A 60,948-nucleotide genomic window follows, 5' to 3' on the forward strand; every position below is an offset into this window, starting at 1 on the left:
TTTGTATTATTATTATTGTTATAATTATTGTTGTTGTCATTATTATTATTATTAAAATATATAGTCGATGACTGTTTAGTATTTCATTTTAATAAATTTCATGTTATTTTCGTTGCATGATGTGAGACATTGACACCTGTTATTTTTGCATATATTATTATCATTCTGGTCTTGTCTCGGTCGCTGAAAACGTTGATATTGTATTTAAAGTATTGTTTTCACTTAACTATTACTTTGTTCTTATCATTCTGCGCTTGTGAGTATTTTAAATAATGAGTTTGTCTTTACCTTAGCATCAATTAGCATTTGTATATATTAATATGAATTTACCGTTGCTTTGTGAGGTCGTAACATTATTATTACATTTTGTTCAGTTATCAATGCATGAGCAGCATAGCTTGTTTTCGCTGACAGTGCTTTTGTTTTATTTTCATTATCATTCTCGTTTGGTGAACTTGATCCGACATATCAGTCAAATGTCACAAGACAGCAGCTTTTTGGATGATAACGTTGATGCATATCAGTTTCAGCTTCTCTGTTAGTTATAAACAACGTAACTTGAACCTATACATCATTAATTAGGTAATTAATTCATAATTAGGTAATTTAAAAAAAATATCATTGCATAGTGCGTATTCTTGATATTGCTCTACAAGCATTATGAGTTTAAAATGATTGCGCATTTTATGACATGATTTATTGATTTTGTTATGCTATTGCATTTATCCCTAATCTAGCAAGATTGTTACTCCAGTACCGGTCATTTATCCCGAATCTAGCAAGAATGTTACTTCAGTACCGGTCATGGTATAGTCCCTGTTTTTCGTCGACGTTCAGTATTTTGCAACTTTCAAATTTCTGTTAGGAAACACTTTGTGATGTACGGTTGTTTGCTCATGATTGTGGTAACTCGAGAAAATTACATCAAGGAGTATTTCTTGAATACAAAAGGCAGCTATCTTATTTCTTAATGCTTTTTAATAGACTTCAATGTGTAAACCTGAATCATTTAAAGTAGTTTCATGTTGTTATTGCATGCTATGTCTTAAAGTTTCAACTGAGTGTTTTAACAATTACAGGGAGATTTAAAATTTTCCAACCCCACTTCCACTTCCGCCCCCCTCCCCCAAAGACATGGGTGGGTCTATTAAGGGTATCGCGAGAATTGGGCAAATTTGGCATTTTTATACAATAAATTCCGTTGATTTTCTGCACGTTCCTACAGCAAGTAAACATATAATCGTTGCCCATTTCGGGTCGTAATTTAAAAAGAAAAAGTAGAGATCAATTTTTGCCTCATGGTGAACAAAGTACATAAACTCTGGGAACCGTAAGAGCCGATAAAGTTGGGAGAGTTTCATGCAAGTCTGTTGATGTCATGACGAACTTCTACTTTATTCTGACCTCCAAGGATTCTGACGGTGCCGACTTTTGAGCATACGCACTACGTGATCTTAGCAATCAACTCATATGAATTCTTCTTCTACTTCAACACCGTAATGTCATACCTACATAGGCTTTTCGCCTAATTCAGACTTTCGGTCTATTACCTATGGATTCCTCACAACTAAGTGGGTCATATGACTTGATGTGATAGTTGGTAATAGCGTAAACACATGCATGTAGGAACTCTACACTCTTTAGTAAGCCTATATTTCGTTGTCTGGTGCAGTGTACTTCTCGGTGACCGGATCCCAGCCTTCTCAACCAAGTACTTTATTCCCTCTAGAACTAACACTCGAATTGAACCCTGTTTATTTCTTCGTTCAAGATAAGTTAACAAAAGTCAATAGATCAAAGCGCGTATAGACCTAGATCTATAGGCCTACAATGAAAACTATGAGCGGTCCTGTAAACTCTTGTTCCGAAGTTCAGAATCATTCTACACCCTCGCATAATACTGCAGATATTATAACCAGCAATACCTTCCAGCAATAGGGCGGTCATTTCCCATCATTTCCCATCATTTCACTAGGTCCTACAAATCAAAAGATTTATGACAAACCCGTAAAAGGCAAACTTAGCATAGTAGAATCGAACCCATCAAGCGTTGAACGGAAGGGGATTGCGAGAATAATACAAGCCAAACCTGTGCGGGTGTGTTATTAATGCATATATACGCTGTTCCACTGTTAACCTTCTGTTTGGAATTTACATCACGTGATGCTTTCCGCCATTCACCGCTTGAGTGTGTTTTATCGTGACGTGCACACAGAGCTCGTTCACAGCAGACAACTGCTGCATGCTCATTCAACTATAATACTGTAGGTATTACTTGAGCTTTACTGTATAGCGGCGATCGAAAAGGTAAAAAAATTTGCATTTTCATTCATTGTTTTCTTTAATATTTGAACCGTTTACATTTAGTAATTACTATGGCCAGTTTTTACATGTTTTAAAGATCAAGTTTTCGTAGTGGCTTAAAATTATTCGTCCAATAGGCGAAAATATTGAGAGATTCTAGGCGGCTTCAATTTCAGTGCATCGGAATGATTTTGTTCAAAATGGCTGTAACGTTGCAAGATTTTTGTTCAGTTTATTTCCAATAGTAAACTGATGTTTGGCGTGCATGATTAGATAACGGCTTGGCGATAACGTTAACTTCGTGTAGCTTATGACTTAGTATTACCTTTAACACCAGGTTCTTATTTATTGTGGAATATTTCTCTTCGTTGTTCGGTAAAAACATTGAATTTACGGTCCTAGATTCTTCTGAAACTTTCCAAGTTGTATCCGCCACATGATTTAAATAACACACAATATATAGGAAGTAGACGCGAAATATATAGATTAATAAATGACGTGTTCTAATCAGCTTGGTCAATTGTCATAGATAACAAGAAAAAATACTTGTTTTAAATCCCAGCATGTTTTTTGTTTCATAATAATTTAAGAATAGAAGGCATGATTATTTTTAAGCTCCGTTTGTGTTTTTGGATAAAGAAATAAGGCCTTTGACAAGGCAATGCTTGTCAAAAACTTGCAAATTTCCACACGTTAATGTCCTGTAGGATTTTAATTCGTTAATGGACACATCGTAATGATCTTTTTGTGGGTGTCTTTGTTAGATATTTTGTTGAATTTATTTCCAGGCCGAAGAATTTAACTTAATCTGGATACAGGTTCAAATTATTTAATTTACTTCCCTGTAACTATCGATAGCCTATACCGTATAGCATATATACACTGTATATACGTCAAATCACGAATGCATGGTTGATGTCGGAAAGTTACATTTACGGCGAAAGAGTTTACTGCATGGATGCGTATATAGACTGCATACGGAGAGTATATTCCTTTCAAGTTACCGTCAACGTTTTACCACCATGGTCCCACAGATGGAAATTTAACCACTAACCTTATGTGCACTATTGGACACAAACTCACTTGCATACTACCGAATCCTCCATATACCGGGTAGATTTCAATGTAGGCCTATATAGTTAATGTTAAACTAATGTGTAAAATGCATGTGTTCGGACTAGTCACGGCCACCTTGAACTAATCTTATACATTGACGTAACCTTTTTTGTCTTTTTGCTGTACGAGAGGGAAGGGGAGCCAGAGGGGAAGGAGGGGGGGGGGTCATAGTGTCGAGGATGTTCTTGTCTAATATAAGGGTGTCTAACTGTGTGATGGGGACTTTATACTCTAGACAGGGCAAAAGTGTACGAAGGGCGTGTAATTAAGCCAGTGTGGCAAGGGGATCTCAGTGAAGAATGGGGTGTTAGTGTCGGTGGGGTTGTTGTAGTGTAAGATGGGGTGTTAGTGTAGGTGGGGTTGGTGTAGTGAAAGATGGGGTGTTAGTGTAGGTGGGGTTGTTATAGTGAAGGATGGGATGTAAGTGTCGGTGGGGTTGTTATAGTGAAGGATGGGGTGTAAGTGTCGGTGGGGTTGTTATCGTGAAGGATGGGGTGTTTGTGTAGGTGGGGTTGTTATAGTGAAGGATGGGGTGTTAGTCTAGGTGGGTTGTTATAGTGAAAGATGGGGTGTTAGTGTAGGTGGGGTTGTTATAGTGAAGGATGGGGTGTTAGTGTCGGTGGGGTTGTTATAGTGAAGGATGGGGTGTTAGTGTAGGTGGGGTTGTTATAGTGAAAGATGGGGTGTTAGTGTATAGGTGGGGTTGTTATAGTAAAGGATGGGGTGTTAGTGTAGGTGGGGTTTTTATAGTGAAGGATAGGGTATTAGTGTAGGTGGGGTTGTTATAGTGAAGGATGGGGTGTTAGTGTAGGTGGGGTTGTTATAGTGATGGATGGGGTGCTAGTGTCGGTGGAGTTATTATAGTGATGGATGGGGTGTTATTTTAGGAATGTTTTATTAGGCAAGGGGACCAGTACACTGAAGTGTATGGATTTGTCGTGGCACAGTAGGCTTATAGGTCCGTCATACTTCTTTCGTTTCGCTTTAACTTGGTAACAGTGAGGATGGTGTTGGGGGAAGCGTGAGTTTTGTTTAAGTGTTATTTTTGCTAAAGCAGTAATTAAGTTTACATTATCATAATGATGTCATAATGTTGTGCTTGGTAAAATGTGCGTTGATAAAGGGGTAATATATATTTTCTTCATCACTTTTATAGCGTAGCGCATGAAGGACGAAATGTTTCGTCATTTATACGGGCCGGCCCATTCAACCCTCGGGTCCATTGTTGAACCTACCCCACCCCAACCAGGACCCTTCGCCAGCTACAGTAGGCACTCGACACTAACAGCAATTCCAAACATGTTCGTTAAATAACTTGGTGTGCCTCAAATTTTGACGCACTTTTCGTAGTCTTTAATTATTTTGTAATTCAGACGTCTACAACAAGTGTCTCTTCATCACATATGATAAATATCATTTACGCCACATTCAACCCTGTTATTGTTCTTCGCCCACGTGTTTGAAAGGTATACCCACTTCATATTTATTAGAATCTTTACGTAGTCCTATACGCAGGCTAATCAGACAACAAAGCTCTCCAGTGGCGTAGGAAGGTACTTTTGAGTTGGGGGGCTGAAGACCGATGGTCGGCCTGGGGGAGGGGTTAAGGGGAGGGGTGTTTCCCTCCCCTTTGGAAATTTTTTGCATTTCCAGGTGGACTCAGATGCAATTTGGTGCAATATAGCATGCACACTTCACACTTTATCATTTATTGAGAAATGAAAAAGGGGTTTTCTGACTTGCGAAGCGGGGGGGGGGGGCGGAATGATACTTCCGCCCCCCATATTTTTCACTGGGGGCTTGCGCCCCCAGCCCCCGGTTCCTACGCCCTTGAAGCTCTTTTGGCAGATTCTATTCATGAACAGTGTGTAATTTATGTAGATACAAAGTTAGACAGTCCCGTAACAAGTTTTATGATAATGTACATCATGATGTGATATTATAAGATATTTCAAGAGAGCAAAGAATTTATTATCTGACGGGATGAGGAACAGTCACCAGTGCTATAGAGGCCCATACCTTTACAAAATCAGTGGTTGTTAATTTAATTGCGATGCAAATGTGGGTCATTTTCTTACAGTCCGCCAAAAATGAATGAATTAATAAATGAAAACATAAATTCACACACACTCACAAAACCGCCAATACGTTCATTTGAAAATACCGACCTGTGTGAATTCACTCTCACGCGGATTATTCACGGTATCTTCAACGAGAAATAGATGTTCTGGTGTAATATCAATTAAGTGAAACATTTATAAAGATACCATTGATTGGAATAAATTAAGAATGCCCGGCCTTTCAATGCGATTACTTTATAGGTATGTTCGCAGTGGGATAGAACTCAACACTGAACTCTATTTGCAGAGCAATCCTAAAGCAGCGGTGTTTTATACTTTGGGCTGACTAAGGTGTTTTCCCTTGGTTTGAATTTGATCGATGTTGTGCCTTGGTTTGAGATTGACCGGTGTTTCACCTAGGTGTGTGCTTGATCGGTGTTTTACCTTGTTTTAAATTGATCGGTGTTTTACCTTGGTGTGTGCTCGATCGGTGTTTTATCTTGGTGTGTGCTTGATCGGTGTTTTACTTTTGTTTAATTTGATCGGTGTTTTACCTTGGTGTGTGCTTGATCGGTGTTTTACCTTTGTTTAACTTGATCGGTGTTTTACCTTGGTTTGAATTGATCGGTGTTTTACCTTGGTTTGAATTTGATCGATGTTGTGCCTTGGTTTGAATTTGATCGGTGTTTTACCTAGGTGTGGGCTTGATCGGTGTTTTACCTTGGTGTGGGCTTGATCGGTGTTTTACCTTGGCGTGTGCTTGATCGGTGTTTTACCTTTGTTTAACTTGATCGGTGTTTTACCTTGGTTTGAATTGATCGGTATTTTACCTTGGTTTGAATTTGATCGATGTTGTGCCTTGGTTTGAGATTGACCGGTGTTTCACCTAGGTGTGCGCTTGATCGGTGTTTTACCTTGTTTTAAATTGATCGGTGTTTTACCTTGGTGTGGGCTTTATCGGTGTTTTACCTTGGTGTGCTTGATCGGTGTTTTACCTTTGTTTAACTTGATCGGTGTTTTACCTTGGTGTGTGCTTGATCGGTGTTGTACCTTGGCGTGTGCTTGATCGGTGTTTTACCTTGGTGTGGGCTTGATCGGTGTTTTACCTTGGCGTGTGCTTGATCGGTGTTTTACCTTTGTTTAACTTGATCGGTGCTTTACCTTGGTTTGAATTGATCGGTGTTTTACCTTGGTTTGAATTTGATCGATGTCGTGCCTTGGTTTGAGATTGACCGGTGTTTCACCTAGGTGTGTGCTTGATCGGTGTTTTACCTTGTTTTAAATTGATCGGTGTTTTACCTTGGTGTGGGCTTGATCGGTGTTTTACCTTGGTTTGAATTGATCGGTGTTTAACCTAGGTGTGGGCTTGATTGGTGTTTTACCTTTGTGTGGGCTTGATCGGTGTTTTACCTTGGTTTGAATTTGATCGGTGTTTCACCTAGAAGTGGGCTTGATCGGTGTTTTACCTTGGTTTGAATTGATCGGTGTTTAACCTAGTTGTGGGCTTGATTGGTGTTTTACCTTTGTGTGGGCTTGATTGGTGTTTTACCTTTGTGTGGGCTTGATTGGTGTTGTGCCTTTGTTTGAGTTTGATCGGTGTTTTACCTAGGTGTGGGTTTGATCGGTGTTTTACCTTGGTGTGCTTGATCGGTGATTTACCTTGGTTTGAATTTCATCGGTGTTTCACCTAGGTGTGGGCTTGATCGTTGTTTCACCTAGGTGTGGGCTTGTCAAATGTGCAAGGGGGTTTTGTTGTTTTTAACATGGGTGGATTTCCAGATTATGTTAGCTAGAACTACTTCAAACCCTAAATTCAATTACCCTTTCATGACAAGTTACCGTTTGGACGAAAACCATTCTGGTCTGTTTATTTAGTAAAACAGTTATTATTATTATTATTATTATTATTATTATTATTACTATTATTATTATTACTATTATTATCATTGCTGTTGTAATTATTATTATAATGATTAGTATTATCATCATCGCTATTATCATTATTATATGCTACTGTTACTGTTATTATTATCATTATTTTTGTTGTGATTATTACAATTATCATTATTACTTTATAAGCAAAGATTGCGCAATAATCAAATATATCAAATTTTGACAACAGTCTTTAGGAACCATGGCAACCCTGTGGTGTCGCTGAATCTTCTCTTTCAAAAGAATTTGAAAAACCAAAATAAGTCATCAGTGATTTAGTGCACTTTAGATCACGTGTTCAAGTGGATGATCTTAAACGTTCCAGTTAGAAGAAGAAACCAGTATATTCTGGGCATTAGTTGACCATGTTGAGTGTCTGAGTCCTTCTTGCAGTGACTATTTCGACCAGAAGTATATTTAGTATCGAGTTTTGTATGTAGCTAATGACCAGCCATATATTGTGAGCGTATGAGCCGATTGCAAATATATTGCATTCTCTTTGGCCGTTTTGGGTGCGTGATCATATTTAAAGGTTTACAACACTTTCATCAATTTTTAAAGTTCCAATAACACACGAATGCTGCCAAATGCTACCAATAAATATCGTGATATGAAACGCCGGCTCAAAGTTATTGCATGCTGTGTTGAACCGAAACAATGCATCTTCACAATCGTTAAATACTAAATTCTTTGTAGAAAATATCCCTCTGTTTCATACAACATAAGGTTCTTAAACAGCCGTTCATTGAATTTTGTTTGATTATTGTAACGAAAAGCACAGTTGAGTTGCTTTGTACTACGACTTGTTAAAAATCGATTCCATCATACACAGCACTGTGGAGATAAACAGAAATAAACGTAGGAGTGTACGGTGATCCGGTTTACGCATGAGTAAAATATCTCTTTATTTGGTTGAATCTTCACACCATGTTAACACTTCAAGCGTGTGTACCTCAAACTGCTATCATTCAGTACATAATCCGCCTTTGGGGTGGGCGGGGGGGGGGGGTGGTATCTCGTGTTAATTCGGTGGCTTCCTGCTTGCTCTGTCCTTTAAATTCGTTATCACAGGAAGGGTATAACAGATTATGGTGAAACTCCATAGTTTTAATACCAAGTTTTTTCATTTGATTTTTTTTCGTAAGAATTTGGACGGAAGATGTTATTACGAATTACTCGTATCTGAATGAAAGTAGCATATGCGTCTATATAATTGGAGATAAGGTATTGATTGAGTATACATGTGACTTTATATGTAGGTGTTGATTAGGTACACATGTGACTATATACTGTATGTAGGTGCTGATTGGGTACACCTGTGACTATATGTATAAGTCGATTGTGTTCACCTGTAACTATATATAGGTGTTGATTGGGTTCACCTGTAACTATATATAGGTGTTGATTGGGTTCACCTGTGACTATATATGTAGGTGTTGATTGGGTTCACCTGTGACTATATATGTAGATGTTGATTGTGTTCACCTGTAACTATATATAAAGGTGTTGATTGGGTTCACCTGTGACTATATATGTAGGTGTTGATTGGGTGCACATATGTGTGCAATGAAGGTGTTGATTGGGTTCACCTGTGACTATATATGTAGGTGTTGATTGGGTTCACCTGTGACTATATATGTAGGTGTTGATTGGGTACACCTGTTACTATATATGTAGTTGTTGATTGTCATGCATGGGATTTATTGGTCAATATGTCCGTATATCAAGGATATATTGGTCTATATCTCTGTATACGTGTTTCTCCAAGGCATCAATCTGAAGTACATCTGTCTTGTTCAATTTGATTTCTGGATTTATGATTATGTAAAGTACAAACCTCTCTCTCCTTTAATAAAGGAACAATTTTATGCGATTGAGGTGAAAAGAACTAAGTAAAAAGACATGCCCTCGAGGAATATGCACATGGTTATATTGAGCTCTAAATGTAGTCACCAGGGGGTCGACGTCATACTGCAGGGCGTCCTAAGCACATGCTCATTCTTAAATCTGTTCAGTGATATCGTTTTCAAATATTTCAATTTCATATCCGGCTTTGTTCAGGTGAGTTAGAGCACGAATGATCTTTATTCTACAAACTTCACATCACATCGTTTAAAAGTTCCTATAGAGTAAATAAGCATATAACTACTTATGTGTAATGGTATCACCGAATAACACTATTCTCTCATAACTGATTGAGGAGGTCGAGTACACTGTAAGGATAATGAACTCGTTAACAGTCGTAATCACCAAGAAAAACTTAAATTGTGCTGATTTAATTAAGAAGGTTAACTTGACTCTATAATACAACTTAAGGATTGGTTTGGTTTACTTTATAAATTGGCAGAACTAGCTACACAATTTTTCATGCTCATAATAAAACTCCTTCATGTAATCATGTTACTATAGTTTTTTATTTGACGGTATTGATTTTTTTTTGTAATCACCTTTTACGTCAAGTATAATACCTGCATGCCATGAAACGAATGGGACCCTTCGAATTACGTATTTACCGACCTTTACACCTCTTCTTGAATTCTCCAGTAAATACGATTCTTCTAACTCGATATCGAATTGATTGGATCAAGGAGTCTCGGAACATAAACTGGAGAAGTTACTGTTACTTTTACGATCGCAAAGAAAGCGAAATTTATAACTTTAGTAGCTTGTTTGGACTGTATGAGGATCTACAAATATAACTCGTTTAGTTTACGACCAAATGGGCAGGTCAGACGCTGTCATAAATTAAGAGTTAGTTGGTCAACTCGTCAACTATAACACTAACCAAACGGTTTGCAGGTGATGAAAATCTGGTACGGTTAATGGCTATCGTGTGAAGTAGCCTATAAAGAAAATAACTAATAGATCTATATGTTTCAAAGGAACAACTTTAGGTCGTCTCGGTGAATGTTTGCATAATGTGAGTTTCATTGGAATCATGTTCAGATGTTAGCGGTTATTATTATGTGTGCTGGTCGAGGTACACACGGTAGGTCGATAACTTTCTTTTTTTCCGAAGCACGGACTATTCCGTCGATACTGTTGGAAACTGTGCCAAATTTTTCACAACGTGATTTGTGTCTATCGTATTGTTACAACCACCAAGAAGAAACATGAAGAAACATGAAAGTGTTTGATCGTTGAAGGTGAATTGAACCGAATTTCTCCTAATCCATTCTTTCAGGTTTTATCTGCTGATTCCATACTGTGTACGTGTTAGTGATATTTGGAAGATGCACCGGAAAACGAGACTGAAGTTGACGGAGCTAAATCCGTTGTTGACATGTTCACTCTGTACTGGGTACCTAATAGATGCAACCACCCTCACAGAATGTCTACACTCATGTAAGTACCTAATAGATGCAACCACCCTCACAGAATGTCTACACTCATGTAAGTACCCAATAGATGCAACATGCACCCTCACAGAATGTCTACACTCATGTAAGTACCTAATGGATGCAACAACCCTCACAGAATGTCTACACTCATGTAAGTACCTAATAGATGCAACCACCCTCACAGAATGTCTACACTCATATAAGTACCTAATAGATGCAACCACCCTCACAGAATGTCTACACTCATGTAAGTACCTAATAGATGCAACCACCCTCACAGAATGTCTACACTCATGTAAGTACCTTACAGATGCAACCACCCTCACAGAATGTCTACACTCATGTAAGTACCCAATAGATGCAACAACCCTCACAGAATGTCTACACTCATGTAAGTACCCAATAGATGCAACATGCACCCTCACAGAATGTCTACACTCATGTAAGTACCTAATGGATGCAACAATCCTCACAGAATGTCTACACTCATGTAAGTACCTAATAGATGCAACCACCCTCACAGAATGTCTACACTCATGTAAGTACCTAATAGATGCAACCACCCTCACAGAATGTCTACACTCATGTAAGTACCTTACAGATGCAACCACCCTCACAGAATGTCTACACTCATGTAAGTACCTAATAGATGCAACCACCCTCACAGAATGTCTACACTCATGTAAGTACCTAATAGATGCAACAACCCTCACAGAATGTCTACACTCATGTAAGTACCCAATAGATGCAACATGCACCCTCACAGAATGTCTACACTCATGTAAGGACCTAATGGATGCAACAATCCTCACAGAATGTCTACACTCATGTAAGTACCTAATAGATGCAACCACCCTCACAGAATGTCTACACTCATGTAAGTACCTAATAGATGCAACCACCCTCACAGAATGTCTACACTCATGTAAGTACCTTACAGATGCAACCACCCTCACAGAATGTCTACACTCATGTAAGTACCTAATAGATGCAACCACCCTCACAGAATGTCTACACTCATGTAAGTACCTAATAGATGCAACCAACCTCACAGAATGACTACACTCATGTAAGGTTACAGGAATAATTCACATGTTTATCGTATATTACCAACGAAATACTGCTATTAAATGTTCTCATGCCAAAAGCTTTCCCATTTATATATCACGAAAGAAATTCATGGAAAAACAGCGAGTGCGCCTCTCGGTCGTACCCATTTGATTATTCAGTAGCTTTTTAGAGTCTATAATTCTCTTCGTACTCCATTTGGCTGTTCTTACACTCCATTATAAGTAACAATATTGCATATTTGTGTAATGGCATAATATTTATGTGGCTAAATGATCTCTAATATTAGGAGTCTGTAATAGCTAGGAAGGTTGTTTTGGAAACGGAGCCCAGCGAAAGAGGCCGTCGAATCAGTTTGGGCAGTCCGGACAAAGTGAATCTGGTGACGTCAGTATCCATCTTCGCGCACATTGCAAGTGAAAAATCCTCTGAACTAATGTGTTTAGCTTAATTCAGGGCTGGCGTTCGTTCACTCTGTCCTGGATATGGTAAATGCAATCACCTTGAAAAAAGATATTTACGTATATAATGACTTATCACACAAAAGGTTACCCTCTACATCGCTCCTCTCTTACCTGTCTCAAGTACATATGCACTCTGTTCTACCTAGCTCATACGACAAGTTGGTAACATTTTTGCATTGTGCCCGCGGCCTCCAACACGTAGCAGGAAAATGATGATGGCCATTAGATGGACGTACATGTACCAGTGCGCACGGGGTGGGGACATGCCCCTATCTCCCATCATTAGTCGGGGGGGGGGAGTGTATCAGTCAGATTATTTGGGCATTCAGACGGGAAGACCTAGACCACTTTTACCGAACTACGGATGTACCCCCCTCTTCCCTTTTTTCAATCTCACGCAAAGTTTTAGCATAACCTACGTTATTGTATAAATATGCTTCGGAATGCACCATTTGACGTCTACATTTCGTTTTCTGGGGGAGACAGACCCCTCCCTCTACACCCAGACCCAACCCCCTCCATACAACCAGACCCAACCCCCTCCATTCACCCAGACCCAACCCCCTCCCTACATAGGAGTCGGCTTCAATGACATTTAAAAAAGATAATTGAGTCGCCTCTGGCCTTTCATTAAGGTTCAGGTCCTACCTAAATCAGTCGGGGGACATTTTGAATTTGCCACTCTATCCCCACCTCTAAAATCCTGAGCACGCCACTGATATGTGCAATAAGTGCACAAAATCCCTGATTGATTTGAGCAGTTTATACCACGGTAGCATGGGCGTCAGCAGGTTTCAGAAAGTGAGGGGGACACTATACTATCTAAGCGGAGCGCCACCATTGGTTGGCGCGTAGCGTACCAGAAAATTTTGGGTACATAAGACCCCCTAGATCGCAGGAGACGGCCTTCCTGAGTCGTTTTTAGTTACATCAGAACCAGATCTGTGAGGAGAAATTTTGTCTCACAAAACTAAATCCCGACAGAAAGTACTGGTAGAAAGATGCCGTTCTGACACCAAGGGAGACGAATTACACAGCGTCCATCTCAAACGAAATATTGAAAAAGTGGCGCCGTCACCTCCGGGATGAGTGGAGTGGTATATATAATACATGCATGTAGGTGCGAGACGTCAGTTGTTATGTGCCCAGGTACTTTAATAATAATAATCAGAAAAAGGCACCGCGCGCAGAGCGTGTGTAGCGCCTAGCCGGCACTCAACAATAAAGATCTACCATATCCGGCGAATACATGTAGCCTTAATTACTTAACCCCTACACCCCTATTCGTCCGTCCAGACCAAGGGACTGGAGGTAGTGATATGAACATAGTAACTCATCACCATCTACCTGTATGGCTTACCTAATCCCTTGGAACCCATACAAACAACATGTGTGCAAGATTCAATACACTTTCGAATGGTCTCCCCCCCCCCCCGAACGAATTAAGTGGGCAGATTTAGGATATTTGGAGAATGGGAGATAAATGACGGTGCAAGTGATAGATAGCAGGGGCCCAGGGAGTCCAGATTTCTTGACCTTAAATAGAAAATCGCGCATATGCATGTGATTTTTTTTAATAACTACTCTGAAAAGTGGGTGGGACAAATGATATGATATCCCCTCCACTTTTGAAAGTGGGGGGACATGTCCCCCCGGTCCCCCACCTGTTGACGCCCATGCACGGTAGGATAAGTATAGAGGACATGGGTAGAATATATTACATTTATCTGTCTCTCAAGTATATTGTACAGAAATATATTTATGACAACCCATTCTACAAGGTCTTGGTTTCCTTTTCATTTTCAGTTTGTCGAAGTTGTCTTGTTCGTTATCTACATACTAGCCAGCATTGCCCAAAATGTGACACTCTGGTTCATAAAACAAGGCCTCTCCTGAATGCGAGGTAAGTTCACTAATCTCTCATCCAATTTCCTTGTTCTGTTTTATGACTGTCGTTTGGAATCGAGACTTCATATTTGTTCGTGTTATTGATCGCAGTGTGTATGACAGCTCAAAAGAGCATCCCGTCGAATTATATACATGTATATGCCTGACAAACGAATTCATTTGGATAACATTTGATGAGATCAGGGAGTTGTTCTCATTCATAGCAAGGGTGAAGTTGTTGGTCAAGCTGTCCTGTACAAATCTGGAATTTCTGCAAACATCGCATGTTATATGGATTTGAACTCATGAAGTAATTTCCTAACAGCTTTTCATGTTTTGTTTAGTGTGGATGGTCATTAAAGTCCGCCGTACACTGCCCTATTGATCACGACTCAAACTCGACTTCAGTGACCTAGTTTTCGATTGTCGTAAAGACCCAAGGACATACAAATGATCCTCCCACCCCTCACACTGACCGAATGATCACCGCACAGAACGACTGTTTGCATCTTACCGTGCGGAGTTCAGTTAGGTCAAATTCTCATTTATTAACCCGTGGTAGGTTACGTTTGTTAAGAATAGACGGTTTTCGTCATGAACCACCGAAGATTTTCATTTTCCCGACTTCAAGGGATATTCCGGTGGCTGAAGATGATTACTTAATAAACATGCTGAAAATATTTTGCATCAATAGGTCAAACCACATCTTCATAGCATTTCGTATGGTGAAGATTGTTTTCCCTTCAAATTTGGTGATATTTGGTGAATGCTGTCAAATGATGTCATCACGGCAATTCAGCTGAATTTTTCTTTATTATATTTGACTCTCCTCTTTACAGAGGAAATAACGTTTCTACAAACAAACAAAAAATATGACATCACAGACCTACCTACTGTGATCCATTGCAGGAAAGAATCAGGGTTTAGCCAGCCAACCAAGTTCCATTCAATCAACCATATCTTGAGTTAAGGACAAGATATTGTGGTTTTCAACTAACAGCGTGTACTCAGAGTCGCTATGTCTGCTAGGGGAAAATCCCTTTAAGCCTACGCGACTGGCAAAATCTAGAGATCAGTCTTGGTAATAACCACACAACATTGCGGATCGAAGCAATTTAGAATATTAAACTTGGAGACTTGTCAAACTTCATATTCAATTGCTGAATGTTGGAGCTTATATATTTTACCATGATAATATATAAACATATTTTCACGCACTAATCATGGATGTTTGTAAATAGGCAGTTATGGTGGCAGCTCAAGTACAAGACATCGCTTCATGGATTGTAACCGAGCTCCCGACCTCCTCCAAGTGAAATGGTTGAGAAGACACTATATTCTCACTATCCTACCTCCATGCACACCCCCCCCCCTTATATACTGGCATTGTTATGTGGTTCATAGAAGCTGACCAAAGTTAAAAACCGCATGGTAGGAAAGTAATATGAACGACATATTTTGCGAGGGGGTGGGGATGGGGCGTAGCGAATGGGCGAGAAATAGGGTTTCTATGGGTCGCTAGGCTTTCATTTACACTTCATCGGTTGTGTGGACGTCTATTGTAGAATTAAATTGGTATTTGACACTACGCTGTGTATAACTTTAATGACCTGCTTATACCATAAGTATAGACACTTCCACATCATTCATGTCAATTGGCGCTTGAACTAGAACAGTAATTATCAGCTGTGACTTACCTCAAGTATTTCTTTTTTATATTTCCGTTCGCTCTCTTCCATTGGGTATGCTACATATGCCACGTGCACAACGGCTTAATACACATAGTCTGTTGATTTACATAATTTGTGTAAATATTTGCCTAGCTTGTGGAGCAAATATTGTAGTAGAAGGCATATGTGACCAGTAATGAGGGCATTTCAGCTAGTTGTTTTGCTGTGTAATATGGATGTCATTATTATGGTTAAATGAACGCAGCTTGAAGTGAAACAATTTTTCAACAATTTCATTTTCAATTTATATATTCCAGTATAAATATAAATATATTTATGAAAAGGAGTAATAAATACAATATTAAATATTATGTACAAAATGTTAATTCATACAAAATATACAAAAACAATAACAATTCATTTGAATTTTTCGATTGAATAAAAATTGCAGCTCTATAAATAGAGGAAGTCTAAAACAATAGCATTGCCTTCCTTCATCTTATGAATTAAAGTAAAGAAAAACTAGTCAAACTTTTTAGGAAACGGTTGCTGCAATAAATTTCGAATACTTTAAATGTGACATGTGTGTCTTAGATCTGAGCGATTCATACCTCTGTGTAACCTAAATATCGAACAATGGGGCCTGCACGGATGGACCGAAGGATTATTATATTCTGCCGTCTTCTTTATACAGCTCATCTCAGTCGGCCAGGTCACCGGGCAATCTTGGGTAACTATGACAACGGTGTCTAGACGCTTAATCATGTATCGCTATAAGAACCTTCTGCATTTCCTGCTTTGGTCAATCCTCTTGCAAGAAACAAAAGCATACATATGCTTTCAATATTTCCGGCAAACAACCCTGCATGATATATTTTTCTTTCATCTTTCTTGACAAGCTGTATGTACGCGTTGTCCTATTGTTTTGTTACAGAGACAATTGTCATGCGTGGCTGGATAAGATTAATAATTCTTCATTTTGTTGTCTTCCTTACTATATTTCTCCTTTCTTTCTCTTTTCTCGCCACCATTCTTTTCCGCCACCCAGCGCAATACGTCAAGGTTTTGTTCAATTGACTGGCTTTCATCAATCTTTTTGTGCATGAGTATCAATATTAGTGCATGAACATTAAAATATGCAGATTGTTGTCCGAATTACTCAATCAAAGCGTACATTTTCATTATTATCTCTTATTTCGAGAAGTGTTTTTACACCATTTAGAGTATATCTTTTCGGTTTCTTAATTAACTTATTTTATAGTAAATTTCAACATATGCTGACAATATATACACGTAGTAACACATAGTACGTATGTACACGTGGTAACAATCCGTTGCCTGCAAATATCGTTTCATGAATATTTTGTGGGATATACTTCGTATTCATATTTTTCATATCTGTGTCTGCTTTGTGTTCTTTGGCATACTAGGAAACGCGCTCTGAAAGCACACGTTTGATTTCATAGCTGTTTTTATACCGAGTTATTATACGAGGAAACGGATAGTTCCGTCAGAGTTGTTAGTAAACCTATCAAATGTCACTTAAAGGAGTGTATCGCATAAGAAATGAAAACAATGAAGAATTGTCTGTAATTAGAGTATAAATATAACTGATAATACGGGCAAGTCGTTTGATGGTAATTTGTATATTTTATATATTATTCACATCACACCTTTCAATCACATGATCTACTCGAAAACCTCTTCAAGTTGGCCAACACTTTCATCGCATTGGCTACTATACCCTTTTCCCCTCAACACTTAATACCCTGTACTATTTTATTTTTCATGCATGCATGCACTTGCTATTGTAATTTCTAGTTCCTGTCATGCGCCATCTTGGCAATCTGTGACAGGTATTTATTGCATGCATACCTCCTGGAAATGTTAATTTAGTAAATCCACGTTGTTTTAACTTTCAGTTCGAAAACAAGTATTACGGGAACTTTGTTGATTTTACCACGGGGCTCTTTTTCTTGCCAATAAGCTATACGTGCACTTATGTAATGCGCCATTTCTTAATGTTTGCTAGACATAGTAAATATATTGCGACGAAATATGTCAATTAATATGCCATGGCCTTGCTCATTTTCATTAAACTCAGTTTGAAAATAAATACACGATATGTCAGCTGTTTTTCTTACAGTGAAAACAAAATAATAAAAACGTAGATTTAGTTTGAGTTTGCAGAACATGAAGACTTCACTTACGAATGATAATTAGAAGGATAGACGACATCATTGAATGTTATGTGTATATATATATATATATATATATATATATATATATATACATATATATGTATATGTATATATATATATATATATATATATATATATATATATATATATATATATATATACGTTAAAAGTTGCATACAATCCTTATTCATTTGAGAAAATAAACAGCTATTTATTTGCTTATTCATGTCGTATGTTATTTGGTTTTGCTATTTGGTGATGTATTCACCAAGATGGATATTACAAGTCCTATACTCTCTGGATTCATAACAGCAACTTCAAGACATGTTTATTCTCTCTTATCAATCAACCTCTTATTGTTTCTTTAAGTTAGATCGATCGTCTGAACTCTTGTTGTCTTCACCTTATGTTATTAATCTGTGTGTTGTTGTTCTTTCTTGATCTATGCTATTAAGCAAGCAATTACAGATAGCAAAATTACCATCTTAATCTTTGCGATCAGTCAGAAAAACTTTAAAATTAAAACAATTGTTGTTTTGTTTGTTTCTTTACAGAGTGGACCGAGTCCTACAAAACATCGTGTATAAGCTTGTTCCCGGTCTGTTCAAAGGTGAGAAGCACCCAGATATTTAAAATGTAAATTGGTAGTAACTTTAAAAAAACGTACCTTATCCAACCCGCTCGGTGTATTTTTAAGATTGGTGGGAAGTTAACTCTGTTTATCACTTTGTCGAGGCTAAAAGAGAGCAGTTGGTAATGTCATATAGCTGATTTATCGATGAAGGTCAGTACTGACGTTACAGCCAATACAATTTGTTGTTCCGTCTTACGCCACATCACCGACTCCTCCTTGCAAAAGACCAAATGTTTAGATTCAGATTTTTCTCAGAATGCAATTTTTCGAAGGCTTTGCAGTCAATTATTAAGATTATTTATCCGTAAGCTTGTAAGATCTTATTCAGTACATAAAATATGAACCAATATGAATCAGATATCTCTGGTAATTGATTTCCAAACATGTAGAATGAAGAAACCCGCAATGACGACACACTCATGCAGACATGAACATTTCATTTATATCTATTTCAACAGATGAAATGAAAAAGAGACGAGATTTTTACACGAGGAATCCACAAGCAGGTAGATTCTTCACTTCTCCCCTTACCTGCCGCCTCCCAAAACATTCGCTTTCCCAATTAATCTAAAAAGTCAAACTTGGCATCGTTTAAGAACGGCACTTCCTCTGACCCACTTCCGAGTCATCGCTCATTTACTATTCCTTCCAAATATTCCATCTATTCTGAAGTAACGTACCTGCGGTCCGGACAGAATTTTCATTTGCGCGAATCGTCTTGGGTTGGCGTGTTTTTGTTAGTCTTCCTGTTTACAGCGATTTCTGAAAAAGGACATTTTTAAACACTTTCTAAGTATCTTCTCGAAATGGTTAAAATGTTTTTGTCCCATGGAAAATTGCGCGAGTTGCAGCTTGTGATACTATAGACGTCATCAGGTGCCTTATAATAAGATAGATACGTCATCAGGTGCCTTTTAATAAGATACTAGATACGTCATCAGGTGCCTTATAATAAGATACTAGATACGTCATCAGGTGCCTTATAATAAGATACTAGATACGTCATCAGGTGCCTTATAATAAGATACTAGATACGTCATCAGGTGCCTTAAAATAAGATACTAGGTACGTCATCAGGTACCTTATAATAAGATACTAGATACGTCATTATGTGCCTTATAATAAGATACTAGATACGTCATCAGGTGCCTTATAATAAGATACTAGATACGTCATTATGTGACTTGTAATAAGATACTAGGTACGTCATCAGGTGCCTTATAATAAGATACTAGATACGTCATCAGGTGCCTTTTAATAAAATATAGATACGTAATCAGGTGTCTTATAATAAGATACTAGATACGTTATCAGCTGCATTTTAAGAAGACCAGATAGCCCTACTTCTGCTATAAAGCAAAATATCTTTATGAATCAATGATGCTGGTTCGAACTATTTTGTTTTAAGGTAGTAGAACGTTTATCCACTAGTTCATGTTGAATGTGTTCAGCATTTCAAAGCAAATGTTTTCCGATTTCCGCAGGAACGAGCTCGGGCAACTCTCCAGTGGACCTCGAGGCCCGAGGAGAGGTGAGCGAGGAAGCTCTGGTGATTTACTCTGACGATGAGCATATGAATCTATCACTGGAATACTACGTACCTTACAGAAGGAAAGTATTGGAAGAGAAGAACCATGGTGATAAGGAAAAGAACAAAAAGCGAACTAACGATGATGATTCCATGAATGATGATGACGTAAGTTAACAAACACTGTAAGGTGACATTTCTAGTGTGAAGTTTGTAAAATTTCGTCATTTCGCCACATAATTGACGTTCCACCACCGAGCGTGCAGGCATGCATGGATGATGTGCCTTAATGAATTAGATCCTAGCAAGTTCAACTTAGGAATGAACAGTTGACATTAAGTTCGTCGGTGGTAGATTCACTACTTTAATCTCAAACGTTATATAACTATATTTAATGATAAGTTTCCTCAGAATTAACAAGACGTTGGAATGGGATTGTCATTCATAGAATGAGACCAAATGGATAGGTTTGTAAGGAAACGTCTAGGTACCATTAAAATATCCAGATTGTTTTAGCAATTGTGTTGCACCATGTTGAAGTAACGTGATTAATTAAGTGAACAATTGATCAGCTTGCTGCAAATTATTGAATGCTTGAAATTTGACTGATATTCATTATGTTAACCTGTTAACATATTACCCGAAGAATGAATCATTTTGTTGAAAGTATGTACATAGCTATCATTAGCATTTTTACGGCACCCTGACGATTAAAAGTTGTTATTGTGATATCTAATTCGAAACGCAACAATTCTGTTGAACAAGGATCTCATATATAGTTTTCCGTTCACCGAGATATACCTTGGTATGTATTAATTAGACTCCTTTCCAAACTTTTCGTTTGTTGTCGATTTATTTCTACTTCTAAACTTTTCAAAGTATACGCTATAATAAACACTTTATTCGTGAGAATCGTCAAGGTAATTCCGGTTCTTTGCGGTAATATGTTTCAGACTATAAAGATCTGTATACGACCTTCGGCGAGTTACGAATCGCACAAAGCCGTGCATACAATTAGTTGTTTCACGTAATCCACTGCACAGACACACATAATGCAATCAATCTTTGTTGTTATATTTCTTTTACCTAATTATACCATTCGCCATTTAAAATCGGCTGAGCTAAATAATAATGAATAATTCATACTTTTTGTTTCAGATTGTTCACAAGAGGTACTTACGATGTCCTGCAGCTGTCTGCGTCAAACATATCAAGAAATTTATACGAAATAAATTTGACTTGAAACCGAACTACGAGGTTTGCATAATATCATGTTTTGGAATCAAACACTCCTTTATTTCCTTTTAACCATGTGTGGTCTCTTTATTTGGTTTTTACTGATTTGACATATTTTAATGGATTTATAAATGGTTAAGAAGAATATATTTTGGCTATGGTTAATGCAGAGGGGAATATGTTATTTAACGTTGCATCCCTGTTTTGTTTCTTCTGTTACGTGGCGAACACATCATGATCATTTGCATGCATCATTCCGATGCATTTCCTACAGGATGTCAAATATTCAACTAAGATATGAAAGTACAACGTACATCAGTAAGTTGAATCGTTCAGCCCGGTGATGACTCCTACTTTTGCTTTCGTTTTTGGTTAAAGGTTTTGGTAGGCCGTGTCACTATATCCTGCAGTCGGCGACTCCACGACCTTGTTTAATGAAATTCAAGGAAACATATTTAATTGAAAACAAAACTTATAGGCTTAACACATTACCGCGTTCATCTACAGTAAGCTTGTCTTTTATAGACCGTGTATTTTCATTGGTTTGGTTCTTATTGACCGCCGTTTTATCTCCGTAGATTGAAATTACTCACATGGACAATGAAGACGATTCCTTGCCCGATGATTACACTCTGATGGATGTGGCTTATATATACACATGGAGGAGGGTATGTAAATTTATGAATATTAATGAGTTATGTAAATATAACGTATACTGTATAGCTAAGACGAAACGCATGTTTATACATATGGGGAAGGGTTTGAAATTTTATGAGTATTAATGAGTTATGTTAATATAACATGCTACTGCATAGCTTGGACGAGACGCAATGTATGTACGTATGTAGCTATATGCTTACTTTGCTTGGCACAGGCTAGATATTACTCAGCAGGAGAAGTTACTATAGGTCAAACGCGATTCAACCTTGGCAAGAGCAAATTGACTACGTGTGTAAAATCGTCAGCACTCGATTAGCGTTATTACGAAGAATTAAGTAATTCGTTGACGTACCCACTAGAATTTTATTTTTGAATGGATGTATTTGACTCTATCTTAATGATTGTAATCTTATATGGGGTTCAGGCACACACAACCATGTTTACAGAATAGAAATGTCTCTAAAGAGAGTTGCTAGAATAATAATACTCGATGCAACACACGACGAGAGATCTGATGATCTTCTTAATAAACTAGGTTGGAAAACATTTCTCCAAATTTTAAGCATAAGTCGTCGATAATGGTATATAAATCTTAAATGGCCTCACCCCTTCGTACAAGAAAGATATGTTTAAATATACAGGTTCTGTCCACAACCATGGCATATGGCCAGCTTCCTCGTTAGCTTTTGTACATGTCAGGGGGAAGAACCGAAGTGAATCTAAGTCGGTTTTCCTATAATGAGGTAAACCAATGGAACGATCTCCCCAGCTATGATGCCAGTGCTACAACCATAAACCGTTTTAAAGTTTTAACTAACGATATTATATGGCTCTTTTTATGTTTTATACATTTTGTAACTAAGGGCCTCGGGGAAAATTAGCCCTGCTAACCGAGTTACTCTATTCCTTAAGAAAGTTCAAATAAAAAGGAAATAAAAAATGGCGACTATGAAGGAGGGTATGTAATTGTATGCATATTAATATATTATGTAAATATAACAAGCTACTGTTTAGCTTGGACAAGACGCATATTTACATAGACATGGAGGAGGGTATGTAACGGTGTAGGTATTAATGAGTTATCCATATGTAACATGCAACTGTATAGCTTGAACGTGATTTTTATACACAAATGGTTGTGAAAATTTAACGTGCAACTCAACCTTCACATTGTCATGCTTCTCAGTTTAGCAATATGATGGAACTTTGTACTCTGAAGTCTTAAATCTCTTCTGGCGCGCCCTTGGATGATGATCACATGGCACATGCCTACTGTATAATATTCTCGTCTCATTCATTGCTACACAGAATGGTCCTTTGCCGCTTGTGTTCAGAGTGTTCCAAGAAGCTAATAAACGTCAGAAAACCAAACATGCGACGAAATCGATATCTACAGATCTGCAACCGTTTCCAGTGGAATCTGGACAAACTACCACTGAGCCGAAATTGTTACCCTCGGACCCTGTACCGACCGGTCCAGTACAGACTCTTCTACCAACAACAGTTCCAACACCGACTGGTCCAGTAACAACAGATCCAGCACCAGCTGAAGATTCAGACAGATTACCAGCACAATCCTCTGTAGAACATGAACAAGCATCAGATGCAGAGACAAGTAAACCTGCTTCTCCTAAGTCATTAGATACTGAGAAAGAGAAATCTCATGAAAGCGAATCAAATCATGGTTGTGATGACCCGAAGAAAACGAATGTATCTGACAGTCTACCAGATTTTATGATCGTCAACAAAGATGAACAAAATAGCAATACAGTAATAAGTCAACAGCAGGACACACAAAATGGTGACGAAGGCAAAGATGCTATTGAGAAAGAGAAGAACAAATTAGAATTAATAAACAATAATGATAAACCAGAAAAGGTGAAGGAAAACAAACAAAACACGAACGGTATTTCGAAACATTTGCAATCTGATATGCCGTCACTGGACGCTCCGCCGACTTTATCAGCACCCGTATCAGTGAGATAATAAACAGTAACTTTTCATCAATTCACAGATGACAGATAACAGTTACTAGGATATCTTCACAAGACAACACTAACTGGTAAAGTAATGGTGTTAGTGTTTGTTACAGGTCATTGATTAAATCAGAAGAGTGTCATTCTATAACATATGTTTTGTCGCAAGCACTTTTTATCATTAAAGCAATTAAAAAGATTATCAATTTCGACCCATTATGTTTCTTCCCTGTGTCACGTTTCACTCGGTAATGGTTGCATCTCTTGTCGGACATTTCAGACCAATGACGTTACTTTCGTCATTTGTCCTTACCTTAAGTAGTATAAAAGAACTTATCTACCAGTTTGAAAGCTATAAAAATTGGCAAAGCTAAAATCAGGACCCATCGTTGCATATATGTTATTATATTATGCACATATAGTTTAGTATTGTTATGCATTGACCGAGTGCAACGTATTGTGTTACATTGCTGACATAATTTCAGCTTATTCGGAGAAAAAGGAGTTAGCATAGTTCAATCCAGGTTATATCGTTTACGTTATAAATGTGTTCGTTATTTTGTACAAAAATAATTGACGAAATCGCCTTTTCAGACATTTCGGGATTCTTGGGTGATGTCGTATAAGTACATTGAGGATTAGGCGCTAATCATTTTGGCTAACTCGTTTATCTAACAATTACAGAAAATGGTTACGAAGCTATTGAAAAAAATTATATTTTAAAGCTAAGGCTTTGGTTGAACACGTTCACAAATAAAATCGTTGATATCTTATTATTATTATTATTATTATGTGAAAACATTGAAATATATTTTTGATCAAGCAGATTATCAATTGCTTAAAATGGTCATTAGGTATGGCAGTCAACAAAGAGCATTGGAAAATGAATATTTGAAATGATTTAACATGTTCGTCATTCGTTTTACCTTTCCTACTTTTGTCACATGTGAATTGCTTTATATGTAAGGATCACTGACTGAATTCGTTACTTCCCTGGTCGCTATAGAGCACACACAGACGTTTGTACCTGACATGTCCTACTCATTATAACTGCTGATGGCACTTACACATTTCCATACCATGACCGTGTTGTCGGTTGAGCTATAGAAGAGGTTCAACATAATCATAGTACTACCCCACAACTCCAATTTGTGTCAGCTCTCGTCACGCAATTTTCCCATTTCAAGAGCGAATTTCTAAAATGCCTAAAACTTACTTCTTGAAGATACATATCATTCTCCTTCTCCAGCATAAAAGCTAATAATGATAACTGAGAACTACATGATGTACGCTCGTGCAATAAAAGAGATCGAATTGACGCCTTTCACCCGACCCCTTATGTACGGATATACATTTAATGCGTTGTCTGGTCAGGGAGTTGTTACAGAATCTGATCTGGTTCGGATGCCATTTTAAATAATAAAAAAATAAAATGGACGGTTCCGTTAAATTAATTACCGTTTTGTCCATTAAGCAAATTGTGACATTTTCACGGAGCAATCAGTAAGATTAAAGTCATTCCTTAATTTGCCCTCGATTGGGGAACGTTTTTTCATTGTCATCAAACAGGATTATGTGAATCAACTTTGGTAGCCAGCAGAGTGGTCAAACCATGGAAGTAATAAATAACCTACATAAAAAACAACAGCCAAAACTGAATAAACGTTGTATCGATATTTTAGTTTTCATATAGTGAGGCGGGGGGGGGGGGAAGGGAGAAGGGATATCAACCTATCGCTGCAGACTATACATAAGATATCTATGAAAGATTATTATTGCTAATATTATTTTATCCTGTTATAAATCCACAATGTACAATTAACAGAAGTTACAATAAATCTACCCAGGAAAATAGTTATCACCTTTATATTGATTGGTGTTAGTGTTTTAATGTTCAAGATAAATATGTCACTTCCATATCACCCGACATATCAGTTACTATGCCTCCCCCCCCCCCCCCCCCCACCATCCCAACCACGTTCCGGAAAAAGTCAATACTATGCGATGGTTATGGCGTGTGTTTATGTGACACCTGCTTTGTAAACACTAACTCGAAAAGTTCATTGTGGATTAACTTCATACTTGGTATGTGGATCCGTCTTATTGAGAACATGAACCCTATTCCTTTCTGTGAAAGACAGGTCATTTGAAGTCAAAAGTCTGAAATCATTGCAAACATAATAACTCCAACATAAAGCAACAATGAATCTGTGAGTTGCGATGCTATAATTTTCTTTTGGTGAACATATTATAGTCAAGTCAAATCAGGGCCGTAGCCTGTTTAAAATCTCCCGGGCAGTTGAGAAACATCGAGCAACATCATGTATCGTCCAAATGTTAAACAGTGATGCTTTTAAGTTCTTGATGAACATGTGTACCAGGGGCTTTTTGTGAAGTAATCAGAATAGTACGGGAGCGGGACCATCATGACACTATCCGGGACCATCATGACAACATTTAAGCGGAGCGTCACCGTCGGGTTTTTGCCATAAATGCCTCCCAGATTGCCGGAAATGGCCTTGTAAGCATCTAAACATTATTTATTTTGAGTTCTCATGCTTTAGAAATTTACACTTCAAAAACAAAATTGTCGATTAGAAAAAATTGTGTTCGGTAAAATCACTTTGTTGGGTAAAATAGGACTTCACGGTACTTTATAAGCTCTGCCTTCTGATGTTTTACACAGGTAATGGAAGATATAAAAGCACATTAAGGCATACTGATGGTAGCCGTAGCTTATATGCTGAGGGGAAGCCAAATGGGGAATTTAGATGTAAATTAATTGTTAGCTTTGTGCTATCATAATTTGTTTTACATGCCAAACAGGGACCTACTTGGGGGGGGGGGGGGGTGAGCTGAGTTGTTGTGATAAGGTCAAAATAATAATTATTATAACAAATATATATATATATATATATATATGTATGTATGTATGTATATATATATATATATATATATATACATATATATATATATGTATGTATGTATATATATATATATATTTATTTGTCTTTGCGAGTAACCCTTGGCATAATTCAGTTTCAGCAAAACACGATGTTTTTCCGAATTTGAAGGAGACAGTGTTGTTCGAATATCATGTTTTCCCAATTCTGTGAACTGAGATCGCTGGTCGAGATCAACACTTGAGGATATATTTACCTGGATGCGAGAGAACAAGGGAGACGAGAAGATCACTTTGTATCGTAGAATATTCAGGAAAATATGTCGACAGGAATAATGCCCCAATTCGTCCGTTTTGTGATGGGGTGAGAACGGGGGTGGGAACGGGTGTGGGGCTGGGGCCGGGTCTAATTTTGGTCCTCTATGCTTACAGTTTATTTGGTGAGGGAGCCTAGTCGATACAGAAAACACAAAAACAGTGTTAAAGTGAAAGTTTAAGCCTTTTTCAATTCTCTGAAACTTGTTTCGATATGAAAGTGTAAATAGCGGCTTGGTGACAGAATGACATAAACGTCTTAATTCTCACATTATGTCGTTATTTTTGCAATTTGGACAAAGTTTATCCAGTTCTGCTCAACGAACGATACGGACAAATATATTTGCAGTTGAATGCATTAAATAATACTGCAAACTTAAACAAATGAATTTTCAATTGTGTGGTACATCCAAATAACCTTTAACTATATACTACATCAATGAGGACCTCAGCAATAAGCATTGTAACATGAGAAGTTCTTGGACTACTGTATCACTCTTAATGCAATACATATTTTATTTATAATAAATACATCTCTAGGAGCAAGTAGAGATTACTGTGTATTTACACATACATTATCTTGACAATATCTATACATACATGATATTCCTATTTACATTCAGAGCAGGTCTGTCTACGTCACTGATGGATTAGCTACATAAAAAATGTCAGCACACAGTCACTAAAAATTAATTAACTGAGTCGGCTATTGTACAACGTACAAAGTCCTACAATGATAGTATTGTGAAAGCGATTGTAATCTCTAACGCTTGAATTTGTATGGAAAAGACTAGCTAGAGTGAATTAGGTTGAAGGTAACAGAGGCTAAGTAGTAACAGAGGCTAAGTAGAACATGTATGTATTTCTGTATCACGTTACCTGGAAGTCAGTAACCATAATTTAATAATCATAATAATAATATAAAAACAAACCGGCATTCTCTTTAAACTATCCGGCTAACATATCAATGCTTGGTAGTAGCTACAGCACAGAGTCCTTCAGGCTACACGTTACGATAGGCCTACTTACAAATTCTCGTCTTTTATGTGTTAAGTAGCATAGAAAAGGTTCGTCCACCGATGTTAATTCTTCTAGAACTGGCATAACTTTTATCATCTTGAAGGAAGACTCGTTTTGCTGTTAAAGTAAGAAATAGACTAAGGACAAGTTGAATGTTTTCATTACGATATTTTACACATGCCAAGAAAGTTATTTAACGACCAAAATGTTTCACTGAACACAGAGGACATCAAGCACATAGATATAGATGTTTAATTAGAGTAGGGTGCCATGAGTTTAAAGAAGTTTCTAATATTTGAGCCCAAATTATATATTGGTCCCTAATTTTTTTCCGACAAACAGATCTAACAAGACTAAATGGATTGGTCAGATCCTATATACCAGTTATTTCGTCATCCACTAACACATCAAACAATTTATGCAACTTAAAATCTTTCCTCTTTTGTTTTTCAGGCGATGATTCACCGACCGATGATGATCGTAATGTGTCCGCTGTACAGTATAGCAGATATGCCCCTGTAAACCAATACCCAATCGAACTGTTTCTAATGTAATATTGTCCGTCCTTAATACCCGATCCGCAATGATACTGTTGATATACCCTTGGATATATGGTGCCTCTAACCCCCCCCCCGACCCCTTCCCAATCCCAGTTGGAAACAGCAAAGAAACAACGAAAGGGACATTATTATATATGTGCAATTAATGTGGCTTCAAATTAGGTGATTGTCGTTAGCTGAAAACGTTGACACGTGAAACAACATATATATAGGATAATTCTTAGCTTTCATATATACTGAATAATACCGTCTGAGGTGTATTGCTATATGCAGCTGTAGTTTCTATTACGATCGCAGTGTCCAGAGCAGGACCCAGGGCGCGCGCAAAGAGGCAAATACCCCCCCCCCCCCCAAAATACACACACACATCCGAAGAACCTGGTTCAGTCGGAGGAGTTTTTCATTTAGCCGGGGAAGATTTGTACCACCACTACGGGTGCACCCCCCCCCTCACCCTTTTTACACCTTACACAAAGTATTTATTAGCCAAATCTTGTGTTTAGGAGCATGTTAACAAAACAAATTAATATTCATAAAATTACAAACCCTCCTCCATATGTATATATATGCGCCTCTTCTTAGCTATGCAGTATACGTTATAGTTACTTAACTCATGAATATTCATTTATTGACATACCCTCCTCCATGTGTTTATATATGTATGTGTGTATGTATGTGAAATTGTAGTGTGTTCAAAAATCCAGAACAGTGAAAGAACTTCCAGCCTCCATCGGTATTCGAACCCGGGACTCCCGCTTAATATGCGGACACCCTTACCACTATAGGCTATGGACGCTGATTGTATGTCCAGAGGTTCGAAACCGGTAGTGAAGGTCGTATTTCCACTGTAGGCGTTTGTCACCTGTATCGAACAACACTAGTTCTGTTTTGGTGACATATTTGCCTTACTCTAGAGAAGAAACATGATTCTTACCATCTCGAAATCATCTGTGATTCCTATAAAGCCGGATCTCGAAAGAGAAACTTTGAACAGACTTTTGTTATTGAAATGGAGGTAAACGAAAAAGGCAAATGAATATATATAATTGTAAACGTAATGAGAAGGAAACTCCAGAACAGTGAAAAAACTTCCAGCCTCCACCGGTATTCGAACCCGGGCCTCCCGCTTTATATGCGGACACCCTAACCACTAGGCTATGGACGCTGATTGTATGTCCAGAGCTGTTTTGGTGACATATTTGCTTTACTCTAGAGATGAAACATGATTCTATCCAAATCGAAATCATTTGTGATTCCTATAAAGCCGTAAAGCTGTTTGACTGGTCTACTGAATTTGGCAGTGTCTGTCCATGCTCTGTAACCTATGGCAGTATCACGTATCATGGTGTATTGAACCTGAGGCTATACAACAACAAAAAAACTAGCCGTGACCCACAAACCCACTCAGTCCAACCATGGAGGTAAAAACAGATTTTACCTCCATGGTCCAACAGAGGGACGGCACGGGAGCCGACTTTAAGGAAGAGGGGGGGGGGGGGGTGAGACCAAGATATCTCGAACTTTGTCGTCTGAGAAGTCAAAAGCAAATATTGGAGCATCAACAGCAGAGAGGTATGCACGTGGAAGCTATCAACAACTGTGGGAGGGGTGGGAGAAATCCGGTGTCCAGTTTAGGCATATTCGCCAGACGAATTGCACTATATTGATGCAACGATGGGCCTAGATAGGAGAGTAACGGAAACTTTCAATAGTCTCAAAAGGTCGCTGTTGTGCTCAGAGGTTTGACTTTTTTCCTTGAAATTTTAAGCTATAGGTCTAACTTGAATATCAGAATGTCTACGGGTTTTTTTTTTTTTCTTTTTTTTTGGGGGGGGGGGATTTCTGTTTATACAAAATCAAATATTTGGACAGTATTTAACTCAAACTTTCGACTTTTTTCATTTCAAAATTTCGTCTATATTCTCAACTATTTATGAAAATTTCGACTACGATATGTTATATCTCGTAATTTTAACTCTTTCCTCAAACTTACGACTCATAATTACGACTTTATTTCCCTCAAGCTTCTGGGTTGTTCAACATGAATTCTCATATGTTAAATCTCACTAACGTATACGTCCTCTAATATTATGATATGGATATTTCAACGTGTTCCTTGAAAATGTCATACTAAACGTTAGACTATTAAAATGTCAAAATATAAACTTTTCTTGAAATTTTGGAGGATTCGAGTGGGAAGTTAAGTATGGGCTATGGTATAGGGTGGTGGTAGCAAAGTTTGATAGGATAGTGTTAAGGATTATAAAGGTAACGAAAGGTCTACAGCAACTCTTGAATGATTTCGGTTATATATCATGAAAGTGGGACATTTTTCTTTTACACTATAGGCCTACATGCACGCTTTAGTGTAAATTTAGGCCTCCAATTTTGATGATTATAGCCGGTCGTTTATCAATATTTTCGGGCTATCGCTTGGGCTTTATGATTGCAAATTATTTTGACTAAAAAGTGAGGGATTGAGCCCCTCCCCGGTTCTGCCGTACTTGTCACAGCCTACTTTTAAGTAGCAGAGTAGTCCTATCCATGGGAAGTTACCGATACTACATTTCCTTCCATGTGTATATGATACTATACCGTACGATTTAGACAATGCTTATGCGTAACTGTACTGAACCGTAAAACCCTTAGTTTACTCGTTATCTGTAATTTCCTGATTCAGTGTTACCTCAACAATTACTTTAAATGTTTAACGATGTAAAGTTTACGTAAAGTTTACATTTAGGTGTGCCGAATCAATCAACTCACAAAACCGAAGAAATGAATTTCTGAATGAAGTCCAACTTCAACAAGGAGACCGCATACAGCTATAAGTCGCATATATGTATACACTGATACACATCCTGCAATACTCGTGCGTATTTCACGTCACGGTGATTGCCGCCATTCACGTTATATTTATTCTGTATAGTGCTAGACATGTGTTGTGCTGTGTTGTTGAATTAAATTGAATGCGCTATAGGCTCTATTGCTGTGTATATAATGAAAAGCAGTGAATAAACCCGTAGGATTCGCATGATCTTAAATCATCAAGCAAAGCAGTGACCGACATTGGTGAGTTAATTATCACGTTCGTGTTTTTATTCGGCTAGGTTAAGTGATATTTTAAGATATGCATAATTGCCTATACATGCGAAAGGTTACCAATGTATCAATATATTGAAACTGTCGGCCAATTTAATCAGATTCATTCATAAAGAAGTCTGAGGGGAAAAACTCGATTTGAGGATCAGAGCAAGAAAGTTAACAAGTAACATATGTAGGGCTATAGGACAAAAACTCTCCCCGTTCTCGGAGCGCATGGACCGTTATTTTACAAAAATAAGGTCAGTATCCCTATCGTGGCAGTTTGTGCTCAGTTACTCTGCTGGTTGTAACTCAATCATAGCGTACATTAGCTACTTACATGAACATGCATTACCGTGGTTGCAAGAAGACACTTTTATCCCTAGCTTATACGTAGCCTAGCACGATCTGTACGGTCGGCTTAAAAAAACTCAGTAAGATTGATACTGTAAGTGGTAGTAGATCCGTTATACAACCATGGTAGGCTATCTTGTGTAAATGGCATGTCATGGCTTTCTTATATGGCATGTCATGGCTTTCTTATCTGGCTTCACAGCCAGCAAGAGTTTAGTAACCCAATGGGGCTCGACTATGGGCTCGACATAGCCTAAGTTAAATAGGACGTTCATAGGCCCTATACGCCTACATCAGATCGTCGTAGCCTATACTTGTTAGTAGTATATCGTCGAAATAACCACTGGTATACTATCTCAGCACTACGTTAGGCAAGGTTTTAATAGACAAAAATAATGATAGTCATTCACTCACATGATATGACCAGGGAGCTGGTATCAATAACAGTGCTGTATGATAAAAGGGATATATGACACCATCACTAAGCACGTAATTTCTGCAGGCCCAGCAACCATGAGGCAGCTTTATAGTTATACGGTATTTCTTGTTTAGAAAATAACTGGCTTCGTAGACTTAGGGATATGGTGCGTCTAAAATGAAACGCCTACAAATAGAGCCTTGATTAACTGTACACAAATATTCTGCGTGACCATGAAGTTTTTTGTTTAGCTGCAACTTGGATAGGCGGGGATCTTGTTTTGGAACTTGGAACCCATTCGAGTTCCCATCATGGCTATAAACTTTAAGAGGGGAAATACAGGGCCGTCTTAAGAGATCACCGGGCCCTGGGCCCGGCAATGGAGCGGGGCCCCTCAGTCAAGTGAGTTCGAAAAAAGTTGCGTGAAAAATTGACATCCTTGACAATCGCTCAAGCATAGACATGCCTGCATTTACCACCCCTCCCTATGTCGCGCATAAAGCATAAAACTTTAGCTGAATAACATACGTGATATATCTAAAAGCTGAAATACATTATAGAAGAGTAATCTTCCAGTTGCCCTCCATCCCTTCCCTAAAAATCAAGGGCGTAGGAACCGGGGGGCTGGGGGGCGCCAGCCCCCCCAGTGAAAAATATGGTGGGGCGGAAGTATTATTCCGCCCCCCCCCCCCCGCTTCGCAAGTCAGAAAACCCCTTTTTCATTTCCAAATGAGAAAAAAATCTCATTTGGAGCACCGAATTGCATCTAAGGCCAGGTGAAAATGCAAAATTATTTACAAACTGGAGTGGGTGTTGAAGTGTGCTATATTGCACCAAATTGCATCTGAGGCCACCTGGAAATAAAAAATCCAAAGGGGAGGGGGTGAGGGGGTGTCCCCCTCCCAAATTGCATCTGAGGCCACCTGGAAATACAAAAAAGAACCCTCCCCTTAGACCCCTCCCCCAGGCCGGCCATCAGTCTTCAGCCCCCCCCCCCCCACTCAAAAGTACCTTCCTACGCCACTGCTAACAATACTAGTCCACTATTTGTAACAACCTTGTGTTGAGTCTTTCAACTGGGGAAACTATCGGAGCTTGCGGCATTTCTTGATCGTAAATTGTTGTATGATTGGCTGAGAGTCAATCTTTTTGAGGATGTCGCTTTCGTTGCACATGACAGAGAGCCTATTAAGTCGCCGTTGCCCCATTCTGTTCCGGAGATTTTTCTTGATTAGTTTTAACCTTGAAAATAAACGTTCCCCAGTACAATTTGTAACCATCATGCATAGAAATGAAAGGGGGGTGTAGGCGGTTTTACACTATCTAACGCAACGTAGTCGCCAAGAACCTGAAATATTTTTAAGGGATTGCCCGAGGAACATGAACTTACTAGTAGCATGCTCCTCATGGTGAAACATAATTGCACCTATTAGGTGAATTGAGTGTACTGTTAATAGTAGGAGAGACTAGCGTAGGTTCTTATGACCAACTTTGACCAACTGGTGTTGTAAGCCTTCGGAGCATTGTATATTCCAGGGTTGCCAACTCAGATTGGAATATTTAATGTCAAACTCTCAAGTGTTTCACCAACTCTCGTCACAAGTTGTCAAGTATCGAATTCAATCAGGCATAATGGCCTATTCAATAAGTTTTGCTCCCACATTAAGACATGGGGTTACTACGATTGCGGGGCCCCTGACATCCCGGGGCCCTGGGCCAGGGCCCAGTGGGCCCATGCGTTAAGACGGCCCTGGTGATTTGGAGGGTATGAACACATCTCTGCCCAAAAAACTCTGCCTAAGCGACGTCCATGCCCCAATTGAAATTTGCACGTGGATTCTCTCCTCACATAGTCATTAGGTTGTTCACTTCTGACATGTCTTCCAGTTCCAACATTTACTGTTGCATTTATCGGGATATATATAAATAATGCGGCATAAAAGCATCAATCTTTCAAACTTGTTTTACTTTAGTGACCTTGCCACACGCAAATTTCAATTGGGCCCAAGATGGCTCTATGACCGATTATTCCGTAATTTACATTGGGGCAGTCGGCTTCACTAAAACGATAAGAAAAAGCAGGAACAATAACACCTTATTAAAATTAGACCGTTAAATATCTCACGCAGAGTATCAAATCTCCTCTCTGGTTTAGGTTGTTTGTCGAGTCCAATATAGTGTAGGTTGCAACTAAACTTACACACTAAGTGCACACTGCTGAAGTACACTACGCCGAGCTCACTTTTTTCTATCATCATAATGACGTCACATGTCACTGTAGATCACGTGATCATCATATCGCTGTTCGCGATAAGCCCAATTTTTGTTTAAAAAATCAACGAGTTTAGGAATTTTTTTTAAGCCTTTCCCAACATCGGATTGACTTGAATTTTCACATGTGTAATATGGAAACCAACTAGAATACTCTTGAATAAAATCGTATTTTTTCGTCGATGCTGAAAAATTACTATCGTTCATCTTTAAGTGGGCGCGGACTATTTACCGGCTGTGCTCCCGCCCAGTAGCGTACACCGAGCTGTTACAGTAGAACGCTGTTGTTCCCGCCCAGTGGCGTAGCTACGGGGGGGGCCTGGGGGGCCGGGGCCCCCCATGAAATCGGCTGGCCCCCCCACTGGCCCCCCCACTGGGAATGGGGTAAAAAAAATTGTAAAAAAAAATTGTAAAAAAAAAAAAAAAAAACTCATCAGTGGGATTCACTAATATTTTTTGTTCAATAATTTGGGATATAGAGTTACACAATTTTCTCGTCTGCATCTGGCAGAATAAGAATAATACAATATCTGTAGTAATCATGAGAATGGTCATACAGCATGGCATGGCAATGGTCGATGCGACGGTTGCGACCATACACCACGAACCTTGTGCATGTGCTGCGCGATATCGATATCTACCAATACATGTAATCGGTCATCGATTGGCACAAAAACCCAGATTCTGATGACAGCTGCCTCAAGAAACCCAATAAATGGCCTAATTAGCACCGAGCCACCAATGTGGACCATTACCGAAACATCGATGCGTGTTAGTCTTCCATCCCCTTCCTCTAATGCTATTTAAGTCCACATGTGGGCATTTCCTGCAAACCTACCGGTAGCCCACAGGGGTTTGAGTTGGGAGAAAGGCCTTGACACCTTGAAACAACAAATGATGCCAACCATAGGCGTTCGAGGCGGGGGGTGCAGGGGGGCAGACTGCCCCCTAAATTTCCAGAGGACAAGAAATTCGGGCGAAAGTCCTGAAAAATTCGGGCAGCCTAAGAGGAGAAAAAAAAATATATATATATATATATTTTTTCTCCTCTTAGGCTGCCCGAATTTTTCAGGACTTTTGCCCGAATTTCTTGTCCTCTGGAAATATATATATATATATATATATATATATATATATATATACATGTATATATATATATATATATATATATATATATATATATATATATGCAGTAGCTTGCCCGAATCTTTTTCAAATTTTTGCCCGGCAATTCCATGATTTTCTTTATTTAGCATCATGATGCCCGAATATTTCCGTGTAACACCACCGTAAGCGCAGTTCATCTGGGCTACCACGCTTTTTGCACGATCAATTTTTTTCTTCTAACTAGTCAATTGTATACCTGGACCAAGGGCGGCGGAACCGGGGGGAAAAAGGGGGCACGTGCCCCTCCCCCACTTTTCCTCAAGTTAGAAATGTGCCTTTTTTCTACATAAAAATTGAGGTGCCTCAAGTTAGCAAGAGGCCAGGGAACCAGAATGAACACTCGGGAAGGGCCGTTTCCGGCCATCTGAGGGGTTTGTAAAACCAAAAATTTTATAAAAGTACGCTCCGCGCCAACCGATGGTGGCGCTCCGCTCAGATAGCCGTGCATACAACTTTGCAAATCCTGGCTAAGCCTGTGACTTTTAACGAATTTCTGTGAGTCAAACTCAAAGCATTTTCGAATGGAAAAAAATTGTTAAGATTTTAACAAGAAAAAAACTCTAATTCGGAAGATTCCTACATTAGCAACTAACATGATTTCACCTCATTTTGTCTCAAAAGAAAACATGTTCCTTGTTTCCCAATTTGCGCATTGGATATTGCAGTGCTAGTATGCATATTTTCCTTGAGGGGGGGGGGGGGGGGTGACGTTGATGGAGTGATGTGTATACACAAATAAGATAATACAATAAGAGTTATAAAGGGTACTGAATATAACGCTGCATCATTCCAATCGAATTTCTGCAAAGTGCCCTTTGATGTCGGTGCCCCCCCCCCAGATTAAAAGTGCTTCCGCCGCCCTTGACCTGGATATCCCCGACATGAGTGTATAAAAGAAACATTTTCTTTTTCATGGATGGTGGGGGGGGGGGGAGTGTCTACAAGCCTAGAAGTACAGGTTTTATCATATTCTTTGTTATATTTTATACTTTTTTGTGAGACAAATTGCAGTCTCACCCGACACAGCGACATTATCCCGCCTACGTGTCGTTGAACAATGTTTTTCTGGAGGTAGCTGAGTACTGTGTTAAAATAATAAATAAGGTAACTAAATATAGCAGCTTAAAAAATATACTGTCCCATTTTTCCCCTTCAAAGTGATGTTACCATTTTTTCTTCTTCTTATTTACCAAATTTTTGGGGAACTGTAGATTTCTAAAACGTGAGATTATAAAATAAAGAATGTTTAGATGCAACTTGCAAGGCCTCAGAAGTGCCGTTTCCGGCAATCTGAGAGGCATTGTGTGCCAAAATTTTCTTGTTCGCTACGCGCCAACCGATGGTGGCGCTCCGCTTAGATAGTGTCACGGGAACTTTCGGGCACAAAAAGTTCTGCCCCCCCCAAACTGAAATGGTCCCGTACGCCTTTGATGTCAACTTCACTCAAGTTAAAAGTCTGGCTGAGTTGGCAAGGCCAGTCAGCATGAAAGAGAGAATTTTTTTTTTTTGCATTTCTGTCACCAAAGTTGCACATCTTTTTGGTTGCTATTTTGCCTCACAGGTGCCATCTCCTGCGATCTGGGGGGTGCTGAAATCTCAAATTTTCTCTGTACGCTCCGCGCCAACCAAGGTGGCGCTCCGCTCAGATAGTAACCCGGCCCCCCCCCCCCCACAAGAAAGAACAGCCCCCCCATGGCCCCCCCCCACTTAAAAAATCCTAGCTACGCCACTGTTCCCGCCTCATTCAAGTCGTCCCTAGAGAGTAATTTCTTCTCGGTACACCGAAGACCACATGCAATGAAAGTTTCCAGAATCCAAAAGAAATAAGATGGAAGAAATATTCCACACATTGGGGGTCGAAAATGCCGAAGAAGTTTCCTGTAACTTCGAAAGGAACCAGCAACTCATAGACGAAAAGAAATAACCGATACTGAATGAAATGGATCAAAACAACCGAGTATGAGGGTCAAGTCTAGTATTACTATTAGGTAATGGCCCCAAGCTGAGGAATACCAGCACCGTACTCATACACTAATCATACTAACGTTAGGTTTGTATTACGAAAGATCCATCTTTTTCCCAGAGGCCTAAAGAAGCACGCCTCCTTTTATAACAGTTGATTCACTGCAATCAAGCAAATCTGCCGTTCTTCTGTTGTTGAAACCGATTTTCACAAATTCCTGGAGTTGTATATCATCGTTTTGATCTATTTTAATTTGTGATTGAAAATTCAATGAACGAGTATGAGTGCGAACGGTCGATGCACCTCGACTCTGTGATTGAAAAGTTCACGCCCCACCCATGATATAAATAGGCAAGTTTGGCTGTCACTCAAATGGACGATCTCTGAGACAACGATCTCTGAGTGAACGATCTCTGAATGGACGATTTCTGAATCGCGACCATTTCTCAGTCGCGACGGTTTCTAAGTCAACGGCCATTTCTGAATGGGCGGTTCCCGAAAAGTTGGGTGTGTTTGCGCGGCAATCTCTGATTAGACGGTCTGTGTATAACGGCCATCTCTAAGTGGACGGCGCCTCACGTTAAGCGGCGATTTCAAAATGGACGGCTGCTGTATTTGAGCGGCGATCTCTAAGTGGACGGTTTCTGAGCGAACGACCATTTCTGAGTGGACGGCGCCTCGTGTTGACCCTTTCCGCGTTCCATACGTATAGCATGTTGTCATTCATGGTTATTATCATAATGTCTGTACATCTCTTGTGTATGAGTGTAAGTACATCATTTATGATCCACATCGATATGGGTTCACTGGGTTTCCATTTGGCCTGTTTCCTACAAGATTTCTAACCGCAGGCGCGTACCCAAGGGGGGGGGGAAGGGTGGAGACCGCCCCTCCCCCTCGAGCATATTTTTTGGGTATTTTTTTATGATATCGAAGTTTTATAGTAGCCGTTATAAGAGGTTTTAATATTTGTACACCAATAAATTAACTGTGTCTGAATTTTCGAAAATTCCTTGAACAACATATCTTCATCATACTACCCTCTACTCGTGCAATTTTGACCGGTCTGTCAGGGGTTGAAGGGGGTTTTTCTATATTGGTTGTCCATAGATGCAATTTTGTGCAACATTATGGGTATGTTTTGAAGTGAATTATTATACAAATTCTGAACAAATAATGGGCTTAAAACCTTGAAAAGTGGGGCTGACGGGTATTGTGGGGCGTTACGTAGAATTACCTACAAAAGTAATGATCCACAGGAGATGCGATGAGATCGAACATGATGTGTGACTGGTGACAATCTTGAAAAAGGTTATGATTGAAAATAACTATTGGGAAAAACTTGATTCTCAGGCAAAATTGTACATCTGGTTGGTCATTTTCAAACCGGAGAAGTGAGAATTTCCGGTGATCTGGGGGCTATCAAAACCAGAAATTTTCTTGTACGCTGCGCGCCTACCAATGGTGGCGCTCCGCTTTGATAGTAATTCGCCTGCATCCAAACAAATGTCCCCCCCCCCCCCCAATATTTGAAACAAATCGCCGCCCCCTGATCATGTGCTTACTGTTCTCTATCATATTGAAAATTACGGAAGAAGGGACATTGCATTGACGAGTTACCAACTTGAGATGGTAGTAAGTGTGCAACTCGTCAATTTGCAGAAAATTTTTGCATCGACGAGATCCGTTATCTCGTCAAAACGTCAATTTTCTGAATTTTGTCATCTTGTCGAGATGGTAGTAAGTGTGCAACTCGTCAATTTGCAGAAAACTGTTGCATTGACGAGATCCGTTATCTCGTCAAAACGACAATTTTCTGAATTTTGTCATCTTGTCGAGATGGTAGTAAGTGTGCAACTCGTCAATTTGCAGAAAATTGTTGCATTGACGAGATCCGTTATCTCGTCAAAACGTCAATTTTCTGAATTTTGTCATCTTGTCGAGATGGTAGTAAGTGTGCAACTCGTCAATTTGCAGAAAACTGTTGCATTGACGAGATCCGTTATCTCGTCAAAACGACAATTTTCTGAATTTTGTCATCTTGTCGAGATGGTAGTAAGTGTGCAACTCGTCAATTTGCAGAAAATTGTTGCATTGACGAGATCCGTTATCTCGTCAGAACGACAATTTTCTGAAGTTTGTCATCTTGTCGAGATGGTAGTAAGTGTGCAACTCGTCAATTTGCAGAAAATTGTTGCATTGACGAGATCCGTTATTTCGTCAAAACGTCAATTTTCTGAATTTTGTCACGTTACCATCTCGTCAACTCGTCAATTTGCAGATAATTGTCGTTTTGTCAAGTTGGTAACTCGTCAATGCAATGTCCCTTCTACGCTTCCGTAGAAAATGCCTGAGCTATTTTCATGTTCGTTTGGGATCTCGGACTTGACTGCTATCAAATCGAGCCTGAATACACAGTGGAGGAACTGAGACAACGAGATCTAGAGCGTGCTACACAAATCGCATCTGTGGCCGACACTGGCAGTTGCTACGATGCTAGTACTGCCAACACTAGAACAGTTCTGCGACGGAAGGCAAGCCTGGTGCTTGTGTGTCTTTTGTACGTTCTGATTTCTCATGGAAACCTTTTCATGTCAGAAATAATACAGTATCGTTTTTCCTTCCCTGCTCCTTCCTCTTGTTTACTTAACCAAATGCTTGGCTTTCCGTAAGTTTGCACCAAGTTCCGAACAATCTCTGAGAGCAAGTGTTCAATTCATTTGCAGAGAGCTGGAACTGTTTAACTTACGATGTGGCTCGCTCACGACATTATTGAAGCGCATTCGTTACATAATGGCCAGTATAGGTGTGAACAAAATGATTAGAAAATTCATGTAAATTTGGGGAAAGGTAGTTATTTTTTCAGAGGGTGTAAGAATATCTGTCTCTACTTTGAGGTAACTACAAAACCACGTGGTTTATATCTCCTTTAAATGACAAACAATTAAACTTACTGAATTACAACACCACACTCCATCTAGTTTTATGAAACTGTGTACATTTGACATTATACAGTAACTGTATATAATTGCTGGAAGCCCCGACTCTAACCTCATCTTCCTCCAGAAATTAAAAAATAACGAAAGAGGATAAAACCAGAATAGTGGCTGCATTTGAAAGGACGTGAATTTATACCACAGATCTGCACAGAACAAAGTCTTGTTTTGATCATTTGTGTACTACATCACTCTCTACACATTTCAAGGTGTAACTCAAAGTATTTAGCATAATAACTGTATATAATTGCTGAGATGACTATTGTTAGATGCCTGTTACAGAGACTCAAGCAAAAAACAATTATTTGAAATTATAGATAGGATATAAAAAAATTCAAAGTTCATAATTTTGAAGAAAACAAAATGGTTCCGCAAGGTCATTTCCAAGGTAAAAGTAAAGGTCCAAATGTAAATTGTTTATTAATTTAGCCTACATGACAGTGGATAATTAACCTTCATTGCATTAGCTTTAAAATGACACATTTCCCATCTATATTGGACCTAACTTTTCGAGTTATGGGTCTCTCAAATTTGTGGGCCCGGCCCTTTTTCACGATTTTCCGCAACATTCGCGGTCCGCAACTTTGGATCCGCAGGCCCGATTTCGCTAAGAACTGAAATTGTGCCTTTTTTGTGGACAGTAATTGCATTTACCAATTTCAAGAAATTCTGAGATGTTGGTGTATTTATCTTCCCGTTTTTTTGTGATTTGACATGGAATGACCCGTAAGATCTTTTCAGATACAAAATGGTGAGACCTATAGGCTACTATATTGCACCAAAGAAATATGAGTTGGTTTAGTCCATGATTAGCATAGAAAAAACTTATTGGGAGTAACGCACACCCATTAATATGCATGGGATCGCTATAGACTAGATACTTTCTTCAAGACACAGGAAAGCTACCAGTACATTTACAATTATTTAATTTATTGAAACGGTTTTGCAATATTTATGTGTCATCCATTGCTGCTTTCAAGCATGTGCTATGCGAGTCAATTAGTGCACAGGCCAATTGCCGACTGATTGAAGGCGGATGTGACAATAATTAACTTTTCAAATCCTAGTAACAATACTGCATACGTACGAGTACACACGTATATGGACAATTGAACCTTAAAACCGTAATGAGGCGAATGTCATTCCCAAATTCATGTTAGCTAATTTCCGTTCTGCTGTTCACGTGTTCCAATCCTATAATTCTTCCATTACATTTTAAGTTATATATATATACGGTATATATATAAAGTGTACGATGTGTACAAGCCGGACTCATTTTTGACGTGAAGTCCTCTCAAGATTGTAAATTAATATTAGGAGTCGTCGCTGTTTTGTCACCAGTAAATCAATAAGATATATTCGTTGTCACGTAGCGATTCCTTTGAATCTTTTCGTTGCAATTAATGAATGAATAATTCATTATACTCGCTGTTAATTTTATCGGCGCGATTGCTATAGGCTAAAGTTTTAAGGAAAGCTTTTATACGAAATGCGAACCGACACAGTTTGACAAAGCTTCTTATGTTAGTTTTGTTCACGTTGGGTTTTCTTTCCAACCTTTTGATGTTTCAAGAACTGCAGTGAAAGAGTTATTTCAAGCACAACGAATCTGTAACAAATAGCCTAAGCGGTGATGGCTCGTGTAAAGGGCTCGTGTTTAATTAAAAATAAAAAGGTATATAATGTATTATATTTGCTGCGCTTTCAAACGTGTGTGTATAGCTGACATTCATTCGGTCGCGATTGTCAACTGATATCACGTCACATGGATCACAACGCGATAACATCACCTGCAACTCCACGATACCATCACGTATTTCATTTCATTTATTTGTTTTTTAGCAGTTTTCCACAACAGTAACACATATAATTGATTAAGTTAAATATGCAGCACGTATTTTTGTGAAAGAAAGTGCTCTAGAACAAGCCTCGTGGCTTAACAAAGTAGACCACTCCGATGCAAGAAAGGAAGAAGGAAATAAGGAAGCAAGGAAAAACTAATAAAAACAACAAAGCACACACTTAACAGTATACATGAACACAAGTTTACTGTGAGATATAGTATGGCACCACACATAACGTCAAGCAAAACATAACGTCATTACGTGGCGTCAAGAATAGCATTATCCCCTATGAACACGATAGCATCAAATCTTGCACCAAGAAATCACGGGTAGTATCCACCTATTAACATCACGATTAGCATTAACCTCTTAACATCACGATAGCATCAACTAAACACCACAGACCTTATTGCATGAGGCAAAACTTCCAAGTATAGCATAATGTCATAGCTTGACGTAAGGCATCGATGTATAGCATCAACTATGAAAACAATAGCATCAACTCTAGCACCACGAAATCAATACATATAACATCATGTAGAACGTCAATAATAACGTTACGTCATTACGTGTAGCGTCAGGTAAAGCATGAACCCGATAGCATCAACAGGTAGTACAAGGATGCACATAGATGTCGCGCATGTCATTCACGTATTAACGTCACGATAGCAATGTTAGCATCATCTACAAAACACCCACCAAACCATCACGTATATAGTACCATCAGACAGAACCTCAAGTATAGCATTACTTCATAATATATATATTTATACACATGCACACATAAATATCACATACCGTGTAACATCTTGTAGACCCTTCACAAACATTGAATGAAGGACAATATTTATTCTGAAATATTTTTATTGACTATAATATTCATCAATTATTGCTCATGATCAAAATTTTAATTTGTTTCCAGGATTTTCTTGCCTTGCCGGGATAGTCACACGACTTCACCGTATTTGAAGTCACAATGCATCGGAAGACTCGTATTAAAATGACTGACCTGAATCCACTGTTGACGTGTAAACTATGTAAAGGTTATCTTATAGACGCTACCACACTAACAGAATGCCTTCACTCGTGTGAGATATTAATAAGTATATCTTTAGTTTGAAATATTGAGAACTAAACCCAATCTGCTTTTCTAAGCCCTGTTTGCTTATTGACTTATCTAACTATATTTAATGAAATTATCGTGGCCACGTTTCTTCTTGTAATAATTGAACCATATATTATATACCTTTTTTGACTTAGAAGACGTTTTTGATTATCTTTATTATTCATTATTTCTAGGATAAAACGTGATCAAAATAGTTTGAATTATGGTTACCCATGTCCATGATGCTTTAACGGTGATGCAGTGAACGCACCACCTGGCAAAGCATGGGTTGGTTCTATCCAATACTGAGGTCACTTCAATATAAAAGGAACAACACACTCTAATAATATTTGTGTAGAATAATGTTTGTGTTATATAGTTGAGACTATCAATCGAGTACTTTGCCTACCATTACTAAGTGAGTCTTACATGAGAATACGTGAACTACATGTCATCTCTGTCCCGCCCTCCCCTCCAAGCCCCTTCTCTGTCCCCACTGCCTTTATACCCGCCGCTGTAATTAAGAACGTCGCCTGTGTTTAACCGTATCTCAGCATCGTCTCGACTGATGTGCACATGGTTATCCCTATACGTACTCTGAAATATTTAGGACGACACGTTCACATACATGGATACAAATACGCACGAATGATGTGCACATGTTTATCCCTATATGTACTGTGAAATATTTTCAATATCTACATGCCTCGATTATTTATGTTTCTTATTTACAGTAATAACGATGTTGCTTTTTTGTTTATAGTTTGTCGAAGCTGCCTTGTCCGTTACCTATGTACCAGTATACAGTGTCCAACTTGTGATACTCCGATACACAAGACAAGACCTTTGCTGAATGCAAGGTAAGGAAATCTCATACGTAAGAAATTTGACCCGAACCATACAGAACCAACCTATCATGCTGCAATTGTTATAGTATACTATTCCGTTGTTACAATAATTGATTCCCCATCCCCCATTCCCCATCCCCGTTATTACCCAACTTTATACGATCATTAACAATAACCATCAAGGACACCGCTTGATTACTTCAATTCACTAAATTGATCTTTCATAACTTTAAAACAGTGTTTATGGCTTCGTATTTTAGATCATTTTGATGTTGTGCGATAGATTCATCCTGTAACAACTGAATAATGTAGACCATTAGCTTGACTCTGGTCAGGTTTCATGCCAAATAAAAATGAAGACCCGTTGAAATGTCGATTTGTTTATTGTACTTTAAGTAGTAAAATGGAACAGTGGCTATGTCGACGGAATGCTGAAGATTAATTCAATTTGATTAATTACTCGCCCATTGAACTTATACAAGTGCCTATTTGCAATCGCATTTTGTCGCATCTTTTGCAAACACCACCTTCAATTACAAAGGTTGTTTTTCTGTAACAAGTTCCGAAAATACTCAATTATATGACAGAATAGAGCATATTATGTCAGTTGGCTATGCCATTGTTATATATGCCAGTCGCATAGTGGCATTCGGCGTCTCCCAATTGCATATTTGAGCTTGTAAAAACATTCCTAAATGTTAAACAAGATTCCTTCTCAGTCGTTTTCTGACAAAGATATCGTGCCTATGGTCTTTTATATATTTTATACATTTTATACATTTTAGACTTAATGATCACATGCCTACATGGCTACAGTTATAAGTTAGGGGAGTTGCAGCTAACGACCATGTCTGCTGCTCTCTCTCGTATCCACGGTTCATGTAACCCATTATGATTTAATCCTTTAATCTATCGTTAATCCGAGCCTATATTGACTTTATTTGGTAACTATCCGAATGATGATTCATTGATTAAACGAGTAAGAATTCAAACTTTCTTCACATGCTTGAATAGATTCATTGTGTATAACCTTTACTGAACAGTATAAATCTTACGTGTGCATCTTACTTTATTTAAAAACTTATCACAAGAGAGACACTTCTAAAATATGACTTGTGGTTCCCACACAGTCTGGAAAACATAAAAAGTATGGAAAAAAAGTCAGGAAAAAGGCGAAAAAATCATGTCTTAGTCTTGAAAGTCCTTCAATTCTGAAGTTAAGACTGGAATAGTCGGGAAAAATCCACAGTTGAACACCACTTAAAGATGAATCATGCAAGCAAGGTTTTTAGGGAAGTGTGAGGTAAAGTTACCGTTAAATATCAAACTTTGGTGAAAATTTATCGCTTCAGCATGTCGTGTTGAATGTCCCCCCTCTCCACAAAGGAATGAAAGTGGTTAGCATACTTCTTACAGGCGATAAAACTGTTGGGCTTTATATCGGTAGCCTAATATTAAGGCATTATTAATGTGTAGGCTTCATAGTAAACCACAAGATGTGTTTCGATCTTGAAAAAGAAACTCTTATATACGGTATAAATATGGGAGAGGAGTGATGAGAATTGTGCTCTCAATGTCGTTATCGAGGAACCCATAAAATGATAATCCAAGAAAGCTGGCTCCATATTAGAAACTGAAGCTTTATATTAGTCCTTGGTAAAGTGTTTCTTTGTGTGTGATTCACAAGTGGCTAGCATAATGCTTTCATTGCTGAGAGCAGCATACTGGTGTACATGACAGTGATTTCAGAAGCATTTCAAGCCGTTTTGTAATCGCATATTCAGATGAATTGTTTTCCGAAGTGCAAATAGAACAGTCACCTCAACAGGTTGAGCAACACAACTGTAAAGAGCGGAGGCGCTGTCTCACATTGGTTGTGAACGTGCCTCCGTGTCGTCGCCAATGTCGATTCATTTTAATCAAAGTACAAAAGCCACGTGAAAAATAGTGATATCTTGTATTCAAGAGTGAATGAAACCATATTGCGTTATCTCGTATACACATACTGTGTGAAGAAACCCATACGTGAACTAACAAAGAAGTTAAATATTTACACGTAGAACTATTTACGCTTCTCTCCACAGAGTCGATAGAGACCTTCAGAATGTAGTATACAAGCTGACACCAGGACTCTTCAAAGGTAGGTTATACACTCCACGCGCATGCGCGATATACGAGCTTTGAGGAGGTCAATAATACAGAGAATAAGATTGAAAGTAAAATAAATCTATAAAGAATGTGGGTAGATTGGAAGGGAGAATGGTCAAATTCTGTCTACATATCTGACCCTTGACACTAGATAATATCATGTCATTGTGATACTTGTTCAGAAGGGAGGCTAGCTCTTACTTATGATTTACTAGAAAATTTACAGACAAAACCCCCTCACATAGGGTGAATTTTACAACAAGGACAGTAAATATTCAGGCCCACAAGTTTCTTTATAAACAAGTGACCATATATTTCTTCCATAATATATTAGTTTTAATAAGTTTAATTTGTCTCAGTGCTGGATTTTACAGCAAGAGCGAAGATGCATTAGTGTAATAAAAAGGGGGAAATGGGGGGGGGGGGGGGGAGGAGTCACTCATTAGGACCTCTCTGGATTCTCTGCACCCCTCTGGCAGGAAATCCAGAACAAGAAAATGGACGGATTACAAATAATGTAACATGCATGATAACCAAAACACTAACTACGTGCGTAGGTACTGTCCCCCTCTTGCACCAACGAATCCGGTCTTGGGTGATATAGATATAACATTGGATGCTGTTATAAGACATACATTGAGTAAGGATGAGTTGGGAACCAACGATAATCTCGGTGATCCCAGCATACATAAACTATAGGCTACTGTAACTTATATTAGAACCGTTGCTCCTCTCTTGTTCCAAGTGTCGCCAGCCATTGACAGCTACACCCATATTCATAGGTCTATTTACCCCTCTGGATAAACCCTATGTGGATGAAGAGTATCAATATGAAATTTGTTTGTATTTGCAGATGAAATGAAGAAAAGAAGAGACTTTTATTCCGAACATCCGATAGCAGGTATGTTCATTGGGTTCGTGTTTGTTTGGTCTCGTAGTTTGGTGGTAAGATGGTGATAATGTAAACATCATGGCTTATATGTGACTGATTATGGTAATTTCATACTGAGGAGGTAGGGACGTTGTTACGTCAGTTTCTATTTATATGATTTGTTAATAGCAACTAATAGAAGTAAATGATGTGGTACAGTGTTACCTAGACTAGAGCACAACAGTAATATCACAATACTTCCAGCCCCCCCCCGCCCCCGCCCCCACCCCCAGCCCGCTGACCAAACAATAACTGATGTGGGAGGTACAAGGTAGAGCACAAAAATGGTATCACAATAACAGCCCACCCCTGTGTAGAAGGAATAAGTGGTGTGGTGCAGTGTTACTTGTAGCACAACAGTCATGGCAACTCCCCTACCCCATCTCCCCCCCCCCCAACCCTGCCTCCCTCACTGTACAAGGCATATCACAATTTAGGAGAAACCACCTAACTAGCTAATGAGAATTTAAACAGTGAGTAAGTACTTGAAAAGACTTGAAGTTTACGCCCTGATATATGATGTGGTACAGTTTTACCTAGACTAGAGCACAACAGTAATATCACAAAACTCCCCCGCCCCCCCCCCCCATCAGCCCGCTGAACAAACAGTAAATGATGTGGGAGGTACAAGGTAGAACACAAAAATGGTATCACAATAACACCAGCCCACCCCTGTGTAGAAGGAATAAGTGGTGTGGTGCAGTGTTACTTGTAGCACAACAGTCATGGCAACTCCCATACCCCATCTCCTCCACCCCCCATACCCTCCCCTCCCCGTGCAGGGCATATCACAATTTAGGAGCAACCACCTTACTAGCTAATGAGAATTTAAACAGTGAGTTTACTCCCTATTCCTGTCTGCCTGCTCTCACCAGTACCACTAACGATATGGTTTGGTGTAATTGCTTACATTTAATGTCATAGTTGGAGTTGAATTAAATATTATATGACATTTTTTCTCAGTTAATAGTACTACAACAAATATGGAAGATCGAGGTGAAGTTAGCGAGCAACCTGGTGTCATTTATTCGGACGATGAAACTATGACGTTATCTCTAGAGTACTACGTACCTAGCCGTCAGCAGTCTGCCAAGTGGTCAAACGATGGGAATCGAACAGATTCCGGTAACTATGGTGATGGTCAAACAGGAAGTGAAAGTGACAAGAATGAGGTGAATCTTTTGTTAATAAAAGACACAATGGAAATTAATTTGCATGTCTTTGTTTGAATGTCTGTTTGTCATGTGAGCAGTAGGTTGTATGACATAACAAAAAAGATTTATTTCGGTGCAGATAAGTCTACACCAAATATGTAAATAATATGGTATGATAAGTAGGCACAAAAGGATATTGAGTCTTCTGACGGAATTGCCACAACACAATATGTGAGGTAGTAAGTCATAAGTTTAAGCAGAGAGGTGGGAGAGGGGGGGGGGGCACCAACATTATTCACAAGGACAATCGATGTTTTCTCATATGTAGATCTATGTGGGGAATGAGCATGTAAGAACAGATTTTATATGGCTCTGTCTTGCTCTTTTCGATGTAGGAGCAAACCTCAGAGTAAGATTCATTGAAACATCCATGTCACTTCTCTGTGTTATCGAGTTGTTGGCACTGTCTTGCTTTATTTGAAACTTTACTCAGTTATAAAAGATGAAACTTTCTGTGAACACAGTCAATAGCAATTGAGAGAGTGTTAGATCAACGTATTAGTAGCAATCTCTGAAATCATTTACTCATTTGGTTCAAGTTTAACTGTCACTGTGTCGATTGAGTTCATATTCATTCAATTATCGCATTGGCAACTTCATTTATGCTTTCCCATTTTATTGTTTTTATTATTATTTTTTTTATTTTGGGTAAAATATGCATCTTATCCTAGATCATTGATAAACGCTACTTAAGATGTCCTGCTGCCGTCTGTGTGAAACACATAAAAAAGTTTATCCGAAATAAGTTCAACCTGAAGCCAAGTTACGAGGTATGCTTTATATTGAAGAGATTGTGTTATCATAGTAATTTATTGTGCCCATTTCTGTTAAGCGTATAGGTGCGTGTGTGTGTGTGTGTGTGTAGTGTTCAGTATGTGTGTGTGTGTGTAGATGTGTGTGTCATTTCTTTACTCATGATATATTGTAGGTCAGGTAATAGTAGGTTTCATTGGTCACATATAATGCATAACAGTTTGTCCCTCGTTCAGCCTCATAGATGCAACCGCTCAAGCCTATAATGCACCGTTTGACAAGTGATGTATTCAATAGCTAGAAACATACAAACCGCAATGGTGTCACCTCTTGCTGCCTGTTATACCTCATCTCACCTCTCTGGTATACATTATGCCACCTCACTATTCAACCTCATCCCAACTCTCTGTTTTACCTCATAACACTGCTAAGCTATACCTCATCGCTCCTCTATATTATAACTCACACCACCTCACTGTTCAACCTTATCTAAACTCTCTGTTTTACCTCATAACACTGCTAAGATATACCTCATAACACTGCTCAGCTATACCGCATCGCACCTCTCTGTTATGCCTCATAACACTGCTCAGCTATACCTCATGAAACTGCTCAGCTGTACCTCATCGCACCTCTCTGTTATACCTCATAACACTGCTCAGCTATACCACATCACACATCTCTGTTATACAGGCGCGTAGCCAAGGGGGGCGAAGGGGGCAGCCGCCCCCCCCTTGAGCATATTTCTTTTCTTTTTTTGTATGTATGTTTTAATGATATCACTAGTAATTTCAAAACAGAAAATGCTAAGATGCAACTTTCAAGGCCAGGGAAGTGCCATTTCCAGCGATCTGGGAGGCAATTTCAGTCAAAATTTTCTTGTAAGCTTCGCGCCACCTCATGGTGGCTCTACGCTATACCTCATAACACTGCTCAGCTATGCCTCATCACACCTCTCTGTTATAACTCATAACAATGCTCAGCTTTACCTCATAACACTGCTCAGCTATACCTCATAACACTGCTCAGCTATACCTCATAACACTGCTCAGCTATACATCATAACACTGCTCAGCTATACCTCGTAACACTGCTCAGCTATACCTCAATAACACTGCTCAGCTACACCTCAATAACACTGCTCAGCTATACATCATACCACTGCTCTGCTATACCTCATAACACTGCTCAGCTATACCTCAATAACACTGCTCAGCTATACCTCAATAACACTGCTCAGCTATACCTCAATAACAATGCTCAGCTATACCTCATACCACTGCTCTGCTATACCTCGTAACACTGCTCAGCTATACCTCAATAACACTGCTCAGCTATACCTCAATAACACTGCTCTGCTATACCTCGTAACACTGCTCAGCTATACCTCAATAACACTGCTCAGCTATACCTCAATAACACTGCTCAGCTATACCTCAATAACACTGCTCAGCTATACATCATACCACTGCTCTGCTATACCTCAATAACACTGCTCTGCTATACCTCAATAACACTGCTCAGCTATACCTCAATAACACTGCTCAGCTATACATCATACCACTGCTCTGCTATACCTCAATAACACTGCTCTGCTATACCTCATGACACTGCTCAGCTATACCTCAATAACACTGCTCTGCTATACCTCGTAACACTGCTCAGCTATACCTCGATAACACTGCTCAGCTATACCTCAATAACACTGCTCAGCTATACCTCAATAACACTGCTCAGCTATACCTCATACCACTGCTCTGCTATACCTCAATAACACTGCTCTGCTATACCTCATAACAATGCTCAGCTATACCTCATAACACTGCTCAGCTATACCTCATAACACTGCTCAGCTATACATCATACCACTGCTCTGCTTTACCTCGTAACACTGCTCAGCTATACCTCAATAACACTGCTCAGCTATACCTCATCGCACCTCTCCGTTTTACCTCACCCTTCTCCTTTGATATACCTCATCCAAGCTTTCTGGTGTGAGATTACTGCATAGGAAACTAGTTTAGATTCCTAGTCTGTCTTTGTGGATGAGTATGCTTTCATTTGGCATCATGTGTTTAGTACCAGACAGTATTGCTTTCAATTGTGCTAAGATGTATGACGTTCAAAGAAACATTCCTCGTTATAGTTAAAGTATACATATTTGCTAACTCGGAAGCCATAAGTCGTGTTTATGACGTCATCTAGAGTGTTTGTGACAACAATAAAGTTATTGTCATCCTGTCCCTCCTTGTGTCTTTGTAGATTGAAGTTACTCATTTTGACGACGAAGACGACAGTTTGCCTGATGATTACACATTAATGGATGTTGCTTACATTTATGCCTGGCACAAGGTAAGTGTTTTATTACGTAATCAACTTGAACAGCGAACTGCATGCGATCTGTCTTGATCTTTGGTAAGTCCCAAGAGGCGTTTGTTGTGCTACACGAATATCTTCAACTATTTTTAACGGTCTCCAAACAGTCTTGCTGTACTGTGCTAGTATTCTCTTCGAATTGTGTGTAGACATACAGTCTATATAAAGGCCTATGTAACCTGTGATATGTTTGTTGGGAGTGAGGAATACACAGACAGTCCCGAACCTTCTCCTTACAATTAAAATTACCTGAATGCATTATGAGTTTAACACCCCTGATAGAGTTACAGAATATTGATAACAGCAAGGCTAGTAGTGGGACGGGAACCAACAACTTCTCCCGTTTTAAATCAGGGCAATACTACTCCTAGATATGGTAAGATATCAGGAAGTCTTTTGTTGTGAGGGCCGACAATTCCGTCACTACTGATTGATCTATGGGGAAACATGAGAGCACAAAGTATGCCGAACGGAAGTAACTAATCCAATTTCCGACCGTGCTGATTGGTCTCTCGTTATACAATAAGATGAAGAAATAACATATATAGATAGGACACTGTGTTTCAGCTCAGGTTGCAATGGAATTGATATTTAAGTTTTAAATGTCATTACAATAAGAGCCTGCATAAATAGTATTACACATAGCCTGCATGTACGTACAAATTATATATACATATATGTGTGTGTGTGCACTTGTTTTGTTTTCTGACCTAGGACTTGAAGAAAAGAATTCCAGGTCCTCGGATGTGATTTCTAAAGAATCACCACGTCCTCGAAAGAATTCTATTGTTATGGGGTATTGTTAAGGTTAGGGTACTTGGATTTGAACAATGGAAAAAAAAAACAATGGGGTCCTCGGTCTGAATGTAAAACACACCTGGGTGCGTGAGTGAGTGTGTGTGTGTAGTTGTATTCCCTTGAAAACCGTTTTCCTCCTTGATTGTGTAACTGCTACAGTGGAAACAATGAAACGAATGATAATAGCATTATTAATAAAGTTATTTCTGCTTTTGGGTAACCATGGGCGTCAATCCAGGGGGGACGGGGGGGGGACACGTCCCCCCCCCACATTTCGATGGATGGGGGAAACAATATCAAATGTCCCCCCCCCCCACACATTTGGAAAAAGAGTAGTGTCGTGGCTCTATTTGGTTACGGCTTACACATCTTAGGATTCTTATCCTCGAATATCACTCAATGTTGCTGAATGGAGAATTCCACCCAGATCTCGTGAGTTGGTACCCTGAGCTCTCCAACAATCTTAAGCTTAGTCTGCCTTTCTTTCGAGGCCAGTTCCATTCGTCGTCGGTTTAAGGGTATAGACAAATATTCAAGTCGATGAATCCAGCGGTACGGGCTATGTTTGGTGAAGTCCAAGCTCTCTTGCCTAGTCTCCTCCGCCAGTTCGACGGAAGCCGAGAGATCTTTTAGTGCTCTGAGGCGTTTGAAGACAAGGCTACGGAGCACCATGAGTCTACAGAGGCTGAACCATGTGATCGTGTTCCATATTCACCGCGCAGGGACGTCGTTAGAGAGGGTTTGGGGGTGTCTCACCCCAAACTTGGTAAAACTGACGCTAGCTGGAAAATTGGAGTGCGACAGTCGGAATTTCCGACTGTCGCACTCTAGTTTATCTAAGCCTATTTATTTTTCCCTGTGATTGTGCATGACCTAATTTTTTTTTTAAATTTCGGTCAAAATTGACCTTTAACCTGTCATATTTACCACGTTTTCGTTGCCACTTTGGGAAATTGTATCTCGGGATTCTTATACTCCACCGTACAAAACTTCTTATGATTTTGAATACTACAAAAAGAAAATGCCTAATAGAACTACCGTCATAGGCGTAGGAGCCCAATTTGATTTTTTTTTTTTGGGGGGGGGGGGGTTGTAACAACTTGCCCGAAAAATATAACCAAATTTTTTCGCGCGCATTCTACATGATAATGTGCATATCATACAGGCATGCATCGGTTTTACATCGCATGCAAATAGCATACAATCATTTTCCGTCTTATTACACTTCCGTATTGGTGAGAATTGTTGGGTAATAATAATATCAGTTTAACCACTGAAAAACACATTGCAATTTATCTTTCTTTCAGTAGGTGCCCAAAAGCTATCAGCATATTGCCCGAATTTCACAAAAATATTTGGTTGGGGTGGGGGGGGGGCAATAAGTTTGTGAAATGAGTGCCAGTGGGTACAAATGTATCGCAACAAGTTCGAAACAGAAGTGCAGTCGCAAAAGATTGGGTTTTCTGACTGACACTGACCGTATCGTTGACGAGTAGCGCGAGGGTGGGGGAGTACCAAGCAGCAGTCGGAATTTTCTGGCTTCAAAACCGATTTTCAGCCACTACACCCCACCCCCAATCATCAGGCCTTAGCTACGTCCCTGGGTACATGGTGGTTACATAGTACGCTCCGACCAGAATTCACCCGATAACCAGATGCAGATCCACCTAGCAACCGAGGTAACTTGCTTGAGGACTTCAACGAACAACCACTGATTTATTTTCATGCCTTCATCACTTTAGCCACCACTCACATGGGACCTATTCTAAGTCTGACGATGCATGCGCATGTGTGAGGTCCTGAAAACATAATAAAAGTGGTTTGTCTTGCTATCCTTGTTTTCAAATTTCATATAAATGTATTCTCGTAGACCTAGCAACCTGGTTTAACATGCTGGCGTTTGACGACTTTTGGCCAAATTTGCGCTAAGCTCGCTATACGAACTCGGATCTGGGCTGTGCCTTATTAGTTAGTTATTTAAATTATTAATAATGGCGTATGATGAAATGCACCATTTTGTGGTATGACTCCCAGGACGGATAGTCGAGAAACTCACATGCAGTCGCGGCGGATAGCTTCCTTCGCCTATATGTCCGGGGAAATTTTGGGACATCGTTCCTATAGACCAGGGGCCACATGCGGCCCGCCAGTGATTTTTTTGCGGCCCGTGAGATGTCTCAAAAAAAAAGAAAAAAATCAATCTATTTTGCATCATCACCCAAAACGAGCTAGCTGCTTAGAATTTATCTGCACTAATGATACTGTCAGGTTGGTCTATTATCACCATTAATTATCAACTGGACTGTATTGACATTATAGTTTTGTGAATACAGATTAAGTACACACACCTATTGCTTGAACGTCCTCAGAATCAAAGGTTTGAAATCAACAACAGGTCGTTGGTTAGGGTGCGGCCCTGTCAATCTTTCACTCCTAAAATTTGTCCCATTCATTCAAACGGTTGCCCACCCCTGCGATACGCCTATATATATGAGGCCTTGGGGTCAGTGGCGTTGTGCACATTGGGGCCCGGGGGGCACAGGCCCCCCCCCCAACTGTTTTGTCAAAGGTGTCATAAAATTTTGTCATAATTTAAAAAAAGGGTTTTCGAAATCGAAAAGTAGACTAAATATTCAATTGCCCTTTGATGGTCGTTGCGGATTTTCCACACACCTCAAAGACGACATATCGGGATTAGTAATGCCATTACCTTTGAATATGTTTGTCCTAAGCTCGCGTTTGATGCAGTCTCAATTAACCTGGAAAATAATCACTTTGTTATCGCGCGTTTTACCTTTTCGCTACTTTCGCTTTTTCTGCCCATGTTTTCAAACGGCATAGCTTTTTATTCACCCAGTCACCAATTCTCACGGGCATGGGCGGTGATCATGGATCAGCCAACACAAAAATGTTTCGATATCTTAAATTTTGGGCGCTTCTGGGAGACGAGGAATAGGTAAACTGAGGAATAAATGGCGATCACTTCCTTCGAGAATATTTCCCAAAATAAAAAATTGCCGGAAATTTTTATCAATTTTAGGGGTGTTGCTTACTGCCATAATGCACGGGAAGTGCCGTTTCCTGCAATCTGAGGGGTCTGCCAGAAGAAAAATTTTCTTGTACGCTGCGCGCCAACCGATGGTGGCGCTCCGCTTAGATAGTACTTACGGCCGGAATACTCGAATCGATTACGTCCCCCCACGTTTCAAATCGGATTGACGCCCCTGTGGGTAACCAATGCATTTCAACCAATGTGTAGTGTCTCATTAACTCAGCTATTTCGTTTTTCTGAAGTCCTCTATTTTTATGTTAGCTACAGTGACGCAGACCCAAGTTTTGGTATATCTGTGTTAGTCACGAATGTTCCTTGTATTTCCATTGTCTCGATCATTTTGATAATTGAAAACGAGTTTAAAGTGTTCAAATATCATAATGACAGAGGCGAACAGCCACATGGGCATTTGGGCAATGCCCGGTGGGCCGGTGGCCTGATGGGCTGGGGAGCCTGGTAAAATTTACAGCCCATTTTCACAGTAGTTAATAGAATACAGACGGGCTGTGTAGAAATATATTTTAACTGTGGGAATCAGTCATGTAAAGACTGTCCTCGATCTCTGCTGCTACAAGGTGCTCCTCAAGTTGAACATTTTCACCGATGCTTACAAGAGCATCGGGCTTGCCTTAAATCTGCTGGTAACGCTACCTGTGTCACAAGTGGCATGTGAACGTTCTTTCTCTGCCTTGAAGAGAATCAAAAACCGTTTGAGAAGTACAATGATACAAGAACATCTTGAGGCGTTCATGTTGATGTCTGTGGAAAAAAAAGGATCTTGGCCAAACTTGACACTAAAAATATCATTGATGGTGTGGCCGCAGAAGCAGCGAACTGCTTAGGCTCCTACTCTCGTAGACATGACATGTGCTCGTGTTATTGAACATATATGTTTAAGTGGATTTTATTTAGGTTTTTTTCAATTTTTTCAAGCATGTTGTCACAAAATGCTTGAAAAACTAATTAAAATCCAGTCTAAAACATATATTTTTGCCTATTATTGTTTACGTTTTTAACTTTTCTCAATTTAATCAAGTATTGCTTCTGATAATTATTTTTGAGTCTCTTTTAAAGGATTATTGTGACCTACAAAATTGAGAAATATAGCACCATTTTGCATCTAGGCATTCCTTAACTTCAAAAAAATCTCAATGGGGAGGGGACACCCCCTCCCCATAGATCCCTCCTCCAGAATCTTAACATATTTTTGATTTTTTTTTTAAATTCTTATTCCTCCTAATTGCTTATTTTAATTTCCTACCATATCCTTTTATTTGTAATTTTCTTTAGAGGGCCTCGGGGGAGATTAGCGCTTTTCTAACTGAGTCTTTAACCCTCATAAAAAATGTTGTAATATTAATAATAACAGAAAAAAAGCAAGAAGGCCATTTGTATCGCATAATTACGTCCGTGAGGAGAGAGAAATATCTAGAAGTGAATCCGCCTTTACAGGCTATATAAAGCAGGACGGATTACAGACCTCATCGGCCCAAATTATGAAAAAAGTGGAGACGTTTATTCATCGATTCGTTCTTATATAACTTTATCATTGGTAGTGATGCTATACACACTAAAACGGAAGAATAAACCTGTCGCTATTTCTTTTTTTGTGACGGCATGTTTATAGTTATTATGATTATTGACGAGATGTATATGATTGTGAAACAGCGTCAGATCAGCGGGAACAGCATACCGTGTACTTTAATCTGACGTGATATGATTCTTGTCGATTAACATTACCTTTCTAATATAGAATGATGATTTTTAAATATGTAGGCTGCAGATACAACTGCCTGGTCATATCTCGTGTGTGGTGTTCGTTTTACTTACCGACGGTCCAAATCAAACTAATATAAATCACCAATGACATCAATTTCCACTCTCACAATTGCTAATTTCTTCTATTTTTAATTACCTACGCAGAGTGGCCCCTTACCGCTATTCTTTCGTATATTCCACACAATTAAAAGACAAAAGACGTCTCATGAGACCTTAGACGGATGTAAGATGGCGCAGGATTCATATCATCATTCTTCAGATCTCCCGACATCAGAGGAAGAACCGCCTCGTTTAAAGAAAGAACCGCAGTGTGTTCTGAAAAAGGACGAGGAACGAAAAGATGATAGAGTGGACTACTGTGTGACCTTTGACCCTTCAAAACGAAGTGACGATGACGATAAGGAATCTGCAACAGGAAGAGATATGAAAGTAGAGGATGAGTTTGTAAAAGAGAAACGGAAAGGAGGCAATAATGAAATGATGAAGGGAGATGGTGTTGATTATCATAGAGAGGAGCTGGAACCCTCGGACAAGGAAGCATTAGAGACTCCGCCCACATTGACACGTATAGAGACCACGTGACAGCAGGTGACAAGACCCTTCAAGATTGAAGTCAGCATATTCGTGAGAGATTTCTGTAAAACAGGGAGAAAGATGAAATGAGACTGTTAAATTGTGCTAGTGCGCCACTTACCTTCTTGATGTCGTAGTTTACCACTGGGGTTCAATGTCAATGGACCCACCAGACACTGGCTGTCATCTTTTAGAGTGGTTCAGAATAAATGGAGACACATGTTTTTTGTTTTTTCTGTGGATGGGGGATTGACTGCGGGAAGGGGAGGCAGAAAATGAACAGAGAGGACAGACTTAAAAAAACTTCTTGTCGTGGTAGAGAATTGGGGACGAGTGCCCTCTCCTCTACATGAAACCCTTTGCCCCTGCCCCGTCGTGTCCCATAATCTTGTCATTGGTTATGGGGTTATCATCCCTGCAATTTAAGCAGATATAACATACCGCACAAGTTAAAACTGTAACTGCCAAATATACAACCGAACACTTTCACTCAACATAAATTGTTTCGTGGAAAGCTCATTGGTCGCTAGTAGCGACCTGCGTCAGGAGATCACATTGAGGGTTAGTTTTTGTGATTGGTAGGTAGTCCATATCCCCCACCCCACCCCCCCCCCCCACCTTCCCTATCACTCCCCTCCTCCTTCCCTCTCCTAGGTATTAAACTACCACACCTGCCAGGAATCACATTGCTGTGCTGCAGTGACGTAAATAAAAATCACTTGCTGGTTGGCCAGCTTTCATCCTTTTTTTGTTTTGCAGCCCTGCCCACCCCACCCAGTGTTGCATCCCCGCCCACCCCACCCAGTGTTGCACCCCCGCCCACCCCATCCAGTGGCTTTTGTCTAATTTTCTGGGTGGGCAACATTGAATGTACTGATGTTCCATACAGTTACATAATAGTGATTTCAACATCGCTCAAAAACCACTGCTTATGATGAAAATTATATAGCGTATTCAAACTAACATAGTTACATTTAAACCAGGATACTGTACCATCGTCCAAATCAATTGGACATTTGTTGATGGTCAGTGCGGGCTAGGTCTCTGAATGACCTCTTTTGTTTTTAAGAAAAAGGGAAGGGGGTTGAGTAATTCCCACAGTTCTTCTTGAGATAGGGCCCCTTTGAAAATCGCTGATATCATTATCAATATAATTATTGGGTGAGTAACTGTCTACCCAATCAGTGTGTATTTTACTTCACTGCTGTCATGCCATTTATGTAGGCTGTTGTATTACGTGACTTTGTTTTTCAGTGCGTAACGTCTATGTAAGCATAAACTATTCGAAGTTTACCATATTCTTCATCATTTTCTTGCCTTTCCTTGAAAGTTGAAGTTAGAAGTTTTAATAATAGTCACTTCATTCATGTTTAGAGATCCGTTTGTGTTGAGCTGTTGTTGTTTCATTGTTTACACTGAACGTCGTTGTTTTATCTTGATTTGATTGATCAAACTTTAGAGGTGACGATTGCTGTTAAATTGCTGTTAAAATAGAAAGATGATTTTGTGACAGTAATTTAGAAATGATTTTAAGAAAATCTAACAGGTCTTTCTCAAAATATCCATTATTCTCATGATCTTGTATTATTTGCACGTTGTCATATTAAAACTAACGATGGCAGATTTTGAATTAAGGCAAAGATGCATAAACATAAGATGACAAAAGTAGATGATTTTTAAACGAACATTGTTTTGTATAATCATTGTTAAATGACGTTTCCGTGTTAATTGATTTTCATTAAACGTATTCTCTGCAAAGGTTTTCTAATATCGTTCATAGGACATTCTTTCCTTATCAAAAAAAAAGTTGATTGCGGGTAACTATCGTCTTTGTCGAACTCATAAACCGTCTTTGACGTTTTGGTGTTTCTATCTTATACCTTCCTAATTAAAACTGTGCAAAATGTAACTAGAAAATATTTCAATTTGAAAAAACTTTTAAAAAATGGCAAAGTTGCCCGTTTAGCCCCCCTGAAGCCTAAGTGCCTTCATGTTCAACCTGCTCAGGATATTCTTAACCACGTGTTATATTTATTTTCCTATATTTTGGAACAGTTGTGTATGTTGTTATTTAGTTAAACAGTATCTACATATGATATTTTATTGAGTTACAATGTTTACAGTAACAGAAGGAAGAAAGTTGAAAACCACTGAAGATTGCTCCTTTTCTTTCGTGACTAAATTATTTTACATAACACGAACACTGATTATCTTAATTAACAGCTAACAGCACCTTTCGGACGAAATCAAATGTTATGTGGTTCCCTTGCTTAATAACGAACAATATAATATACCTTGAACAATAATGAAAACATTGTATCTGGTGTAAGGTGCGCCAGGGGTGTGAAATTGTAGCCATAAAGGACAACCAACTGCCTCCGGTCATCAGATAGGAGAGGG

At 39.1% G+C, this 60,948-nt stretch overlaps 2 protein-coding genes and 1 long non-coding RNA gene across 11 annotated transcripts; 2 read left to right on the top strand and 1 right to left on the bottom strand.

Moving 5' to 3' along the window:
• Positions 1 to 1,939: 1,939 nt before the first annotated feature.
• On the top strand, positions 1,940 to 25,931 carry LOC139958874 (polycomb complex protein BMI-1-like). 7 transcript variants are annotated; one of them, XM_071956276.1, is made up of 11 exons: positions 1,944 to 2,307; positions 4,577 to 4,721; positions 10,597 to 10,757; positions 14,092 to 14,188; positions 16,537 to 16,572; positions 18,598 to 18,653; positions 19,136 to 19,183; positions 20,162 to 20,373; positions 21,364 to 21,462; positions 22,020 to 22,109; positions 23,410 to 25,931. In XM_071956276.1, the coding sequence occupies exons 2-11, from the start codon at positions 4,585 to 4,587 to the stop codon at positions 24,085 to 24,087; spliced, it is 1,614 nt and encodes a 537-aa protein (XP_071812377.1). In that variant the 5' UTR covers positions 1,944 to 2,307; positions 4,577 to 4,584; the 3' UTR covers positions 24,088 to 25,931. The 7 variants fall into 7 exon arrangements, with proteins under 7 accessions (XP_071812378.1, XP_071812377.1, XP_071812379.1 ...); XM_071956277.1 differs by lacking the exon at positions 16,537 to 16,572 and having other exon boundaries at positions 1,940 to 2,307; XM_071956278.1 differs by lacking the exon at positions 4,577 to 4,721 and having other exon boundaries at positions 1,964 to 2,307.
• Positions 25,932 to 27,091: 1,160 nt separating this feature from the next.
• LOC139958879 (uncharacterized) lies at positions 27,092 to 35,970 on the bottom strand. The gene is made up of 3 exons (XR_011789896.1): positions 32,727 to 35,970; positions 28,324 to 28,431; positions 27,092 to 27,236 (listed from the first exon to the last, which is right to left on the bottom strand). It is a non-coding gene; the product is annotated as an uncharacterized lncRNA (long non-coding RNA).
• Positions 31,721 to 60,699, top strand: LOC139958877 (polycomb complex protein BMI-1-like). Of its 3 annotated transcripts, none has more exons than XM_071956285.1 (9): positions 31,730 to 31,946; positions 43,894 to 44,059; positions 44,840 to 44,936; positions 47,009 to 47,064; positions 47,926 to 47,973; positions 48,967 to 49,175; positions 49,889 to 49,987; positions 52,233 to 52,322; positions 58,120 to 60,699. In XM_071956285.1, the coding sequence occupies exons 2-9, from the start codon at positions 43,948 to 43,950 to the stop codon at positions 58,555 to 58,557; spliced, it is 1,149 nt and encodes a 382-aa protein (XP_071812386.1). In that variant the 5' UTR covers positions 31,730 to 31,946; positions 43,894 to 43,947; the 3' UTR covers positions 58,558 to 60,699. The 3 variants fall into 3 exon arrangements, with proteins under 3 accessions (XP_071812388.1, XP_071812386.1, XP_071812387.1); XM_071956286.1 differs by lacking the exon at positions 31,730 to 31,946 and adding an exon at positions 32,005 to 32,218; XM_071956287.1 differs by lacking the exon at positions 49,889 to 49,987 and having other exon boundaries at positions 31,721 to 31,946.
• The last annotated feature ends 249 nt before the right edge of the window (positions 60,700 to 60,948 follow it).

Source organism: Apostichopus japonicus, chromosome 18 (genome assembly GCF_037975245.1).
Source record: "Apostichopus japonicus isolate 1M-3 chromosome 18, ASM3797524v1, whole genome shotgun sequence".
NCBI classification, from domain to species: domain Eukaryota; kingdom Metazoa; phylum Echinodermata; class Holothuroidea; order Aspidochirotida; family Stichopodidae; genus Apostichopus; species Apostichopus japonicus.

Excerpts from the sequence above, each read along its gene's own strand:
- LOC139958874 (XM_071956276.1), top strand. The coding sequence starts at position 4,585 with ATGAAGGACGAAATGTTTCGTCATTTATACGGGCCGGCCCATTCAACC. Across the intron at positions 10,758-14,091 it reads CACAGAATGTCTACACTCAT|TTTGTCGAAGTTGTCTTGTT; the intron begins GTAAGTACCTAA and ends TTTCATTTTCAG. Across the intron at positions 16,573-18,597 it reads AGGTCACCGGGCAATCTTGG|AGTGGACCGAGTCCTACAAA; the intron begins GTAACTATGACA and ends GTTTCTTTACAG.
- LOC139958877 (XM_071956285.1), top strand. The coding sequence starts at position 43,948 with ATGCATCGGAAGACTCGTATTAAAATGACTGACCTGAATCCACTGTTG. Across the intron at positions 47,065-47,925 it reads GACACCAGGACTCTTCAAAG|ATGAAATGAAGAAAAGAAGA; the intron begins GTAGGTTATACA and ends TTGTATTTGCAG. Across the intron at positions 52,323-58,119 it reads ACATTTATGCCTGGCACAAG|AGTGGCCCCTTACCGCTATT; the intron begins GTAAGTGTTTTA and ends TTACCTACGCAG.